General features: G+C 43.3%; 1 protein-coding gene across 3 annotated transcripts; it reads right to left on the bottom strand.

The window, feature by feature from the left end:
• Positions 1–22,391: 22,391 nt before the first annotated feature.
• Positions 22,392–71,935, bottom strand: LRRC28 (leucine rich repeat containing 28). 3 transcript variants are annotated; one of them, XM_027906851.1, is made up of 10 exons: positions 71,551–71,935; positions 69,868–70,085; positions 65,947–65,987; positions 63,339–63,376; positions 62,477–62,614; positions 41,275–41,481; positions 34,914–35,016; positions 31,339–31,514; positions 28,987–29,146; positions 22,392–26,829 (listed from the first exon to the last, which is right to left on the bottom strand). In XM_027906851.1, the coding sequence occupies exons 2-10, from the start codon at positions 70,048–70,050 to the stop codon at positions 26,757–26,759; spliced, it is 1,119 nt and encodes a 372-aa protein (XP_027762652.1). In that variant the 5' UTR covers positions 70,051–70,085; positions 71,551–71,935; the 3' UTR covers positions 22,392–26,756. The 3 variants fall into 3 exon arrangements, with proteins under 3 accessions (XP_027762652.1, XP_027762654.1, XP_027762655.1); XM_027906853.1 differs by having other exon boundaries at positions 71,759–71,935; XM_027906854.1 differs by lacking the exons at positions 69,868–70,085; positions 71,551–71,935 and having other exon boundaries at positions 65,937–65,985.
• Between the last annotated feature and the right edge of the window lie 154 nt (positions 71,936–72,089).

The raw sequence follows: 72,089 nt of genomic DNA, 5'->3' as shown, positions 1-72,089 counted from the left end.
ACATTTGTCAGGGTACAGTGGGCTCAGCACAGATGCTGCTGCCCAGCTCTGCTCCCTTGTTGTGCTGTGGGTAATAACTGAGGTCTCTTCATGGATGGAACATTCCCACTCTGGACCAGGACACTCTTTACACGTTTCCTCACACTCTGCTGAACTGAAACCCCAACCTTCCAGAGGACCGCGGGTTTGTTCCCGTGTTTTCTGTCCCCAGTGTATCCCAGCAGTGCTTCACACGGGTCTCCCGCTGCTCATGCATCCCCTCGGGATTATCTGAGCGCTCTGGGTACAAACCCCTGATAAGCCTTGGGAGCAGCAGCAGCGCGTCCAGCGCTATCAGCGACTCGTTATGAAAGGAATGTCACGGCAAAGCGCTGCCGAGTCACAAGACAAAAACCACCCCGGTGTTTGCAGCAGGGTAGGAAATACCACATTAAAATAAAAGCATGACAAGGGAAGAGCGCACACTTCGGGGTGCAGAGAAATCCAAACCACCTCTAAGCTCCCGGTCCCTTTGTCATCGAGTCAGTGCATTACACAGAAGATTTGTTTGGATTGAAAGGCTTTTTGCGAAGCTTTATCTTGGCCTCTAGCAGACAGAACTGACAACCCTGAAGTGGCAAAAACCACTTGCCAAGTGCCACATTGAGCGAACAAAGGAACCCAACACCATGCATGGAACAGCAAACTATCAGCTCCCGGGGTGGGGGGGGTGGGGGGGGAAGTGTCATTTTCACATCCAGTTTGCTACACCAGAGTGGGAGAGAAGCTCCAACTGTTTTGAATTCATGTGTCAAGTCAATCACAGGAACAGATAATATTGGAGTTATATAAAATTTCGGAAGGAACCCCCACCCACCACCTGTAACACTCACTCGCCACTGTCAGAACAGCTCTGTAACTGAAGACAGCACCACAGAGGAGTCATCCTCGGGGCCTTCTGCAGAGCAGATGATGGGATCATTACAATTCATTTTACACATGAACCGAGGCAGAGAATGAGTGTTTATTTTTATTCCCACCAGAACAGTATCCTGAAGTCTCCATTGGACTCTGACTGTAAGTGCTACTTGCTTCGGTTTAAAAAAGTTTGCATCTGATCCTGAAGAGCTGAATTTTCAAAAGGGAGGGAGGGAAGAAGGAAGGGAAGGAAGGGAAGGAAGGAACTGCCCTACAAATTGCTTCAGCCTCTTTTGCTGCATGCAGGGCCCTGCACTCCCCCCCGCCAGGGGAAATCAAACCCCATCTGTTTGGTGTCCTTCACCTCCACGGGCAGTGCTGGTGCCACAGCTGGGGATGTCCAGGAGGAGAGAGGCTCCAAGGACCAGCAGGTCCCAGTCCAGCAGCCAGGGATGGTCCCAGACCTTCTGCTGGACGCTGCAATGCAAGGAGCTTATTCCTGCCCACACCTAATCCAGCCCAACAGCATTACCAAGACCCTGGGCACGCACTGAGGAGCTGAGCCTCTCCAGCTCCTCTCCCACAGAGAATTAGGAGCTTGCATAGGGTCATTTCTGAGCCCAGGAAGAAGAGCTTAATGTGAATGGTACCTAAAAGCATTCTTGATACCACGTGCAGAATCTCAGGGCTCCCTGATGCTGCAGGTCTCACCCCTGACCTTCCCAACGGCCCTTCTCCCCTCCTTTGTGCACATTCAGTGCTAAAATCCACGGGTTTGAGCCTCAGCACAGCACAGAGGAATCACACCTGCCCTGATTTCCCCATCCACCGTTGCCCCAAATTAAAGCCACACCAGCCCCGTCCTCTTTCACGAGCCCTGAGAGCAAAGGGAGCGAACCACAAGGGGAACAGATGCTGTGGTTTGAAGAGAAAGAGAGACAGAGGGAGAAAAAGGATATCACTGCTCTCTGAAAGCATCCAGAAATGTTCCCATTCAATTCATTCAGGCCTACACAAGATCAGGGAGAGCACAGGACTACTGTGAGCAAAATCTAGGTCACATATGATCACAGCAGCACAGCTGCCATCATCTCAATGGCCATGTGAAGTGAGGACTGCAGCAAGGACCTCTGCTGAAGAGGGTGGTGGTTTTTTTTTTTTTTTTTCTCAGTCCTGTTTTACAATTTCCCCTCATTAAGGTGTATTTTCCGGCAGGGCTGTGAGTACATTGTGTCTTCAATTGGGGTGAAGGATTTAGCTATAAATCCCAAAAATGATTCAGTCAGTGGAATTTCTGTAGGATCATTTAAATAGTTTATAGGCTGCCAAGCAGGATTTTAACCTTCTAACAGTGACAGGAACAGTGTTACTTTCCTGTTCTTTTGAATGCCAACACATTTCTTAGTTCCCTTTGTTTCATATGTGTGGTGGAAAGTCACACATTGCTCCCATTCTCATTAAGGAAACAGGAATCTTATACTGTTTTAATACACCTGTGAAAACTTCTTGAAATCCTCTCATTCTTTTTGTTAAACACACAGGTCAGACCTTTCAAACAGAGAAGTTAAAATAAATTCATGCATACAACAAAAAAAAAAAAAAAAAAAAAAAAAAAAAAAAAAAAAAAAAAAAAAAAAAAGAAGGAAAAAAAAAAAGAACTAGGACAGTGTAGCCCCAAAACATTGGCTTTTTCCTATATATTTAAACAGCCTCTCTTCCCCCCTTTTACACACCTTAACAAAACCAGGCGGGATCTGAAGGCCAAATCCCCAACGTTCCTGCAATTCAGGAGATTAGAGGGAAGGGACAAATGTTCCTGGGTGCCATGAAGTCAAGCCAAGCATCTTGGAGCAGGATCCGTGAAGGAGCTGTGCCAAGAGCCCTGCACAGGCAGCTGGAGCAGGAGCAGCTGGGGAGCAGGAGGAAGTGCTGCAGGCACCAGCCAGGAAAACAACGCACAGAGGGATCCTTTGGTGGAAGTGAGGATGTTACAGATAAATCCTTAGTAAGGATTTGTTCCCCAAAACAAGCAGCCCAGACAGCGGAGAAACAGGAAACCGAATCACCTGATGGCAAAGGGGGGGCTGACTCACACCCATTGTTAGGCCTGGCCATTTGTCTCCCGAGGTTCTCCAAGCCCCACGACCCTGCAGGCCTTTTCCAAGCCCTGGGAACAGCACAACTGCTTCCAGGCTTAGGGAAAAGCAGTGACACTCGGGGCTTAGGACTCCTTGGAGTCATTGCTGCTCATTATATAACTCAGCATGTGCTGAAAGGACAGATATTTTAATGTATGGCAGTTAAAAGCAAAGACTTCTCTCAGTATCTCAGGTGATACGTCCTTTACCAGGGACTAGAAGGGATGGCCCTGCTGTAATATTAAAAAACCCCTGACTTGAAATCAATCCAGGCTGGAGATGTTGTGTGGGAGCGAACCCTGGCGGCACAGCCCCTCTGCCCTGGGTCAGCCTCTCCCTGTGGTGGAAGTTCTGGGGGTATTCCAGTGATCCTGCAGATCCCTGAGATCTGGGGGGATGAGATGAACCGCTTAACCCATCCCTGAATCCGACTCTCAGGCTCAGAGTTTGCAGGTGGCTGAGGAGGAGGCTGTGTCCTGTGTGGGGAGCGGGTTTGAATTCAGAATTCTAATCAGATGAACCAAGTAACTTCCAATCTAATTAGCAGAACAGGAGGGTTTGTTCTTAATCCACGACCATTTAATCTTCCGACTCATTAGTTGTGCACAGGTGCCATGAATATGTATAACTGGAAGGGGGAAAAAAAAACCGTCTCTGACCTTGATGAGAACGATAACACACATTCCAAGTAGCTGCTCGCTCACCTTCCAGCTCAGCCGCTTTGTTATGGAGATGCAACAATTCCTCGTGCTCTGGATCAGGCTACGGAGGGTTACACCGATCCCGCAGCCAATTAGGCATCAGAGTCCTGATGAACCTGCAGTGATTAGCACAGTATTTACAGGCAAGCTGCCTCCTACCAATTTGCATGCAAATACAAATGTATTCCATTTAAAAGGCCATTCTCGGCACACACAACCAGCGCTCCAGCAACTGGGGTGAGGAGGAGAGGAAAACACGTTCAAAGGCAGAAGATTCAGAGCAGGATTTCGTGTGAGATCTTGCATGTACCGTTTCAATGCATCGGTGTCATTCCTGCAGTCCCTAATGAAAAAACTGTTCATACATATTTTTAAAAATAATTTAATTTCCTATACAATATGAATTATTAGCCCCAATGTTTCTAGTGTAGAATGAAGGTCTCAACTATCAGGAATAGTTCCTCAGTTTAAGAAATTATTCTACGCTGGCAAGAAAAATAAACTCCCCAAAATTGACTTTTAACACCTGTCCACACTTCCTGCAATGGGAGTGGCAGAGCTCCTGCTGAAGTCAGTGGGAATTAGGCCCAAGTACCTGATGCATTTTGGACACTATACCTGGGAAATATTTCAGAGTGAAACATTTGTGAAGCACAGCCCACGCTTTAGGCTGGAGACAACCCTGAAGACCAGGGGCTAGTTAAAAACGTGACTCGGGTATCTCAGCCCTTGCTGAAAATCTCCCTCTGGGAGCCTTAACAAAGCTGGGGACGGATCCAAGCAAAGCTGTCTCCTGTTCTCCTGCTCACTTGGGTTTTCATCGGAGAGGAGACCAAACTATCCCACTGGAACAGCCTAGAGGCAGGAAATGGGACAAACCAAGGAAAACAGCAAGGGAAGGGGCCTTAAACCCCAGTCAGACAAGGAGGATCCCAAGAAAGACCATGCCAGGGGACTGCAACTCTGTTGCCTCCAACAGCTGTGAGGATGAGAAGCAAAATGTGGGTCTCAGCTCTGTGAATAACCAGGCAAAATGCGGCTACAATGGGGAGTGCAAGGCAAAGACATCAGGTTGGTCACGCTGCAGGCTGACTGACTGAGAGAAGGGCTGTATTTACTTTGTCTTCTCCTGTTTAGCCATCCCATTTCCAGCTGATTGCTGCTTATTTTAAAAACCTCCACGGACCAAAAATGCCACACTTGCGACTGAGACCCTGCAGGAGTAACTGCTTCCCTCGGCAGCAAAGCGAACGCCGGCGGGGCAGAGGGCTCTCCCTGCAGAGACAGGGCTGCCCTTACGTGAACCAGCACGTGCAAAGCCTTCACCCCAAGTGGGGAAGACCTTTTAACTTGACTCTGCCCGTATCAAGGGGATTAAGGGTACCATTTAACTCAGCCCAAGTTCTCAGCTAACAGTATCCTCGCACGCACCTCCACTGCTCTTTCGCAGCGCCGAGCAAGTTCACTTGAGCCGGCTCTTAAGGCTTTTATCTTTAAAGCCAGCGCAGATAAAAAGTTCAAGAGGCCACGGAGATGCAACCCAAAGCTGCCCCTCTAAAGTAACAGGCTCCAGCTGCACGAGGAGCAGTAACAGCCGGTGCCCTCCCAGGTCCCGGCCAGGGCCGGCCCCGCTGAGCCCGACCTGCCACGTCCGCAGCGGAGCAGGATTTGTCCGCCCAGCAGCATCCCCAAACCCCAGCTCCTGAGGAGAAGCTGCTCACAAACATCATCTGTTTCCAAAGGATGGTTTGTGCTGGGGTGAAATGAAACAAGCCCAGTTGTTGCGTTTCTTTTTCCCCGTGGAGGAGGTTCAGGCCAAAGAAATTTAACCGCTACTCAGCTGTTTTCTGCTGACATCGCTCGCATTCCTCTCTCTTCTCAAATAACATTTGGAACTCCCTGCCAGACAGTGCAATCTGATATATGTCCTGATGATAGAGGGTGGAGGGGAGGAAAGTAAGTTGGCTAATATTTTTCCATTACAAATCCAAACGACCCAATCTACAGTTTAATCTGCAATAAAAACAGCAATTTCTGAAGGCCGGGTTACTGACTTAGGGCCAGCACTTGTACCCAGAACCTTTACGCACAGATCACTTTCAAGGGGCTGTGATAAAACGGCTCTCAGTGCTATTTCCAAGCTACAGCTTTTGAAAGTACCCAATGGACTTCAGGCCCCAGACTCTTGGATCCTGCAGGCAGGACGTGACTCTGCTCGGAGCGGTTCAGCTGGCAGCCCGGTCACGGTGCCAACAGCCTTATTCAACCCCGGTGAGTTTTTTCCTTCCCAGGTACCTCAGAGATCCTTCAGTATTGAAAAGGATGGTTTGCCTTTCATGAACCCAAGTCTCAGTGGCCGCCACCAACGGAGGGAAGAAGCCGGCATTTACCACACAAGGGTTTTCCTATACTAATGTCAGGAAATACCACAAATGCCAGGATGAAATAAAAATCCACAGCCCCTCCAGATACCACATGAATTAGCAAGGTAAGGGCTTAGAATTCCTGGTATTTAGATGTCAATGCTCCTCTATGTGTTTGGAAGTCCAGGGGTTTATTACTGCCTTTTATCTGCAAACATAAATTCGCTTATTTTTGCGTCTCCTGATCACAACAGCAGTGCTCTCAGAGCTGTTATATTCCAAAAATACACAACAGGAACCATCAGCTCAGGAAAAGAAGAAAACACAGTTTTGGCTGTGCCCCTGCTCTGCAAGACTGAACAGACAAAGTCCTTTCCTTTCTGCAGGGACTGAACCACACTGGGGTACTTGGTCCATTTACTTCACCGTCTCCCTGCGCTTCTCTCCCAGGGCTGGGAGAGCAAAAACACGATGAGAAATTTTGCTCCAACGTCAGCTGGCCCGAGGACAAGGAGGACAGAACTCTCTGAGGGCAGGCAGTTCCCCAGGGACTCACAACTGGGAAGTATTTCAGCTGTGAACGCTCTGCCCTCCCCATAAGCGCGGCCGCAGCTACTGGATGTGCAGCTGGAGCTCAGCCCCTGTGAGCTGCACACACAGACAAGGGCTGGCTCCTGGACGGACAGACAGCCCCTTTCATCCCTCATACCCCTGTCCTAGTGAGCATCTGGGAGTATTTGTCTGGCTGTACGTCCTAGAGATGGAGTCTGAACCCCTGGTGCAGGCACTGAAAGCATAAATGTCCTCAGGCAAAACAAAACCCAGTAAATCTTAGACCCGCAGCAAGTTTCCATTTTTTCCTACTGCTCCGAGATTTATCTCCTAACCTAAATGACACTATCACCAATCTAATTTATTCTGTGATCACCTCTCACTCGGGGTGTTCAGGGGCCAAATACCACCGGAGCGTGACAGAATGTGCCAGCAGTGAGTGCTGGGTCCACCCTGTCCCTTCACAGGGCCCTGAGGGCCCCGGCTCACGCTGCCCCAGCCCGCTGAGCTAACCTGATACAGGCACTGCTTCATTCCAAGCAGGCACTGAAACATCTCTTTGTAAGGGATTTCCAAAGTATATTTATCCCGAGGTGTTCTCCAGTCCTTCACCCCGCCGGGGACATCCTTGGGACGGCCAAAATTCGGTTCTCTCCGTGCCTTATGGTCAGGAGGCAACTTGGTCGGCTCGGAGCTTCTATGAATAAATCAGCTTTCGGAGGGGATGAAAGAAAAACGTGACAGAATTCGGTCCTTCTCATTCAAATGACCTTATCCAGCAGCAGAGGCAGCGGGGAGGGCAGATTCACCTTCAACATGATAATCTCCTGCTAGCTCTCCTTACAGCATTCCCAGCTCCTGCCCTTCACTGGATGCTGAGCACGAATGTAGGAATGAATCACTGCTGATCTTGGCAAAATACCAGCCTCTCTCCCTTTGCTCCAGCTTGGAATAATCCCAATTTTCCAAATGGCTTCAGTGAATCCAGGATTTAAGTTCAGCTATTAAAAAGTAGCGGGAACCCATAAATCACAGGCTTTATATCAGGGAGCTCTTTGATGCATTTAAAACAATTACTGGGAAATATATGATCTTCCTAAAAATAACTATTTACGTGAACACCGAGGGAGAAGCTACTGTTGAAACATAATACATGGGCAACCCAATCTCCACCCTCAGCCCCAAAGGCAGGCACCAAGACTCTCTTCACTCCCTTTTGCTGCTCACAGCTGTATTAGAATTGATAATATGCTGAAATGACACATGCTTATGATGATTTTAGAGCAGCATAAAATTATGCAGTAAATTAATGCATGCGGTAAATTAATGTATGCCTGCTTTCAAGGCCAAGAGGGTGGAGATCACCAGCCCATAGGAGGTCATTTTTTCACCCATCACATTGCTCACAAAATAGGCTTGTAATTACAGACTTTTACACCAGGCTTGTATCAATGGTGACATTTAATTCCTGCCACGGATATGGATACAAGAGTGCTGGATCAGACAGAAGGAGCTCATCTAGAAGCAGGTCGAAGAAGAAAGCAGATTAATTCACCCTGCAGTCCCCACACCTTGCTAGAAAATTTTTACCAGCAAAACTTTTCCAGCCTGCAACCAATAGAGTTGGCTCTGCCACACGCAGCTCTCAGCTTTTGCTGGGGTTGTTTTCAGGGTTCCACTCCGGCTGCTGGGCTGTCACCAGAGCGTGGCAGAGCCCGTGCAGCGCACGGATGTGGCTCCCGCAGCAGCAGGAACGGGAGTTGCCATCCCTGCTGCACACGTGGGGACAGAGCACGGCTCGTAGTAGTGGTGTCTCAGGGGAGAGAACGGGCCTTTACCACAGATGCCTCAGGGAAGGGGTTAGAGCACAACTCCCACCTGGCCCGGGTCAGGACAGAGCAGGAAACCACAGGCCAGCAGCGCCTCGGCTCCAGGTCACAGGAAGCACCTGTGGCACCAGATGCCAACTCCTGAGTATCTGCAGTGGCAACAGGAACTCAGCCCCTCTGCTCCCTCCAGTTCTCCTGCAGTGAGGCAGGACTAGCACACAACCTCCACCACTGAGCTGGCTCCTGCCATCGAACCCAACGAACCTGCAGCTGTGCTCTGGAAACCAGCCCGTCGGTGGTGGTGTGTGGTGAACCTGCAGAGCAAAACCCTGCTGTCCTGGGGATCCTCCACTCTGACAATCCATGCTGGGAGAAATACGCCATTCTCATGGCTGCTGGGACCATGGAGACACTCCAGCCTGCAAGGAAGGTTTGTCCCACAATGGCTACAGCAGGCTGGAGCAGGAAGAGGGAGCTCTTCCACTGTCCCCTGCAGAAACCCAAACACAAGGACATTCCTGAGCTTTGTCCTCTCCTTCCCAACCTCTTGTCTTTGCTCTCACAGCCCCAGATCCCCTTCATCTTCTTTTGCTGCTACTTCCAGCACCCCTTCCCCAAGAAGGGGCACGTTTGCTCCCAAGCTGGCAGTGCTGGAATCCAGGAATTTGCACTTCTGAGCCTCCCTCGCCCACCTTCCCAAGGCTCCCCTTGCTCCACGGTCCTGCTGGCAAGAGCCTACCAGGGAACACAAGCACAAAGATAACCTGGTGGGGGGCGAACACAGAGCTGGGGGTAGGATTTACTGCACAGAGCACTGAAAACCTTTGGGTTTGGCTTCCTTATGCATCAAACTTTTGACTCCCTGCTCTGCGTGCACGAGATCAGTGTTACTGGCACAACCCACTTAGGAAAGCTCTGCAAAAGATTCAGCCACTGCAGCGTGATGAGGGAAGATGTCTTGCTTTGAGAACACAGGCATTACTAGAAAGGGAAGGAAAAATAAAAGGGTCCCTTACTGTTCTGACATATCAAAAGGAGACTAATGAACCACCAGTTCATAGAACGACCCTGCTCTTCATTTCAGAGCCAGGCTGGCCTTTTGTGTTAAGGACACTGAATAACAAGAGCAAGAACAAACAGAAAGAACCCTTTCCCCCCGGCCCAAAGTAAATCCTGAAATGAAATAATTTAAAAACTACACCCTTCTGCCCTACTTTAAGGTCCACATAAGAACAGATGAAAAGTTTTGTTCCACTGGCAAAACTGAATCAAGGCTTTTGATCCTCAAAGATCTCTTAATCGCTTTGCACATCAGTTCCTTTCATTATTTCAAACATACTTGAAGACAGAGACTTTCCTCTTTCCCCTTTTTTCCTCCTTTTTTTTTTATTTTTTTTTTTTAAGACTTCACTGTGTTTGGGCCATTTCCCAGCCATCTCTGGCAGGATGGCAGACAGCTGTTTGTTCTTTACTCGCTGTGAGTTTCAACATTTACACACGCTGACCTGCATTAGCAAAGTCCAAAAAAGCACGATCCTTGCCACCAGTTGTTCTAGCTCACAACATCCACCTCTTTGCCCTCCTGGTGCTTCAAGAAAACTCCAAGGAAGATTATATGCTTCTGGTTAAAAAAAGAAACTGGTTGTTGGTGGGATGATTGTTGGGGTTTTTTTAAAGCTTGACTCAGAACTGGAGCCTCTGTCACATCCAACTGAACTTAAATCAAGGTTTCTCAACAATTTCATGTCTCTGCAATTCCAGTAAGTCAAATTCAGCACCAAGTCACCGATTCTCAAACAAAACAGGGATAGAATTCGCAATAACCCAGGGCATTTTGTCATCCCTGTGAGATGAGTGCTTAACTGGACTCAGAGTTTTACAACAAATATACACTAGAGCGTCCCTTGTTTTTTTACCAAAGTCTTAATTCTGGTCTTGCCCTCACCAACCAGCTGAAAGGGAAGGGATAATTTCTGAAGCAAAGACCATTCTTCGCTTGTGCAAGGCTTTGCAACGAGCAGCCTCCCAAAAAACGAGAAAACAAATTACGGGCAGGAGAGATGGGAGGTGGGGTGAGAGTTAGCCAGCTCACCAGCCATCAAGGGGGATGGATAACATCAAAAACAAACTCCACCTGGAAAGCTGCATGTAGGCAGCAGAGCAGAGCAAGTTTAATGCGTTCGGAGCCTGAGGCATTGTTTAGCAAGTGGGTGGATGCTTTCTGAGCCAACTTCATCTACCCAAATGGTGTCAGAGCCACTGCAAAGTGCCTTGTTAAATGACGGTCACAAAGCAGTGCAGAGCTGAGGAGGGCCGGCCACAAAAGGCTGCAGCAGCACAAAGCAGGCACAAGCCTCGCCGTGCCACAGGGGGCAGGTAATGACAGCGCTGCTCGGCAGGACACAGGCAATACAGAGCCAGCTGGGAGAGCACACTGTCTCCATCCGAGCTGGGCTATCTACCTGCCACACTCCTCCATGTTTCCTTGTCATTAACAAGAGGAAAGACAGTCTTTCTGGTAGGTGTCGAAGGATCTGACTTGAACTTCTGCCCCTGCGTGCAGCTGTCAAACAGGCCAGCCTCTCTCAGCCTCTCTCTGCTTTGCCTCCTCTCTTTTTCCCTGCATTTATCCCCTAAAGGCAGGGGAAGTCTGTAAATACATACGGTGCCTAACCCCACACTGATAGTCAGGCTCTCAGATTCAGCCGCAGCAAAGCAGCATTTAGATCCTGCTCACTTATTCCACTGTACCAGATGAGTCAGATGAGACCACACCAGCCATCACTGCCCCACAAACCACTTCATCAGCATCAAACAGACACGAAAAAGCCAGATCCCCCCCCGACAAGTGTCCTGCCTGCAGCCTTGTGGGTGCCCAGCTCCCACAGACCTCACAGACACCGGACACGTCCGCACGGCCAGAGGAGAAAGCGGAAGATGAGCTTTCTCCTCATCAATTTTTAGGAGCAAACCACTGCCCAACACAGCAAGCATGTTTTCCAGTGTTCACCAGAGCACAAAGCTTGACAAGAGGGGACTGCAGGGAAACCAGCCACCTCCTGACCAGTGATCTGCAATGGGAATGCCAGACAGGGGTTGGCAGCTGGTGTGTGGCAAGAGAGAGCTGCTCCTCGGGGCCTCCCTGAGGACACGGCTCCCTCACCCACACAGCCACGGGGTTACACTCCCTGCAGGTGCCTGACACTCTGCAGCACCTTCCTGCACCTCAGTCCTGCATCTGTCACAACCCACGGCCGAGTTCTGCACTGCCATGGATTTCTACGATACCTCCTCGTGCCTTGCTGCTGGCAGGGTAATCTCCAGTTCTGCCCTTCCCAGTGCACATTGTAACATTCAACTCCATTTTACTTGGCAGCTAGAGCCCACTGCTCAGGCAGCTGTGAGCAAAAGACCCCTCAACTGATGCAGATAAACATGGTTTTATTTTTAATTTGTAAATGAAAACAAGCAGCTTGCGTCCCAGGCTGTGCAGTCCACATCCACCTCCACAAAACCCCACACAGAGCAAAGGAGACCTTTTGGCCTCTGGGATGTTCCACAAGATGCCTGGTTTTACCCTTAATATTGCCCATGAATAAGGACAGAAAACTTCTGAAGCGTCTCTGACTCCTTTTTGCATAACCCCCATGAGATCAGAGTGCAGACTGTACTTTCCACTGGTATAAAAGTCCAGCTAGAGGTAGGAACCAAACCTGGAGCATGGGTTGAGCCTACAGAGAACTGAAACTCTGCAATAGCTCTGACAGGATTCTGTCCCTGCTCTTATTCCTCACGGTGAGGGCAGGACTGTAAACACACTTGGGAGGGAACCCAGAGCAGCAGGGAATTTTTACCCAGCCAGTCTCGATGCTGGTGGCAGTGCTCCTATTCCTGACAAACTGGAACCACTGAAGCCCAGCAGCACCGAAATGCACGTTGGTGATGACCTCAGCCAGCACAGCTCGTTGGGAACACCCCAGCAGTGACAGAGAGAGAGGGCTGAGGTGTCTGCAGGCCTGGCGTCACCGAGCTGCCACTTCACACACAGCTCCAGCAACAGGAGCAGCAGCAGCAGATGGAGGAGGATTGTTCAAATGGCAGAGCTGGTCCTTCCTTCAGAGACATAAGGCTCTAGCAACAGAGGAAAACAAGCAGTGAGGAGGTTTGAGGAGAGCAGTCCTGGAACACATGTGAGGAACAAATGTGAGGCTGAGCAGGGGCTCTGTATCTTTTGTTGTTCCTGGCATGGCAGAATGTTGGATACACAGGTTCTTTTTCAAGCAGAACCAAGTTTAAATGAAACACCTGATGAGTGAATATTTCAAACTACATCCTCAAGACAGAGGAAATGGCCAAAAGCCTGGGTCCTGCAGTCTCTGGCACGCTGCAGGTCTCTGCCACAAAGCAAACCCTCAAAGGTGAAGATGCACCAAGTATGCACAAAGCTTCCAACCCTGATGTGCCCACACATGCTGCTGTACTACAGAAAGATGCCAAGAGCAGAGCTTTTGGAGTTAGAAAGGCACGCAGGCAGGCAATGAAAGAACTTCAGATGTGTGCTAAGTTCCCTTAGCATATAAACTATATGTACTATAAATATACACACCATTTATTTACATGTAGCAAAGGCACAAGGACTCAGGAGCACTGGGCTCAGGTTTATGTCCCTCCCAGAGGCTTTTTGTCAAGGTTTAGGAAACCTACTGTTCCTGTCTTCCTTTGGGTTGGGTTGTTACATTTATAAAACAAAGAAGTTGATTCTTCACCTGTTTCCGGTTAGGACCCACTTGCATCAGCATCAGTATTGACGGGGCAGTTCAGATCACTAATTTCTCTGTGAGCTAAATATTGCTATTAATGCCACTGGAGATAGTGAGGGGCTGCCATTCTGCAACTGCTCCTTGACACTGTCTTGGGGAAAAGAGAAAATCACACTGCAAATTGACAAGCTCAGGATACCGTGATATTCTCAAGCTGATCAGTACAACAGGGTGGATGGAAAAGCTTCACTGTGGAGTTTGGAGATAGGAGGCCAGAGTTTTCATTAGTCCCTCCTGCAGATGCTTTAACTCAGAGGATTGTTTCCAGTACCTCTGCCCACCAGCTTTTCCCAATTCAGCCCGTTGCCTGTGGGAGATTTATGCAAGAAGCCAATCTGCTATTCCAGAGCAACTCAGAGCCAACTCCTTCAGCGGACAGAACACACTCTGAGCAGATTTCATATCTGCTTTCCCAAGGTCCCTTCTCTCAAACAAACAACCAACAACAACAACAACAACAAAAAGTTTGTTTTTATAGAGCTTGGCTTAAAAAGTCAGACTTGGAAATGTACTGAGTGGAGCAATCCTCCAGCACCACCCAAAACCAGCCAGCAAAGGAGAGCTCGCCAAGGCTGTTAATTTGACGGCTCGGGGGGAAACGAAACCTATTGCTACCATCTGCACAAAGGAAACAGAGGCAAAGCAAAACCCCACTGTGTGAGCAGAAAGAAAAGGTTCAGCATAGCTGAGAAAACACAAACCATATGAGACACTTGTTAAATCCCCTCCCTGCTTCTCTCTCCACCGCTAAGTGCTGCAGGACAATGATCAATCTATTCAACAGAAGCTTAAAACAAGACCCTCAGGACCATCAGTGGTGCAGGTCTCTGTTTTCTTACAGATTCTGGCACACTGAGGCCCTGCTCCCTGGTAAATCTTTTAAGACAACGGGAATAGTTTGCATACTCTGAGCCCCACAGATGGTTTGGATCTAAGGACCTTGTGCAGGCTGCAGTGGTCACGAAACCCATACTCACAGCTCGAATTTGGGACGCATCACATTTTTACTGTTGTTTGTACTGCTCAGTTTGTGAACCAGAATAAACAACTGAGCTTTAAAAAAAAAATAAAAAAATAAAGGTAGTTTGAAAGGAGCTTGATCTACCGTGGTCCCTTGATTCAGCTCATTTTACCCCAAAGGTAACTGTGGCTCCAGTGTGGGCCATTTCACAGGTGAAGAAAACCTCTCCCTCAGAAACCCTGCTCTGGGCGGGGGGTTAATCTGCAATCAGCTCTATCTGCAGTCCTGGCCCCTACAGCTGCACCAACATCTCGGGCTGGAAAGCTGGCAGGAATACCTTGGTAGTGCACCAGGAGGCTCTGGGAATTTCATTACATTTTCCACTCACCCAGCGTGTCTCCGGAAGGCCATCTACGGAAGAGAACAGAACCAGCGTGTTGCCGCCCAACCCTCTGGAGTTTCTCCTTTCACACCCACTGCCAAAGCACAAACACCCTCACCCCAGGCCAGATTCTGATCTTCCTTTTGTACAGCAAAACCCCAAGTCCACTAATATCAGCTGCAGGCTCTTGCTGCAACAACCACTGACCAGCAATTCCGAGGGGACAAGCCCTTCCCTTCTGCCTCCAGCAGTGCCGAGCGCTGATTCTCCATTGCTTCAAACTCAAGTAACACCAAAAAACCCACATCCCAGTGCTGCCCCTGGAGCAGAGGGACTGGCATTCCCCCTCCCAGGCTGGGCAGTGGCTCTGGTACATGTCTAGGCTTGCTCAGCTGACACTTGCAGCGGTGCCATGGAACCCCAGCACTTTTCACTTGAGCTTTGGAAGAAGCTGCAGTTTGCAGAGCTGGCAGGGGCGAGGGGTTAAGGATTTATCAGCTCTGCAGTTTATTTTAGAGAGGGCACACACTAAGTGCAGCTCAGCTGGATTCACTCATCTCCTCATCTGAGCAGATGTGAGGATATCCGGTGACCTTGCCGAAAACAGACTCACCTGGAGAGATTCAGAGGTTTGTACCAAGATCAGAGTTCTTCCCAAGAGCAGTTTGCACTTGGTGATTGCAAAAGTCCTCCTGCAAATAACAGACCACCAGCAGGGTCACACACACAGGCAGACATCTCTGTGCTGACAGGATACATAGAATTTCCATAGGTGCTGGAAAGGGGAAGAAAAGGTGTAAGACCCAGGAGTCCTGACTCCAGTGGCTGCTAAAGACCATTCCCTGCTTACAGGAGGATATATGTCACCTTTTCAGTACGTTCACAAGACCTGTAGGAGGTTGAGAACAACCAGGCAGACATCCTGCCCAAGGCATCAGAATGTCACTTGGCAAACTAACGAGGGGATTGGAGTAATAACTGTCCCCTCCTAGACCTGTCCAGGAGGGACATGGCACCCCAGGGGCTGCTGTTGCGTGAGCAGCCACAGCGTGTGCCCCGAGATGACAGACAGCTGTGGTGTGAGCAAACCTCTCCCAGCAGGACTGTCTAACTCCAGCTTAAAAACTGAGCTTCTGTTTCAAGTCAGATTTTCCCCTGATGTGCCTCATCCTGCCCAGAGACAAAAATAGAGGAAGTGAGAAAACAGACCTTTATTACCAACTGCAGTCCCCACTGCCCAGCAACCAGCTCCATGTCAGCCCTGCATAAAGAGAAAATAATAAAACCCAACAGCCCACACTACCCACAAAATAAAATATAGACAGCATCAGCCTTTATGCAGCTCAGGCACCACGTGTCTGCAAGCTGAGCAGAGCAGAGCTGCAATCCTTGTCCTAGACACTGTCTAACCTCTGCTCCGGCTCTGAAGGCACTTCAGGAGGTGACCACAGTCGTGGCAGTAGGTAAGCTGGGTCTCCTCTCCTGCTGTTCCACGATTCCTCACTGTTTATCTACACACAGTGGGCACCTTGTCATTTATTTTTTTCCTTCCTGGAAAAGGAAAGAAGAGCCAGTGGATACAATGGTGAGGATAATGCAACAGTCACAGCAGGGTTAAGCCGTGTGCAGTTGTGGTGGGGAACAGGAAGAGGACTGCAGGCTGCTGTTGGCATCGCCGACCGTAATTACCCCTTAACCAAATCATGGCTACACCCTGTTCCGTACAACACTTGGATTTCCAGACTGAAACACATCTCACTCAGGCTGTGTTTCTGCCCCTCCTGATGTCTGTAGCGAGGCTTTGAGGGTCCCAAGTCCACAGGGGACTGCTTGTGCAAACCTGGTATTTAACAAATGGTTTGGCCGAGCCAAGGTAAACAGGCAGTGGGGACACCATGGAAAGGAAGGGAGCAGTTTGAGCTGAGGGAGCACATTACACCCTCACGTTATTTTATGAGGAACACATCGGCCCTGAGGAAAAACTGAGGCAAATCTCAAGTAATTATATAAAAGAGATCTATGTGTATCTCCCCAGTCCACCAGAGACACCCACCTTCTCCCCATCCATGGACTTTAGTGAGGAAGGACAAAACACGTTGAACTGTCTCCCATCCCTTCTTATCTCCTATTTCTCTCTGCCCCACAAGAGCCCAGAGACACCATTCCCGATCCCAGGGCTGCAGTGTCCGACCCTGCAGCTCCCTGGATGCAGCAGGGCAGGGAGTGAACAAATGCCAGAGCAGCACCGTGTCCCTCTCTGCACATCCCTGGGGACAGACCAGGACCTCCCTGCTGGGCACTCTGTGTCACACTGGAGCCCGCCAGTCTGGGCTCCAGGGAGCACGTTCAACCTCTGGCATATAACCCTGCAATCCGATCTCCATCCTTTCCACAGGGCCATCCCTTCCCACCTCCGGCCCTCCCCGGCCTTGGGCACCAGCTTAACCCACCTGCTCTGAGCTGTTAGTTGGTCAAGTGTGCTCCCCTAACATGGAATTTATCTGCAGTTTCGGGGATGCTGAGAGGCTATCCCAACCTGCCTGCCTAGGATGGGCAGGATCAGTGGCATGAAAGCTTTCTGGAGTGGCTGCAACCACAGGCTACAGTCCAGTCAAGCATTAACCCCCAGGACCGCTCCCAAAGAGTCCCGTTTGGAATTTGAAAGGCAGTGAGATCTTCCCACAAACAGGCCAGCCCTTTGGCAGGAGGGGGCAGGAGGGCCAGGGCAGCACACAAACACAAGCTCTCATAAAGCCATAAAGAGCTTCTGTTTCCCGACACTCTGCAACAGCGGGAAGGCGGAGGCAGGGAAAAGCAGCAGTCCCGGGCCACGTGGCAGGTCAAACCACCGCCCAGTTTGTTGGCATCCTCTGAAGTTTAAATATGCTTTGGGCCAGCAGTGAATCATCCCTGGCAGGTAAGAATGATATTAATTTATGACATGCCAAATGCAAGCAGATCTTTTGGTGGCAGTCCAATGGTTTTAGTCTTATTAACACACGGCGGCGGCTCAGGTTGCAGCTGTGCACATTAAACTCTGGCAAGTGGCATTTTAAACAATGACAAACTTCAGAACAATCACTCCACACATGGAGCCAGGCCAGGCAAAACTGAAGGGTGGCAGAATAAAGGTCAAGGGGGGGAACCTGTTTGTCTGGGAGAGGAACAGGTGGCCCGCTTGGGTTGCTGCAGGGTCTTTAAACCGTCTGAAGGACACAGTCATGGATCATTTTAACCCATTAAGCTGCTTAAGCCTTCCCTTACACTGGTTTGAACTTCAAGAGAGTATTAAATCTTAAAGAGCTTAGTAATACATCTTGAGGAAAGCTCTCCCCTGTGCTTGTGCATCCAGAGTGCACATCCTGCCACTGACAGCGAGACCCCTCCGGCAGCTGAAACACAGAAACCAGAGCAGCTGAAACACGGAAAGAGGAGCATCAAGTCCCACCGGGGCACAGACAGCAAGGGGAACACCTCCCATTACCCCCCTGCCACTCAGCAGGCTCGAGGACACCGTGAGCAGCACAGGCCAAGGAGGAAAATCATCCCCTCCTCAGTTCCTCCCTCACAAGGGACACACAAGCGGCTGCCTCGGGCGGTGTCTGGGGAACTCAAACCACATCCAGCAAGGAGGGCTGGGAGAGAGAGGGACCTGGGAGGGCAGCTCCTTACCTTGACACGTGGGCAGCGCAAAGCCAGTCCCAACCGTTCCTGCCAGCTGTGTTTGCTTCAGAAAATACGGTGATGGAGACATAAAAGACATTTTCATGGCAGGAAATGTAAATATTCCAAGCCATGTTTCGAAGCTGTGTTTCTCAGTTTGAGAGATATCAAAATAAATGTTTTTTTGAAGTGTCAGAAGCCAGATGTTTTAGAATAAAACAGCAGAATAAGACCCAACATGTAACGACGTTTTCCACTGCAGTGCTTCCAAACCAATTCTTCTCAGGATTTTTAATTTGCCTCCCCCAGCCCAATCTTATCTTTGTAAGCAGAATTTCTATTTTCCAACCAGGTGCTTCTCAAAAGAAATTAATTTTTTTTAGCAGTACATCAGATCTGGTTAAATAAATACAAGGATTTACCTGCACAGGAGATCTGATCCAGAACAGAGCAGTGTGTAAATGCATAAAAAAATTAGTTATCTCAGATTTAAATACCAGGTGTGTGGATGTGCTTTTTCCCAAATGAAATTAAGGGAATTAAATTCTTTCATAACAAGGCACTTTTATTCTGGAATAGGAGCATCCACATATGAAATTAATCAAGAATAGCTAAAGCCACAGTAAGGTCTCAGGCTACTGACTGTAAGTGAAAACAGTAAATTCATTCTGCCTCTTGCAGTTTCTTGCTATATAACACACCAGATCCCCCTGGATAAATGTGCCTGCAAGTAAATGACTAGTCCCAGCATGTCTGTGAGCACCTCATGATAATACTTCAATAAGATGGACTGGAATCAATGTTTTTCATCTTGGCAGCTTGGGGCCAGAGAGCAGGAGCTGGGCAGGGACGGACATGGGAAGGGGATGGAGCAGCACTGGCTTGGGAGGACATTTCTAGCCAGTAGGTATCAGTTCCTGCATCATTTGAGCTTCCTGGAAGAAGAAGGGAAAAAGGAGATAATCAGAGGTTTTCAATTCAAACCTCCCAAATATCTTCCTTGGGATCAGACACAAGTTTGGCTACAGTTTAGATCGAGCTACTGGAGAAATCTGAGCCCCCCTGTTTCATACTGGAGGCTTTAGAGCCAGGGTTACGTAGTGCTAGATGAAAAACCTGATCCAAAGTACTGATTTATTATAAATGAATTCATTACTCGAGGTGAGATCTCCTCAGTTCACCTGCAGCCAGAACAGAACACGGATTTGTGAGGTGGGTAACTGCAGAAATGGCATCAGGTGGTGCTGTCAGGTGCAGCACAGACCTGTGTCACTGCGCAGGTAACAAACTGCTTTAATATTGGTGACAGTGGGACCACATCAGGGGTTTGTACTGACCAGAGAGGGGAACATCATCTTCTGGTCAAGAGTGAGGACTGAGAGGGGAAAGAAGGGCTGTTATTTGCAACCATGGGGGCAGAGAAACAGGAGAGGCATTAATTACACTGTGAGAGCAACGAGTGCCTCAGCAGAACTATAAATTCAAATCTCAGTTCTACAAAGAGGCAAGATACAAATAACTCCCTGTCGTGGCAGCTGCTCAGTTTTTATAGAAACAAAAATATAGAACAGTAAGCTGTGACTATACAGAATAATTAATCCTGGTACTTTTAGACATGGGGTTACCTATTGCCTGGGCAATTCCCTGCTTTTCATCCTACTTTAAAAGGAACACTTACCTGGAATTCAGATAGGAGACCTTGCCAGCCCTATTCCAAGCCAGGCTTTCTGAAGAAAGTTAAAGCTGCTTTTTTTGGTAATTCTTCTCTTCATGTATCATCTACATTGATTTGGCTTTTTGCAAAATGAAACCAGAGAGCCAACAGAGACAAGGCAAAGGCAGCCAAATCCAGGTCCCTGCTCAGCCTGCTCTGAAACTCCAGTGCCAGCGAAGCAATCACAGTTATCACAAACTGACCCAAGAATATCCAGCTTGATTCCTCTAATTGCTCTGACAACAAAAATCAATGGTTGCAACTCTGTAGCAGAAAGGAAACCTAATAAGACTGATGTAATAGCTACAAGTGCAGAATTTTAGGATCCAGCAGCAGAACAAAAGCAGAACGGGGCACAGTTGATACCACCATGGGTTAATATTTACCTGTAGAAGAAATACTGGTGATCTTTTTAAACATCTTTTTTTTTTTTTTTTTTTAATGAGATCTAGGCAACGTCATCAGCATCTTCAGGCTGTATCTGCACTTTGTGATGAATTATGTGCTCTTTCTCATTCTTAAACAAAATGTTAACGTTCCAGTGGGCCCTGCCTGCACCAAAAAGGGATTTAACAATGCATTTTTTGCTTTCTAAACAAAACAGTTCCATTTGCTGTTACAAGAGCGCACTTGGAGAACATTCATAGTGCAACAACCAATAAACACACCACCACGGCATTTTTCATTACAAGAAAGCTTTCTCAACTCACCTGAAGAAAACAGTTTAGACATAACTTGGTGAGGTTCCCAGATGACAGAACACCTCCATAGCACCATCGCACAGTCGTGTTTAGCACCAGGACAGGCACCCCTGAGTGACAGCTTACTCTGGCAAAAAGAGCCAGTCAATATTTACATTCCTCACGAACACACAAAAGAGCATCAGGGTACTTGAGAAATTAGCCCTTGATTGCCACTTGGAAGGCATCATCAGAAAGTCAAATCACTTCAGCACCTCCAACAACAGAACTGCTCTTGCTCCTGAGGCTCGGAACGAGTCCCAGATGTGTCAAGGTCCTTCCCTGGGAGCTGGAGGTGTCTGAAGGGCACAACGGGTGCTGGAAAAGCCTGACGTGAGGGGTTTATTACTTAAAATGTGAAAACATAAAGAAAGGATTTGGTCAACTCTTGCTCTCTTTCTTGCTGAAGTAGCAGACACTAATCTGATATTCCAGAGCCAGCTCCAGGGAATACCAGGCTTCTTCAATGCAGAACACTCTGCTGGACCATTCAGTGATTGCTGAAGTTGGGGGACACAGATGCAGGGGTTCAATTCTGCTCTCAAGTTCCCAAAATGTCACCACATAGAACAGCCCTAAATCTTGGCCTGGAAGTCACAAAACATCCAGTGCCTTTCCAAGCGAGATCTCGGCTCCTCTCATTTCCTGCATACAATAGCATTATTCAGCCACTGAAGTTTCCACTTAGCTTGCACTTATGCCAAGTACTTTTAATTGCAAAGGAAAAGGATGTTAAGCTCTCCCATTTCTTTCTTTCTAATTCATAAGGGATGCAGCAGTGGTTGGTAAAAGTTAAGAGGTTGAGGGCTGTTCTCCCCCCATCTCCCTCATTAAGGGACTCACATCCTCCTCCTGCTGTGGGCAAACTGAGGTTACCTCCCTCGCCAGGGGAGGAAAACCCACACTGTCACTTGTAAAACACTAAAAAGGCAAGTCACTGTAAAGTAACTACAAACCAGGCATCAGGAGAGTCTGAATGGCACCTAAACCCTGCAAGGTTTACAACTGATGTGTCACCTTGACCAGCACGGGTCCCATTCCGTAATGGATTAGCAAGTACTCACCCCATACAGTAACTCAAACAGCATCCAGCTCAAAGACCTGATCACACCGAGGAGAGCAGCAGCTCTGACTGAAGCAAAGTGCTGCAGAGCAAGGAGGGAAATAACTCGAGAAACAGATGCTTAATTTCTACCTATTTTTGGCAGCCTTGTTCCTATGATATCTGTTAGATGCGGGAGAAAAGCTGCTGAATGCTGCTTAGGACGTAATCCATGAACCACAGCCACGCCTCTGGACTATCAGGGTGGCAACGCAGTCCTACAGAAGCTTATTTTTTCTTTTGATCAATCCTTGGAAGGGTCTGGAGTAACATTTCCATATGGCTTTTGTTGCCATTATGCAAGATCTGATGAGCTGCATTGTCTGAGACAAAGGGATTAAGTGAAATGAAGTGGTGTTTGGGGCTTGGCAGTGTTTGAAGTGTTGTCACCCCACCTCTTCAGCCTTGGGACAAGAGACTTATTAGCTAATTACTATGCAAATGAAGCGAAATGTAAATTAAAGGTTACATTCTGACGTAGCTTAATAGCCCCAGGAGCAAGAATTTAGTTCACTTTAATGGACCGTAATTCTATCCAAAAATATAGTTTATTAACAGGCACATACAATAAATCGCACCACTAACTTTAAATAAACCATTTAGCAAGCTCACCTTCACACTGAGTGACATTTGGTTAATACAGAGCAAGAAAGCAGTTCACATATGCTTCCCACAGACACAGAACGGGCTCAGTTGCAAACCAAGTTCGTTATAATCCATAGAAAAAGAGAAAAGAAAAAAAAAAGGGGGCACATAAAAGCAAAAGCAATGAAGACTTCACATGAGCGTTGCCATTTCTTTCCACCAGACCTTTGGTCTCTTACAAAATAGGTCTGTTAATACAAAAAAGTAATAAAAACCTCTGGATTCAATTTACTCAGCCTCTTCCACCACAAGTTAACTCTAACATTTTGCAACAACATGGGCAGTATTAAGAGGGAGGTAAGAGGCAAAGTTAGTTGGAATTATCCAAGTCCAGCTGCAGACAGAGCAGCAGCCCTGGGCTCCGGTGTCGCTGTCCCAGTTTTTGCAAGAAACGCAAAGATGGTAAAACATTCTCCTCTCTCATCAGTTAAAGGGGATCCATCCGCCACTGACATCAAGGCAAAAGTTGGTGTGTTGTCAGTGGTACTCTGGTCATCCTCTCTGGGGAAAGGGCTGTCACTCTCGAGTCTCCAGCTCGGCTGTGATGTCAGTAAAACCTGACACGCCACTGCCACCCGGGTGTTAGCACAGTCCTGTCCTCCCTCCAGGCCAGAACAAGGGATTCAGCAGAATTTGATCTGCAAGAACTGAAGCCAACTTGGCAATGAAGAGCTCTGCTCTGCTCGCAGCAACATCTCAACCTCACCAAGCAAAGAGAAGGGTTGTAAATGAACTTCGGGAGGAGCCCAAGAGAAGCATCTGGTCAATCCACATTTCTTGATATCAGACCTTGTTCTTCACACAGGAAAGGACACCTGTATTCCTGCTCCTCTGGGGGATGAACAGCCAGGTTCCCAAGAACAGTGCTGCAAATCTAACAGTGCCAGAACCACGCCAGCAGCATTTTTAAACAAAGCCAGAGATTCCTCCACTTCCTTCGTGCCAGAACAAAAAGCCTCTGTATAGGGCTCTGATTTTATGAACATGGTGCCTGTTATCAAAACCTAAACAAAAATGATGCCTGTGCTCCCTAATTATAATAAGAGTCAATCTTTACTCAGAAAAATTTTGTAACAACATCAATGGGTTAAAGACTTGACTTTATCTCATTTCTCTCCTGCACCTCTTTGTTATGCCTAGAAAAAGAACCCAACAGAAACTCTTCCTGCTTCCACCTTAAGCGAAGAGTTAAGATCTACTTTTATGACAAAAATTAGGTTTTTTAAATGCTCATTTTTTTCAACTGATGGAATCAGATTTTTTGTAGTACAAAGGAAAATTTATCTGGGCGGGAACTAACCTGACAAACGAGAGCAATCAAAAATTACCTAGAAAAAAACCCCAAAACATTTAAGAGAAGTCCAAGCATTGTGACAGCACTCACCAAGAAGCTCCCTCTCCCCTCTGCAATTTGCATAGCTGGCTCTCATGTTTGCTGGTTATGAAATACTCTTACAGTAGAACAACTTTAGAAAAATTTGGACAAGTGAGAATGGAGTTATTTTAATCTAGAACAATATCACCCAAAGATACAGATGAATACAAACACTGTTTGTACCAAAAAAACATCAGAGAAACACGAATTTAAGCTGCATTTTCAGTCTATATATTGGCTTTCCTCTTCCTTGTTTTATAAAAATAGGGTATGACATTTCAGCTTCAATTGCATGTTTAAGTCATTTATTCATTGAACATTCCATTCTTGAAATATCATCTATTAAAGTGTTAGTTAAGATTCATCCTGCTTATAGAACAGGCTAAATTTCTTCTGAACTGCACTTGTAGACAACAATAAAGAGACTGATATGGACTCAATAAGAAATAATTAGGTTGTGGGAAGAAGAAAGAAAATAATAAATAAATAATGATAATAATAATAATAAAATCAAGCTCCACTCTTCCTATGTGACTCCTAATAAAACAAACATTAATGCCTTTTAGGTGATCACAAGATTTAACTCCAAAACAAAATTTACAGACTGAATTGTGATATGAACTGTGATTTAAAGTCTACAACTCGCTATAAAAACTCGCAAGATAACGTCTCCTCCACAGGCAGAGGAAGCCACAGTAAAAATAATACTGATAATTCCTGATCAAGACTATTGTATCAAAATCAAGATTTGTCACACCCCCCCCAGCTCTCTTATCCCCTGACTGGGAGAAGTGGATTCTGTCCTGCACTTGCACGTCCGTGATTCAGCTCTAACTGTACCTGGGCTATTTCCACCTCAGCTCTGGGTGCTGGAGGAAAAGGACAAAGCTGAGGATGGATTTTTTTGCTGCCTCAGCAGTGAACCCTGTGGGGTGGGCAGGTCTGCTGGGCCAGCCACGTCCAAACCCAGTCAGAAATCCAATAGCACCGAGGCTGCCTGGCCATGGCTCCTGCCCCTGCTGCAAAGCAGAGTTAATAAATGGGATTTATTTTAGAAAGTTTCACAATTCTTAAACAAGTAGATGATACTTGCATTCCTGAAGGATTAAGTTCTACATTTCTTACTGCTAATTCAACTCTCTTAAAAACCAACCCAGTAAAACCAGCAAAGATTTTACAAGTAACATGCACGACCTAAAAATTCCACCCTCAAAACTGCCTTTTTGGTACACTTTTAAGATGCTCTATTTATTGAAGAGATGCCAGGAAGCCTGCAGAGGGAACAAATGCTTCTTTGGCAAAAGGAAAACATTTTAATGCCTCCTGCCTTCAAAGTCCACACACCTCACCACAACATATGCTAATACCCTACCAAATAAGTCTCTTTATCTTGCCATTTTTATAACAAACTGTTTCATTCATATCTATTTCAGCTTGTAACTACCTACTGCACAGAGTAGCACACTATGCTAAATCAACAAGTAGTTTATACCTAAGAAATAGAAATTAAAAAAAAAAAAAAAAGAAAAAAAAGCCCAACACATGACGTTAAAAAAATATTGTATATTCAAAAACAAGTCAAGAGGGGTGAATTTTCTATAAACCGTTTCGGTATAAAATCAAAATTTTAAGTCGTGGAGGCAATTTGGGCCTTTTTCTCCATCCTTTGTTCTTTATTTAAAATGAACAAGATCTAACAAAGAAGGATTCCCACAAATGGGACAGTGAGTGGGAATTTGCACCAAATCTGCCCTTGGTACATGAAAACAAGTGTTACAGCCCTTCTGAGCAGGTACCTGGGTAAGCATTATCCCTGCCCCTGGATTTCCAGCCTTCTCCAAGGCACACAACTCCACTGACACACCTGGACAAATCAGCCAAATGCTGAATTTAGAAAAAGATCCAAGACCAGCTCTTTGCAGATCAACACTCTGCAACCATAAAAATGCAATAAATAAAAACATTTACCATCATATTGCTAGGGTTTTTTTTCCCCCAAGGGAAATTGCTACTTAAAAGTCATCTTCTTCCTGAAGAAGTCAAAGAAACACGAAAGGGGAACTATTTAAAAAAAAAAATAAAAAAAAATTCAAGCATTGAAAATAAAGAAAATGCACCCTCAAAAGGCTGGAGCAAGAGCCCTTAGTGCAGGCACCAGCACCAGCCTTCACTGAAACAGCATCTTCAGTCTCCAGACATATCCTGGTTACTCCAATTAAATAAAGTGTGGCATTTAACGATGCTGGAAAGAGAGATCTGCTTTTAGAGCGTGGATTTGAATACCACAAATAACTGTCAAAGACGTGGTACACAACTGGGATAGATCTGCTGGGGGAAATACTGACACGAGAGGGAGGAAATAAAGCTGAAAACTGTGGAAAAGTCACTGGGATTCATCAAAGGTTTCTGTAGGTTTAGAGCTGTACACCTGATTCTGGCTGCAGAGGTGAAGAGGATTGCGATGAGTAACTGAAAACTTATTTGCCATCAATTAAACCATTTTTTTTTTTTTTCCTGTTAGAGGAATGAAACTGCCCCAAGTGATGCAACGGGTCAACCCGAAGACAGACACATTTGAAAAATACTGGAAATCCTGAAGTCAGAGCTTGTGAATGTGTTTGGTTTGTGTGCTGCCTTGGAGGAGAGAGAGAGAGAGAAGTTAATACTTTTAAAAGCTTGGTATTTACACTTCTGAAAAGTTCCTGCAGCTCATCCAAATTTGATAGGGCAGGACTCAAGTGCCTCAGAGTGTTCCTGACCGGGCACTTCTGCTGCTTTGGCACACGAGCACACGCAGGGTATTCCAGTACCAATGGATGTGACATCTAATGCAGCTTTACACTGGCAGCACTCCTGAGTGGTTTGAAATGTTTATCAACTCAGTAGGTCAAAAGTCTGCAGACACTGGGTGGAGCAGCAGTATGCCACAAAACTAACAGTTGTCCTCCTAGAAGGGAAGAAAAAAAAGAACAGGGGAGGGGGGGAACAGTTGTCAGTAAAGATTAAAGCTCCTGGCTCCATTCCACGCAGACAACGTGCTGGGTTGTGAAATGTGGGATCAGCCCATCTCCACCCTCCAGAAAAAGCAGGTTCATCTGCGCTCTCTGAGTGCAGGGAAACACTGCAGGGCTTCTCAAGACCTGCCTGGTTTCTCCTGCCCCGGGTTTAAAGCAGCAGCGTGTGGTTTGTGTCTCGGTGCAGGGTGTGGCTCGGTGTCACAGCCAGCAGGTTTAACAGCTGACAGGAAAATAGCTGGGCAGCTTCAGCCCTGCTCATGTGGTTCTTAAATTAGTGCTTGCAGGCATGAAGTAGCTGCAGTCCAGTGTCCTCCCCGGGCCCAGATCTTCAGAGAGGACGATGGACAGGCAGTGCTGTCACTCCGTGCCACGTCCCACGGCAGGGATGGCAGCGGGACAGCGTGACACGAGCCTCACAGTGACCCCCCCTTCCTGCCCCATCCTGGCAGGAACCTACAGATCTGCCTCAGAAATACCAAGATCTGTTTTCTACTAACCCAGAAATCACATCTCACCCCTGGCATCTGTGCTTTTTCAGATCCAGAAATCCAGTTCAACACTTCACTATCCTCTCCTCTAAGAGGATACAGGATGTGCTACGGAAACCCAGCAGGAGTTACTGGCATGGATGTGGCATGTGCTAATCAGGATCCCTACCCTGTGTGTTTTCATGGTCACTTTAAGCTCTTTAGAACAGAAACCCCGTCCTTCACATCTCTCTAAAGCAGCTATCACACCTCCACAATTCCACATAATCTTACCATGACAAGTGCACGAGCTACGGAGATAAGGATGACAGGCTGCCCTGTTTAGATCTCATTTTCTGTGGATTTGCATCAAATGTCAGCTACTTAAGACTGTATCCATTAAGGCATTTTGCAGGACACACTACATTCTTGTCTCAGGGAAGGAATGAGAACGATTTTTTAAACGAGTGAAAACCATGCAGAAATGTGTATTTTCAATTATTACATTTTAGAATGTTAATACAGTGTTCTCCCAAAATAGCCCTAAAGGATGATTTTATTGAGGTGTAACTTTAATAATTCCAAATGATGTCCACTGATATGTCTATCAGCTCATAACTGAAAGCCCTACAACGAGCAATGCTTAGCAATTAATTAGAAAATACTCCAAACTCTCATGCTGTTGGATTATTTTGGGTATAACACACGGATTTAGTGACCAGCAAGTAGGATCCATCATTCCTTAGAAAATAACGCCCTTTAATGCTTGAAAGAAATTCCTGATGGCATGATTATAGCATTTTATGCCCCTCTGAAGATTATGACTGTAATGTGGAAGCAATTTATTTCACTCACCGTGAAATGCGTTGAGTTTGACTGACGTGTAACAGAGTGGCAAGTTGAAGAACACAAGCTCTGCAATCAGATCTTTCTAGGAAAGATGGCTTTTCCAAAATAGCATTTATGCAGCCTTCTGGCTGCTGCCCAGATCTGGCATACCTAGGTTGCTTTTATTTCATAAAGCTGAAGTGCTTACAGATCAGATACTTCTTATGTCACAGAGTGAGACAGGTACCACCACCCTGCATCACCAATTAGTCTGATTTCTTAAAGATCTTCCAGTCGAAAAGCAGTCTCTTATTTTTATGGAAGCCAACTATCAAATCAATGGATTTCAGCAGGATAGGGGCCAGGTGGTGTTTTGGTGCATTATATACACCAACCATCAGAAACATTCCTTTTTAAAGCCCCTCTCTTTTCTGCTCCCCACATGCTTTGTAACTAATGGCTTGACCTGAACTCTCTAACAAGAACTAACATCACATTTGCTTGTTTAATTCTTAAGTGAATTAGCTTTAAACCTTTATTACTTTTCAAACAGTGGAAGTAGAACCAGCTGAAACTTCTCTGATGATGCTTTTTAACAGTTCAAGAGGAGCATTCTGGCTATCTTGTGAATGAAATAATTCTCAACTATTACATGCAACCACAGGCCAGGGCCTTTAGATCTGAAATGCTGCTAAAGTTAAAAAAAAAAAAAAAATCCTTAAGAATATGCTTTGTTCCATAAGGTGTTTTTCTTCCCAAATGAAACCCCAGTGTAATTTCCTGTATAATTACCCTTGATGCAATCCTGCCATTGGAGTTTCCCTCAAGGGAAAGAGCTTTGGGTAGACAATGGTAAACATAGGCTGGCTGCAGCGGTGACAGTGTCCCAGGGGACAGTGCAGCAATTCCAAGAGGCTTTTGGGTAGCGAGATTGGAGTCAGAAAGTTCAAATCTGGAGGAGAAAAGAAACAAAAAACAAAACAAAAAAAAGAAACCCAACATATTTGTAACAAAAGGATTGCATGATAAAGTCAGACACAACAAGCACAATCCATGAGCAGTTCAGGAAACAGCTGCCTCACATTCTTAGGGCCTTGTCAAAACAACAACGAGGTTAATACAAAATACCACAATTAGGGTGAAGCACACGGTGCTTTCCGTGTGCAAGTTCAAAAAGTTGAAGTTAAATGCACAAGTTTGGCATCTGTGGGAGTAAGACTGACTGGGCCAAAATATCCAGCTGAAAATATTACAGCAGGAGCAAATAACAGAAAACAGTAACAGGTCATAAAGGATTTTTTAGGCACAGAAAGGTGTTTAGTAACTAATACAACGTTCTGAAAAGGGCATCAGTAGTGTTTTACTAAAATGTTTCAACAACCCATCCAGCAGGATAGCTAAACTCACTACAAAGCCCAAACTCCACCATCAGCAAAAAGGGATCTGCAATATTTGGAATGACTTGAAATACAACCCAGCCCAGCTGGGTAATTTTCACAGGTCCAACCACAGAGACCACTCTAAAAAGATCAATACATTCCTAATCTGTTAAATGTAGCCCCCACAGCTCACAAGATGCCATCATTTTCACCAAATGGAACTCCAGGGTCATTTCTTGGGAAAGAGCCATCGTTTTCCCAGGCTTGGCCCAAGCCACAGAGTGTTTTAGAAATTAAACCCCACATGCTAATCTCCATCTAGAACCTGAGAGACAGCCAAGGCAGGTGAATGAGTTTAGGTGCTGAATAATCAGGACAAGATGCAGTACCTGATAAATCAGTTTTAGGTATCACACTGGTTTCAGCTTTCAAACCCTGTAAGGTTTAACCCCAGACAAAATGTACCAAAGAGCTCCAGCGAGGTGACAAACAGGACATTTGCGTCAGAAAGAAAAGGTCACGCTCTGTAGCCAAGCAAAGGCCGAGGAAAAGGAGTCCAGTCACTTCTGTCACTTCCCCAGCAGTCACCAAGCATTTAACAGCACCCCTGAAACTGCAAATTTAGGCAGTGGCAGATCAAATCCGCTGCTTTAATCACACAGTGCCACCTGCCTCCCCAGCACTCCACCTGTCTGAACCAGGCACTTCTCCTGCCTCCCCGAAATGGGGGTGTTCCAGTGGCAACACCCCCAGTCTTTAGGGAGGTCACTCTGAATAGGACATACATGTGTTTGTATGTATGTATATTTAAATCCATCTTTTTCAGGATCTGCACCTTGCCTGCAAATGGGTATAATCCTCCCAGCCTTGTAAAGACCACCTAGAAACCACCTCCTAACCTGGTTTGGAACACTACCTTGCTATTCCCAACCCAAACTTCACCGGCATCTTCAAGAACCACATTCACACAGCTGGATCCCAAAAATCATTGTGTAAGTCACAACTGGGTGAGGGAAGGAAGACCTCCTTGTACACCTTTCCTGGCAAAGCAGCGGTTCAGCAGTGACCCCCTACCATAAACCCTCTAATCTTCCCACTGTAGCTCTCCACCCTTCTGCTTTCTTTTTGACCTTTAAAGCTGAGAATTCCCAAGCTGGCATCAACAGGGGGGAGTCACAGCACATGTAAACCTGACAGAATCTGCAGGTTACCATCAGATATTGCTAACTCATGTGGTTGTGGGATGCAGACCCAGATGAGCCAAGGGCCACTTTAGAGCTGAGCCTGAACTGGGGCAGAACTAAAGCAGCTCAGCTGTCAGGCTGTGCTCAAATGGCCCAGGGCTGCTCACATTTCTTTTGCCTTATGTATAACAAGTCTGCCAGTTTAGGATTGTGCTGCCTGGCAAGGAGTTGCATTGTTGGCTGATGCATCTGATCTTGCCTCAGGAACTGTATTTCTCATCTCCTATTTCCATTAAAGAGTTTCTCCTGCAACAAAAAAAAGGCATCCTTCTTTATGCATCCTTCAACTAAGAAATCATTTATAAGCACCACTTGACCTCAGAAATAGTCTTTGGGTCTTTGATTTTTGATATTGGACGTTTCTGTTCTAACACAGCATTTCAAACATAATTTGATTAAATAAATCTTTTAAAATACAAATCCTTGCCCAACTCTTTGAAGGACTGTTTGAAACGTTCCTCCCACTGCCAGAAAAGCACTTCCACTGTTTCTGTGATGTGAGGAATGCAGAAATGTCATACCTTTCAGAAACCTGTAGTAGGTGTTATAGAGGGTCCTCATGGCCAGTTCTTGCAAAGGCAGCACATGATCTGTTTCTGTCCCTATAGATTTCACCTCTGCTGGCAGGAACACAGTTAACTGGCCTGATGAAAAAGAGAGCAGTTTCACCTCTGAAACTTGAATTGGAGAACCACAACTAGAAGGACACAAGACATTTAGAAAGTGGTTAGAAAAAAAAAAAAATCATAAAAGTAACTTTATGGGGAAACCCAGATGACCAACCCAAAGTATGCCTGACACTGTTCTCCAGTGCAGCCCTCAAGGATTCCTTGCAGAGGGCAGGACACGTTGGGGTTGGACTTTTTAAAGGTCCCTTCCAGCCCAAACTATTCTATGTTTCTATGCTGACATCCATTTTATCACCTTCTGTGATGTGCTAGGCATGGGACATCTGCAGGAATTACTTATCAAATAACACACAGCAATGAGAACCCAATCCCAAGGGGGGGAACCAAATGCACTCTGTGCCCCTTACTTTGTGCTAATCTTTTAGCCTCTGAATTGCACTGTTGCTAAACATTTAATGTAGCGGAGCCTTTCATACCCAAGTTTGTTTCCTGTGTCTTGGATCGACCAGTTGACAACAGTCATGGATTTCTCATTTTTAATGCACGAGGCAAACTCCAACCTCAAAGAAATACATTTGAAGTGCCACTGGGTGATTCTGTTCTACACCTTTCCCCATCCACAGAGCCCCCTTGGAGGTGAAGGCAAAACAACAACAGTGGGAAGAGATCCTAGTAAGTCTACCAGCCTTGCCCTTCCTAAATCAGACATGGAGAGGGAAGGTTATTTGGATCCAAGGAGAGAAAGTCAGCTTGTAGTAAAAATAATGACTCTTTACGTGATGCCTGTTGTGAGTGATCAGAGCAGAGAGACACGCAGAGGAAAATTCGACTCAGAGCTTGGGGAAGTCAACAGGGGAATTGGAATTGTTTATGACAACTGAAATTTGAAGCCAAGAGCAACTTGTTAGGGCCAGTCCTAACCAATGGAATAGAAACACAGATTTGTCAGCCTTCCCAGATATTGGACCTAAAAGTGAGGTAACGACTCTCGACCTTATCAGATTTGAGAGAAATCTCACGGTAGGTCCCTGACAACAATGAGCCTCATCCCTTCTGATTAAAGGAGGAACAGCCCAGAGGAACAACCAAAAAAGAGCACCATCAAACTGCAAGTCAATATGCCCCTTGTTAAATATTTAATACTTTCCCACAAACCATTAGTGGGATTACAATATAATTGGGAATTCAGAGATCCACTGTCCCAACAGTCCATTGCCCAGCAATCCAGACCCAGTGAGTTATCAGTCACAACAAATGAACCTATAATGTTTTATTTTCAAGCTGATTAACTCTTTACCTCTCTCACTAGGACATAAAATCCCTGCAGTTTCTGCAGTTCAGAGCTGGGCCATTTGTCTACTTTAAGTAAAGGGTGAGGCTGTTAATGCCAGACACAAAATCCAGGGAGGTTAAGAAAGTGGAACAGAGAATGGACTAAACAGCTGGGGAAAAAAATGAGCTGCAGAAGAACCCTGGTGAATAAATAACTGGGGCATAAAAAGCTGTGACCACCTATTGGCTGCCTTCTCCAAGACTGACAGATCCCTGACTGGGGCCTATGAAACCCAATCTGCAAAAAATAAGATCAAAATTTATTTTGAGTGCTGAGATCATCACCTCTCACATAAAAGACTTTTTTTTTTGTTTTTCAGTCAGTCTGACTGCAGGATGCCCAGACAGAGATCCATTACTTCCACAATGCCATTTATATTCTATTTTCAGAAATCAAGCTTTATGTTAGTAACAGCAGCTTGTCAGATTTTATTCTCCAGTGGATGACCAGACAGAGCACTAAAGCCTGGATTGTCAGCTCTTGCCTGACCCATGCAAACCTCAGCCTGGTTACTAATGCTTTCTTGGAAAGAACACAGAAATTCTTCACATCACCATTATTACACAATTTTAAAGTCACTCAGCACATTATCAAATAAAACCCTTGGGTTTTTATGAATATATATAAAGTGCTCTTCCTATGTGGAAAATTTTTCTTAAAAGAAATCTACGATGTTTGAAGGTGGTTTCCCAACAAAGACAAGTATCTGTTTGGTGCACAAATAAAATATTATTTTTCTTACTAAAAATAACCTCTTTTCTTTCTTATTAAGGGGAAACCAATTTCTTCCACAGAAGCACTACAAGAATTAATTTAATTGCAACACTTGCAACTTTTTTAGTCTCTTCCACGCTAGATTTAAAATACCAGATTGTGTGATTCTATATTAGATTTATAATCTCAGAGATACTGCAGTTGGCCTCACCAGCACTGCACATGTAATGACAGAAGGAGAACTGGTAGCATCTTCACAAAAGGTCAGTGCAAAGATAAAATTATTTTGACTAAGTATAAAATGATATCTTAAAACATAAAAAAAAAAATAAAATAAAAGACATGGTTGTATGAAATCATCTGAAACAGGCAGGACGGTTGGACCAAACCTGTTGGAACATTTCCTGCACTGGCATTAGTGTTTCTGGTCACAGTCAAGACAGCTCTGTCACATTTAAGTTTAATTTAATGCCTGTCTTACAATTTACAATCAGTTCTGAAAGAACAAAGGGTAGAATTTCTTTTTCCTGAAAAACCAAACTGGTAGAAGCTCGAGAGTGCAGCCAGTTCAGAAGTATAATCCAACTGCAAGGATTTAAATATCACCAACCAGCTGACACGGGAATATTAGAAAAACCTGAAAATGCCAAGACTCAGCATCTCCCATATTGCAGCAGAGTGCAGAGAGGGAATTTATATTTAATGCAAGATCTGCTGAGGGGGAGCATACCAGAAATTTATAATTAGAGGGTAATGGGGACAATCCTCTTCTGATCAGTTTTACACCAGCAAGGCTCCATTCATCAGTGGGGCTGCTCCTTATTTATGCCACTGTCAGGGCAGAAAGAATTGAGCCAGTGTCCTGCACACACCACTTTTTTCTTGCATCCTAACCACAAACATGAGACAGGCTGGGATATTTTTAAAATCCACATGTTAAAAATAAACCTGTCAATCCATAACTCCTAAAAAAAGGTTACTTAGTTAGTAGGTACCAAGACCTACAAGAAGCTGATGCTGGGATGTAAAAGGAGTGAAGGAGCTGCACGTGGCACTCCAAGATTTGGCCCATAACTTACAGAAATGTCAGAACCAAACAGATGCTGCAACACATTAAAATATATTTCGTTCAGTCTTTACTTCTGGAAACTGTGAAGGCTACACTTTTGGCCAACCTTTAAATTTCATTTTAGGCCTCAGATTATCATTACAAATTCCCTTGGAGTAACTGCACTGACTGCTACAACTCAACACCAAAATACTACCAAAATAAAACAGAACTGGGAGTTGCACTAATCCCCTCAAGGTAACATCAGTGCTGGATCAATCACAGACACACAAAACAATAATCAGTGGCATAATACAGGAGAATTTTTACAAGGAACAGGTACACAAGACATCTGAATTAATTCATACCTACCCACTGCAACCAATGACTTTATTATACAGATAGGATGGGAGGCCTTTCAGGTGAATATTGTTATCCACATAAACATATTGAAGCTCTCGAGAACGACCTAAATCTGGGTTTAGAAAACAAGAAAAGTCAAGGGGAGAAGGGATGACACAGTGACAATCATAAGCAAAGCAATTCTCTTTAATTATAAATAAGCTAATCAGCCTCAATGCAAGCAAACATAAATTAGCCCTCCTCAGTAGTAAAATTTCAGCCAATGGTTTTATTATGGATGAGCTGAAAAGCTGTTTAGAGGAAAGCATTTCAAATCACTAAAACAAAACAAAGCCCCCTTTCAGGAGCCCTGAAAAAAATCCCATTAAAAGTAATTAAATTTCAACATCGACAAACCCTGAAGTCAGTTGGAAGAAGCAAAGGGACAATTGATCTCAAATCCTCAGTGCATCCTTCAAGTTCACAAGGTCAGACCTGCTTTCCTCAACTGGCCTCGTGGCACTGGAATCGCAGCTTTGGGAAAGTGGTAAAGACAAAAGCAGGAATGTGTTTGGCCCACTCTCTCTTCTCCACGAGGATACCTGTGCTGGGGTTCATCAGCCTTAACCAAGCAGCACTGCAAACACCCAGAAACAAGTCTGCGTGATGCAGTAAATTAAAGGACACGAGGAAACAGAAGGCATTAAACTGCTGGATGTTCTCCACACAAAGCTGTGGTGCAGTAAGTGGTCGATATTTCTGAAGGTGTGCTGCTTGCATTACTGCTGCTAAAATATTCATGGCTGGTACTCAAAAGGAGCCAGAACAGCGTGATTAAGTAGTGCCTTCACACACCAGAAATCTTTTAACGTACCTCGAGATAGGAGCACATAGGTATGGAATGATTTTTGTTTTGTTTAGAAAATTAAATTTAGGTTTCTTGGAAGAATTCTGAGAAATAATAACTTTGCGTGTCAACAAGAACGAGTCAGTGGTAAAGCCACCTGCTATTAAAAGACGTGACAAACATAGTAATATGAGATGTTTCAGAAGACACCAAACTGAACTAAAAAGAATAGTGTAAAAGGGTTTGGGAGTGATGTGTGGGATCATCTGGGCAGCCCATCTCATCTGTGGCTCAGGAAGAGACATCTGTGTTCAATGCAAAGCACAAACCACTGAACAGTGTTTGAAGCCTCTGCCCGGGAGGGGAGAGCTGAGAGCAGACAAACTGCATCAGGGAAAAACACAAATAGAAAAATCTGTATACAAATAAAAAAAACTTCGATGGGTACCTTAGAGAAACTAAGACAAACAAGCATTTGGTTGGATCAGCCAAGACAATACTCATATTGACTGGTTTCCTATCTTTATCCACTGTCAGCTCCCTCAGCTGGCAGAAGGATAGGGGTAACCAGAGCGATGGGCAGAGCTTCTGTCCCCTTTGGAATCGTGGGCAAGAACAGAACAAAAATGAAAACAATGCCCACGATATTTCTATTCCGAAATTCCATTTGGAACAACCATCTCCTCTAATTCCCTACTGTGACAACAGGTAACACAAGCCCTTTATTACTGAACAGTTTTCTTGCACACAAGATCTCTGGACACCACCCAGTGCAGATATTTTGAGTGATCCCTCCCCAAATGTGTGGCCATCCTAAAATACACTGAATGTCTTCAGCTGTCACCCACTTGAGTGGCAGCTGTGAGCACCAGAAACCTTAAAAGCTCAGGCTGAGGAGTGACACATTATCAAAGCTTTGATAGAGAGAACAAGTGATGAAACCAAGAGAAAATGAATAGATTCCTTTTCTGAAATAAAGACAGAGAAAAAATAAGTTTTGGAGGTTTTGTTTTTTTTTTTGACTTTGAATACAGGCCCCTTGCCCTGCAATAGTCTGTGGAGGTTTCAGGGACCATAATTTGGGATTTGTTTAAAGCAGAATCACTGGACATCAAGGGGCACAATTTGACCACCACATGGTGCTTCGAGCCCGTCCCAGAGACTTTCTAGTTCACAGAAAAATCTGCTGCTTCCATCAACTGTCCTGCCCCAAGAAGGGAGCACAAATCCCTCTGCTGACTGATGGGAACTGCTGAGAGATGCACCTCAAAAAGATGGTTTATTTTGGGCTCAGTATTGCAGGGCTGAAAATAGTAAATAGTAAAGTTCTGGGATATTTTGAGATGAAACAACAACAACAAAAAAAACAAATAACCCCACATTGTTATCCTACAACGAATAAAAATATTGCAACACCATAAAATACTGTAAGGCTGGTAAGGAACCAGCCAATAAAATTTACAGCAGGTAGCAGGTGGATGGGACATAAAATGCTGAGAGAAAGTCCCCTCGTGCTGCAGAACCAAATTAGCCCCAAAACCAGCAGAAAACTATGGGTTGCTGGGGCAGCTTGAATGTGCTACAGTTGAACTTATTAATTTAAGAGAATGGCAGAAAATGTTTAAAAGAGGCACATCTTGCTGGTTCCTACACAGATGTATGCAAATGGGCTGAAAATCAGGCAAGTCAAAAAAAGCCCTAAAGCTGTTCTTTTCATATGCACTGAGAGGGGGGAGTGAGGCTGCATCTCATCTCTTCCCTCTGTCTTTATCTTAGGCTATGTTTAGATTCGAAGTTCTGAGTTGACTGCATTTCCTAGGTAATTAAAGCAAATTTTTGGATGTTAGACAAAATATCTCAGTAGGAAAAATTCAATTCCCAAAGCCAAATAGCCTGTAACTATAAATGTTCCTTTGATATAGTTTCTTTGCATTAAATAACCAAGCATCTTCCACACTCCAAAAGATTCTCCCCCCCCCTCCAGTTTCAAACACTACCCATGAAGTTTAAATTCAAATAAATCATCACTTTGAAAAGCTCTTTGTATCCCCTCCACATTAATTTTTATGTCTTATATCAGTCAACAAATATTGTTAAAAGTTCTCTAAAAGCCACGCTTCTGAAGGACTCTGTGCAGTGAGGAAGCTGCCCAGCTCTGAAAAGGCTAAAGCTACAAAGGAGGTTTTCATGTGGCTTTTGCAAGCACTGTACTGTGTCTAAAACATTTCCACTTTCCTCCTTCCAGGCTCCCAGATCAAAGACCTTTCTCCCAGAAATGACCAAATGCCATGAGTCCTGAACAAACCCCAATTCTAATTTTTTTTTTTCTTTTTCTCCCTCTTTTTTTTTTTCCCTTTTTTTTTTTTTTTTTTTCCCCTCTAACCTCAGGGCCCTGGCATATGCATTCCACATGGCTGAAGATGGAACAAAAGCTCTTGTGTGGCTGCACTGATGCTCTTTTAACCATACTGTGAGGGCAAGGACACAAAAGCACCATATACTGAGGTAGAATAAGACCTTTGTTTACTGGGCACTGATAATTACTGGACCCTTTTTCTAAACAAAAAATGCACATAAGCCCTCAATAAAGTGATATAACACTGAATATCTGCTGTCATAACATCCCCCTGTGCTGTCAGTACACTTGAGAATTTATGGCCTATTTTAATTATATTTGTACTTAATTACATAAATCATTTTTTCTTTTTGCCATGTCATCAGATTCACATTTCTGCTTGCAGAGGAATTTGTTTTCAGGCACTGGAGCATCTCTTAAAGCTGAGCAATTTTAAGTTAATTTTCTGTCAAAAGCTAATTTATACTGTAAGCAGATTGATATAAAATGATCAGCAGATTTCCTCAGACCTTTTACTGGGGCAGCACGAAGTTACCATGACAATCACACGACTGTCCAGGACGCAGCTTCCAGTTCAACTTACACACCCCATTTGTGGGGTTGTTTTTAAAAATTAAGTTTCCTAGGAAGGCCCACAAAGGCTCAGATCCACAGTGTCTCATTTCTTTGAATATAAACTGAAATATTCAAAGTTGAAAAAGAGTGATTTTCATAAACTACTGGCATATCCAGCAATTAAATGTATTCTGCAAGACAAATGACTAATTCGCTATTGTTTACCCACCTTCTTGTTTATGTACCAGTTCTGCAAGTCAGAGAGTGGGATCAGGTATTTTTACAGCATTTTGTAGAATTAATTAACAGTGTTACACTGCTTTTCTTAAGAGACAAGTGGCTGCAAACTTACAAGAATGTACAGAGCAAAAAACCTCCCTAGTCCCTCTCCAGCAGTGCAGTGCTACCACTGGAATAAATCTAATTTATCAGTCCAGGAACAGGGAAATGCAGATTTCCATCACCCTTAACAAGAGGTGCTACAAGGGACATGCTCAGACAAGGAAAAATGGATTCCTTGGCATAAGCAGATGTCAACCAGCACGTGAAATAAATAAAGTAAATCACGCCTTAAAAAGCATTAAGCCATTTGTTCCAAACGTAATTCTTTAAACGTGGACATGTCTAACAAAAACAAGAGAAAGAACTCCAACCATTCTGTCAGGAGATGAATAAATTACCTGCTTTTCAACACAACTCCCTAATGGCAAAGAACTGTGGTGACAATACTCACTTGGGTATGACTTGCAGATATTTCTGCAGTACTTTCCGCTGTCATTTAAGGTCCTTACCCAGCCATTAACTCATGAAGTGGAGTTGGAGGTAAGAATACCCACAAAACCCCCCATCAGCCAACATGTGCAGCAAGCAGAAATAATGCCACAATTATGCCTTAACTCCAGCAATACTCCAAGAAAAATATTTTCCCAACAGAAGACAGATTTAATCTTTTTGCTTTTCAATGCACTCTCTCTTCTACTTTATTTCAGCACATCTTGACCACTGCGAAGCCTTCTGATTCTTCAGAGGAAGGATTAAACATTTACATTTATACTGTGCTGCTTTTCCTCTGAACTCTAGGATTTATGATTCAGTTTCATATCCACAGATAGCAAATTATCTCCAAATGTTCACCAGTGAGTCACTATTAAGAACTACTGAACAAGGTCAATTGACAGTCTTTGATGTTCCCCGTTATTTTAAAAGTTCCTTTCGAATGTTTTGAATTTGACTCTAAAAATAAAGAAAAAAAGAAGGTGTGTCATTATATTAGAGATTTATTTCCTCCTTTTGAACTTGAAACAGTTCAGCAAATCTCTGGCTCATCCAGGTCATGGCTCACTCACAGATAAGCTACCAGTGCAAAAGTAGCAAAAACTTTTATCCTTTCATATTTCACATCTCATCTTCCTGAACAGCATCTTATTTTTGCAACATGAAAAATATTCAACTTCCTGTCTGACGGAGGTAGAAATATTTGCTAAAATAGGGGAAGTCACTTTGCTTGTTTTAATGAGTAGTGTGGAATCTGGATGGGGCATCCTGGAACTCATATTCTCATTTAAACAGTGACACACGCTGGGACACAACTGAAACACTGTGTCTGGAGGCATCATTTGCACTTGGTTTCCAGTAATATAAAATAAGGTGATAGGAAAATCAGGAAGATCATGAAGCTCTTTAAAGACTAAAATTGCTAGTACTGAAAAGATTAAGTCAAAGCTATACAATGTAATTAATTTGGAAATCACGATCTCATTTTCAGCCACCTCAATTTCCAGCTTCTTTCCAACATGATTATCGTAACTTCATCTGCACATAATTAACACCAAACTCTGTACTCTAGCAAAACTACTGCTGGTTATTCAAATGACAGGACAGAGCTGCATGTGTGTCTGTATTCCAGCAGAGAATTCCAGCAGTCTGGTCCCTGGCAGGGCTGAGAAGCGACAAATCCAGGGAAGAGGACTTGCCTTTCCCAAAGGAAGACACGGGGACTGCCCACAACAAACCCCACACACTGACTGCACCTCCCGCTCCTGACCTGCTTCCACACTTCCAAACTTTGGCAGGGTTGAGAAAAAGGCACAGGAATTCTTCCCTGGGATACTACTGTGGGGCAGTTTTGATGGCTGCCTGTACACAGCACAAACTCAGCCTGTGCTGGATTATGTGGTGCTGATGTTCCTAATGCTGGAACACAGTTTACAGGGAGTTACTGGGATTCCACAGCAAGTTTTAAACCCTCGCTGAAGGATCTCGGTTAAATCCTCAGATCCAGCAAACAGAAACAGATCATTCCCCAAAGTGGTGGAACTCAGATTACACCCTACTATATTTAAGCACAGCATCATTTTGACTTTTTTCCCCTCAGTTAGCTAAAAATAAAGCAAATTTGATAGCTGCCTTATTGCTTGAAAAAAGCCACAAAACCTTAACCTGCATTTTTAAAATTAACATATTTTCCAACGACACCACCGGCGGTGACAACTTCACAAACAGAGTTTGCGGGGGGACCACCGAAGAGACTCAACTTGGTGGGTTGGGGGTTTTTTTTTTTGTTGTTTTTTTAATTACTGGGGACGGAAAGTTTGTTTTGTGGCCGCCCCCGGCGCGGGGAGGGGGTGACTCACCCAGGGGCAGGAATGCCAGGCGGTTCCCGGCCATGGACAGCTCGTTGAGGCTCGGCAGCTGGCACAGGTGGCGGGGCACGTACCACAGGTGGTTCCTGTCCGCAGTCAGGTACTGCAGGGACAGGCACATGTGCAGCCGCTCCGGCAGAGTCATCAGCCTGTTGGTGGAGATGTCCAGGGTCTGCAGCTCCCTCAGGTCTCCAACCTCTGCAAATCCAAACAGGAATTAACAGTTACATATTCTCACCAAGACCAACACAAAAAAAAATACCTCAAATAAACTGAAAACAAAGTTCATCAGTCAGCTGCGCTGCTTTTCTTTTTCTTAGAATACTGTTTTATCAATCCATGTTGAGAACTGAAACTAATCACCTCCATCATCTTCATATTTCAAACCCTTCTGATGAGGAACTCTTATCAGTTAGGCTGTGTGTTCAAGTATGAGATCTTTCACAGAGCATTCCTCAATTGTGGCAATTCCTACCATCAAAAATATTAAGCATCTTTCTAGTCCTAAATCAGAACTAGAAAAAAACAAACGCCAAAACAAACTCAAAATACACAAAACATGTCACAAAAAGCTTGCTAATATTGAGGGTGTTTTGCAGGACCCCAAAGTCATGCAAATTCAAGAGAAATTAGTGGGGTTTTTGACCACTGAGGATGCATTGAGGGATTATTAAGATTGTCTTGCACTGAGAGTTACAAACACATGCACAGCACTTCTTGGTCACGGACAGTCTTTGCCCCCAGGAACACCACCTCTGTCTTCATAATACAATTCAGAAGACCTGTTTTAAATTAGAAATGAAATTTCTTGAAACCAGTTATAATGTTACAAAAGTTATATTAGGAAGATGTTTCAGTAAGTTCCAAGCTACAGTTGCAGTAACCACAGCTTCTCGAGATTTGGGGTTTTATTGTTTGAAGAATTTAAAAGTACATTTTCTGTTTTAAAGAGCACTGTATAACTTTTTTAATGCAGGCAACAAATTGCATTCTTAGAAGTCTGGAAGATGTGATCACAAAAGTACCCTCACTCGTGCAACAGCGATTTTCCCTGTGCCTGGCCTGTGGAACCAGGATGCAGGACTGCCTGACAAATACATTTAAAATATATTAAGCAGACCCACAGGTTTTCTAATTGCTCATTTAGTTATTTTTTACATACCGCATAATTCTATAAATTATTTCTCCCAACATGGGGAACATTTTCCCTTTGTTTTTCAATACTTCACAGCAAGGGAACCAACTCACCACGTGCTCAGTGCCCCCTAATCCTCCCTGCAGTTCTCAGCATCTTGCAGACCCAAATGTACTTCGCTTGTCAGCTGAGTGGAACCAGCCCTTGCATCTGAGAGCTGCTAAAAACAAGATTCACTCGAATTTTCTGCACTGAAAACACCAGACAATCTCCACAATCTGTACAATTTACAGCTCCATCTCCCAGATTTTCTTACAAAGATATAAATAGGGGTAACGCTGTTTAAGTTAGAGCGAAACAGAACCTGTTGTGCCCTTGAACTCTTTGCAGCAGGAACCAGAAAATTCACTGTTCCCCGAGCTCTGAGGTAGCACCTTGTATACACTACACCCAGAGAAGGAAACAAAACACCAGGTTAACTCCAGGCTGTCTTCTCCACAATGGGAAAAAGAAGTTGACCTTGGAAAAAGCAGCTCTAAACGTTACTGTCAAGACTGGAAGAATGAAAAGGCAACAAAGGGAAGTTGTAACTCAGCATTAGAGATTTTCACACAGTAATTAAACAAAATGTGTGTGCACAGTTAAAAGGAGTTTCTGCCCGCTGCAAGCAATCCCAGCATTAACTACAATACTCAACAGCACAGTATATGCATCCCTTTATAAATATTACTGACAGAAGCAGCTGCTGAAGACAGATGACCACATTCTTCAAACCTCTCAGTTTTTATGTCATCAGGAATAAGCTTTACTTAAAAAGTTGTTGTTGCTTTTTTTTTTTTTTAAAGAAGATTGAAAATAAATGACAAAAGCAAAATAACGGCTACTAAATAGCACAAAACTACCGTGCAAAGAACTGCAGTAGATCTCATTTTGAAAGAGTTTTATATTCATCACAAAGCCATATGCTTGAAAACAGTGACAGGAAAAGAGCCACCTACATTCAGCCAAACCACTGACCACATGCAGTCAATAATAGGCCCAGCTATTTTCATGCACTAACCTTTTTCTCTGCCACTAAAAACAGTTCTCTAGTTCACTTTAGGTCCAAAATCCCATAAATGTTACGGTTGGCAAAGCTGGCAGAGTTTCAAAGGCATTGCTAGAATGATATGTTTCAAATCTAAGAGGAAATAAAAGTATTCTCACTTTATCCTTCATCCAAAAAACACATACTTGCCCAAAACTTCATCCTCTCTACCTTAATCTTCCAATGCATACCAGATGTAAACATCCACTTTCCACACACAGTGCCACATGTTGCAGAAACACCCCCCCGACCCACATTGAAGCTAAAGAGTAAACCAAACAACACCAAGTGCCATCATATTAAAAAAACAACCCTGACATTAAAGCAATAACCCCCAGACTCTCCACTCCAGTGCTCAAAGCTCATTTTGAAGAACGTGCTCAGACATTTACTAATGACACTAAATTGGCTTCCGTCTCATGAAAGCAAAGGAAAACAATAAAGAGGAATAACACAAAATATAAACAGTCCATTAATAAAATTTTTCAAGCTTTTAGTTACTAAATACTATTATCCTTGCTTTAAAAGCCTTGCAACATAAATACTGGAGGAAGCCTTGGCGAACAAACACAGTGAAAGATTTGCAAATCCCTCCCTTGCTGTCACCTCATCAAGCACGAAGATACTCAAGAGTGAACTTTGGAAATTTCCAGCAGATTCAGAAAGGAAAATGGAAAAAGAGCTGCTGAGGGGACTTGCAGAGATTCCCCCCACACCCCCTGAAGGATAAGAAAGAGACAAGAATTACACATCACCCTTAAACCCCATTGAGGAGCTCCAACTGCATCGAAACAGAATTCATAAAAGTTAATTTAAAATTTAAAAAAATCAGCAAAGAAACATCAGTATACCTTTCTTCTTTTTTTTTTTTTAAAACATAAAACCTGGAAAGAATTTCAGGAAATTTCCGAAATGACTGACCTTCTAAGAAAACTGATTGTGTTTGTGTAAACATACCCAGAAACAAGAAAAAAAAAAAAATCCATGTCTCATTCAGGGGGTTTAAATGCCAGTTTTTAAAATTAATTCCCCTGGCTTTATGTGAAAGAAACAACAACAACAAAAAAAAACATCTGGAAATAAGCATCCTATACAAAATAGAGTAATTGCCAAAGGCAACTCAAACTTCCTTAATCTTTTTAGGGGTACAGGCCTCACCAGCTGCATGACCCAAAAATAACTAACAGTTTTCTCTACATTTCAAGAGTAATCCCACCTTTCCCTGATGGGCCATAAACCAGAATTTCATCCAAAGATATATGAAACACATACACAGTTGGATTTGGGTGTATGGAAGGCACGGGTTCACTTTAAATCTGAGTCTTTATATCGCAGTAAAGTTCAAAAAAGGGGGACAGGAAAGGGCTACAGACCTACCTGCATGAGAATGCACCTCAAAGCAGGATATTAAGAGAAAGCAGAGAACCTACAAGGAATGGAAAAAGGGACTGATCAGCAAAGAGAGCTCTGGCACTTGGAGGTCAGGCTGCAAAAGTTCAATGCAAACTGCCAGGAGGCCAGGAAAATGGGCACCCACAGACAGACAAAAGGTTTCTCAACCAGAAATAAAAGAGCAAGAAAAGAAGAACTGGTGTCAACAAGGGGTAGAAATGAGGAGGACAAATCAAATATTAAATTAGCTTTTTGCATCATTTTTTCCTGTAAGAATAATGCTGCGTATGAGGACAGAGACAGAATACCTCATGGGAACAAGGACAAAGCACTGCAAATTACCACATCCATTACTAAAATGAAATGAGGCTGCTTAAAAAAATTTCCATCCCAGAATACTGGAAAAAAAAAAAAAAAAAAAAAAAAAAAAAAAAAAAAAAAAAAAAAAAAAAAAAAAAAAAAAAAAAAAAAAGGGTTATATATCAAAATTGCAGACTCAAGCACGAGGATTCTCAATGAACAGGACATTTTCTGGGATAGCAGCCTAGGGCTGGAGAAGGAACCTGTGTTCAAAAAGCCCTGTAAATGAGAGCTCAGCTCTCCCCAGCATCTCATAACAACTGTGCTAAGGGGAAAGAGCAACCAGTGACTGGAAGGTAAACAGGGAGCAGAGTGAAAATGCAACCCAGATCTTTCCAAATGTAAATCATGTCACACCGGCTCACTGTTCTTTGATGAAATTTCCTGGTTGCTGGGAACACATGAGTATCACATCTCATGGCATATTATTGGGATGGAGAAAATATTACTAGTGGTGGTGTTCCTCCAGGGTCTGCTTTGTTCAGACCCTCCCTTTTGCAGCTGGGTAGAAATCAATATTAACTTTTGAGTTGCTGCTGCACAAGCATTTGAAGTAGTAACTCGAAAAAAATTGTCACAGAGGAAGAAGAGCAAGAACTTTAAGACTTAAGTGGTAGAAATGGAAAGACGAAGAACACAAAATCAGCTTGGTAAGAAGGGGCTGCGAGTCAGGGCTCTGCTTGAAACAGAGAAGAGAGGGACTAAGTCTACTTGTTCACCACCTAAGGGCAACAAGCCATAGTTCAAATAAGGCAATTTCTATACACAGCACTATATGTGAATTCCTTTTTATTGCAGGGAATAATGATGGTCTTGCTGTGATCACACAAACACCCTGCAACCAAAGGGTTCTGGCAGGAGGTGATGGATCCACCCTGCACTGCCTGTTGCAGGGCTGCAGCACTCTGTGCTAACAAATCCTTGCTACACACCATGCAGTGATGGTTTCCAGCTTGTGGTACCCACAGGGACACACCTTTATGAATCCTGACAAAATGGGGCTCTGTGGGGAGTGGCTGCGACGGTGAACTCCGTGCACCCGGTGATCCCTCCCTTTCCTGGGTTCTAAAATGGATGTTGGTTGCTCCAGGAAAGGAACAGAAGGTGCTAAAAGTGGCTCTTCCTCCTTGACCCTTGAAATAATGTTTTAATCAACCTCGGTGAACCTGAGCACAAGATGCATTTTCCTCTCAGACCTGTAAAACCACGTGCTGATGAGAAAAAGGTGTTTGAAGTCTTTCACACTCACAAAGCTCACTACCTGTCCCATTAGAAACAAAAATCCAAGTCTCTACATTCCCATGAATCTGAAGTAGATACTATTATCAATTTAAAACTGTAACAGACAGGAGATATAAATTTAAATTGCTGAGAGTGTGATGGAAAAGATCTCCTTTAGATCTGCTCTGGGATGTCTCAGGAGGGCTTAAAGAGACTTTAAGATGGTTAAAACAAATTAAATAGCCTATTATATATTACATTACATTTACCGTCCTACCACACAGCTCACATTTCACAGCCTATAAAAATTAAATTTTCTAGCACAAATTGACACTTAAGGTAGACCTGTGCCATCTTCAAGCAAGGAAGTTTGGCCATAACTGAAAACTGGTATCATTAGATTTAAGGGCAGTAAAAGGGGCAGGCAAATCAAATCCCATTTACATTTTGACACTACTCTATGCAGCTCTTTTTCTGTATTGGGTGAGAGAGCTTGAAAAAATGTTCTGTTTCTCAAGCCTAACAGACCTGAAGATTATTTGCCTTGTCTTTTTTTTTTCATAAAGGCCAGTATTTCCTCAGTATTTTAAGAACAAAAAAGAAGAGGTACCGGAAGAGATCTTGTGATACTGCAACTCTTTTATGAATAACTCATTTTTAAATAAGGTGCCGAATGAGTTCAAACCCATAAAAATTCTATGGAAGAAAAATGCCTCTATCCCAGCTGATCAAACTCGAATCCAATAATTTTAAAGCAATACTTACAGCTGCATTTCACACAAATATTCTGGCTGGAAAGAACAAGGGGAAAAGATTTTCCTGGGGCAGGACGGTCTTTGTGAATGACCATAGTCATGCAACACCCCTCAAAGCTGTTCCCAATTCATGGTTTCACCTCCTTCAGCCATGAACTACATTGACTCTTCTCCAAAACACTTCACCAGCAGACAAAGCCCCAAACCAAGTGAAAAATACACACACTTCTACTCAATAGACTCCAAATAGAATCTTTTTTTTTCCCCTTCAACCCTGCAAAATGTCACACGCCAATTTAGTACCAATCCTTATTTATTTGGTGCCATCATTCACAAGCAAAGGTGAGAAAAGTGGCTCCCTGAAGTCCAACCTTGCTAAACAGTAATTTTAGGGCAGCTAAAAATGGCTGAAAATAGACATCAGGCATGAGGGTCTCATTAAGTCAAACCCTTCTAAAGGTCAGTGGTTCCCCATCTCGCACCACAATTAAACACCAGGGGCAGCTGTTTGTATGTCCTGGGCTCTGTGCTCCCCTCAGCACCACACAGAGAGCACAGATCCACACTGGTTATTAGCCTGGGCTCCCTATTTCCCCTCAGGGTGGGTTTGGAATTCCATTTCTGCCCACAATTTGATGGTCTCAATGGGAACAGTTAGAACAAATCAGGTGATAAAAATACCAGAAATTATCCTAGATGAGAAAGGTGGAGAAAGTGGGTGATAGGGAGAGAAAAAAATTGTTTATTCACAAAGGTAACTCCAGGCCATGAAATGATCAGGTTGGCTGTTTTTTTGGTTTGGTCCTGGGTTTTTTGTTTGTTTGTTTGGTTTGTTTTTTTCCAGAAGACAACCTATCCTTTCATTTTGTTCTAATGTGCTCTGCCTAGAACTTGACTGCCCCACAGCAAGGTACTGCTGCTGCACAAACAAGCTAGAGATGTGAAATACATTATTATTATTCTATGGTTTTATTAATTGATATCCCAATTTTTCACTAGAGCAGCCAAAACGAAGTGTAAAGAGACAGAATGGTACTTTGTCAAATATATGGCATGAAAAATTCTGCCAGCACCTCACAGAAAAAAAGTCTCTTATTTAGGGAGTGATGTATTTTTGTTGTTGTCTTTCCTTCGAGGAGCAGCTGTTTTCCTTTCTCTGGGTGTTCCTGGGTGGTATGAACATAAACAAATGTGACATGAATAAAGCATGAGACCTGTTATGATCCTCTTGTTTTGTTTATGTCTGACTATCTTTACTGCTGCACATCATCTACCATTCACTGCGCACTAATATGGAAAGGGGGGGGGAGGGAAAGCCCTCCAGAAAAACTTTGCGCTCAAAAGACAGAGCTGCTGATTTGAACTCAAGTCGCTGGACATCAGAGATGGCCACTACAGCACAATAAACCAGTGCTCAGCTAAAACTGAGGCAAACCAAAGGAACATGCTAAGGAGAGAGCAGGGAGAGCTCAGGAAATCACTGAGACAGGGCCAGTCCTGGCTGTAAATTCTAGGACAGCTTTTTCCTTTCTTCTTCCAAGGAAAAACTTCAGCTCAACACAACTGAGTGGTCTCTCTGACAAACACAGATTAGTGGCTCCCACCCCATTCCTACAGTGGTGTCTAAATAATGCAGGCAAAGACCCATCTGTTGTGACTGTTGCTATCAACCGTTTCCAACCAACTCACAGCACACACAGCTTTCTTCCTCTCCTTCAAGTTACTTAGGATTACTCCTTTTAATTCTTCTCCACTAAAAGCATAACAAAAGCAATAGGTGCAGGTTCAATTTTCATCTTTCAGTGGAAAATAGAACATTAGATAAAGCCATGTTATGGGTTGATTACTGCACTACTGGGAAATACCACACAACACTCAGGTCAAACTCTGCCTTCAGAACAAAAAAAAAAAAAGCAACGAATTCGTGTGGGATGAGGGAAAGGAAAAGATTCAAAGGAAGATCTTTAGCTTGGAACCATGTTTAAGGCAGTGGAGTCACCATATTTGTTTTTTAAATGAACGCTAATGGATGGGACTGTCTGAAGTCCTATGAAAATAAGAGTTCTCTCAGGCCACTGCTACAAATTGCAACAGTAATTACAGGGGAGGGACTGACTAGATGTTCACAGGAAATATTCCCAGTATAATGGAGGTGAAAACTATGGGTCCAGATGTCCTTTCCTAGCAGCAGCAGCAGGAGATGCTCTTGCCCCTCCTCACTTGCCCAGCCTGTGCTGAACCAGCAGCTTGGCTGATGAGGCAGCAGCTGCTTTAAGGACCTGGTTACTACTGAAAAAAAATGGCATGGACCAACTACTAACAGTTTCTATCTGAGGTTATCCATAAAAAGAAGACATTCTGACTTCAAACAACACTAGCAATGTCCTGATTTTATAAATGCTGAGAGCAACTGCAAGCTTTGTGTTAATCAGTGGCACTTTCAGCTGTTCAGTGTTTCAAATCAGCACAAAGTAGACAAGAAAGGCTCGCGATGACACTCCAAACCCCCCATCAAGTCATCCTGAATTGCATTCCTTTAGCTACACAAATAAGTAGTCTTGGCTCATAAAGCTCTCAAATGTTAAATAATTACCAACTGGAGCACACTTGGTATCAAAGCCTTTCATGCAGAATGACAATTCAGTGCAATAACATTAAGAGAACTGAAACACAGGTATGAGTCCGTGTGCGTGTGACGTGAACCACAGGAGGGTTAATCCCACCTCGTACCTCCAGTTCCACACACATTCCCTTCACAGGCCTTTTCCGTTTAGATTTAGAGCCAGTAAATGACGCGTTTTATTTTGCCTCAATCCATTCAACGGACCAGCTGAGTAAAAACAAGGATGTCAATAACAAGGAGTAATTTAACTCTCTCACAACGGGATGTAAAAAAGAACATTATCCTTGATCGACAAGGTCAAAATGGAAACTGATACATTAGAAAATTTCTTCTGTCGCACAGCACTAACAGTTTGTGTTTGTTCACTTGCAAAGACTGGGTGACTTTGTTCTCCAAGCTCCCCTGAGCACTCAATCCCTACTACGAAATTGCATTTGCTTAATGCACACCTAAAACCAACTACCTGTTAATACAGCGAATCACTGCACATAGGTTAGAGAGAGCTTAGGGAAAGGAAAAACCCCCAAGGAAACCAAAGAGACAAAAGCACCTTCTTAGATAACTTTATTTATCAAGACTTGAGAGTTTAGGGGGAAAACAAGTTAACTTTTAACACCCAATCCTAAAAACTGCAAAAACTAAGCTTCAAGAGCTAATTTTTAACTCTCACAAAGGTTAATTTGGTGTAACGCAGATCTCAAAAATTAGGAATCAGTAAGAGGTTTTACATTAAAAATGACTGGCAAATTAGTTTAGTTAACAGGTAATTATCTTCTGAAAACTAAACAGCTCAATGGGCTCTATGAATTAACCACTACGGAATTTCATGAGCAAGTTTGCAGCCACGTGCTGGCAAATACACACTGTTTAACTGCTACCAACCTTGGTATGGTGGTGAATGATACAATGAACCAGAGTTTTCACCATTTCTTTATTTATTTTAAGACAATGGACATAACCCCCCTGAAAGGCTGGTTTTGCTTGTATGGCTTACTTGATCTCAGCTGAGGACCCTCCCAAAATAAGTCAGTGCAGCAAAGCAAAGTTAGAGCCCTTTGGCAGCAGAGCACACTGACATCAGTAAGGCCTTCCTAAGGCACACCTGGCCTTTGCCAAGCAGTCACTACACGCATTTACAAACTGCTGAGAAATGTCAGAGAAAAAAGAGCTGCAGTTTAATATCTGTTCAGAGCTGAGGTTCTCTGAACGCCTGACTAAACACCACTGAACAGACTGTCGGTATTAAAGAAGTTCTCATACTACAGAAACACAAACACCATCTGTAGATGAAACATCTCTCTCAAAATACATCCACAGCTCTGGAGGTTTAGTCTCAGCCTTATCAATACACATCTGTCTTCACCCATGTGAACAGCTCTTGGCAAACGTTTACGAGAGACACCCTTAAAACTCCTTTCAAGTTCAGTTTTACTTTTTGGTAACAGCTCGAAACCAAAGACTTTTACAAGTATTTTAAAGAGCATCTGTTTTGAAGTTGCAGGAGTGAGTTCATATATCTCACATGTGTAATCAGGAAAGCCTTATCTTTACTATCAGAGCATCAACATCAAGAGTTCAGTGCCGACAGATGAGTTACAAACCAACTTTTTCTGCAATTCCTTCACTCAGGGAGCCAGCCTGATGTGAGGCTCTGTATGATTATTTGAGGTTAATTTGGGGGAATATGCCCTCAGTAAGAAGCGATGACTTCTGTAAGAAGAGTCAGAGGGAAGAGCCTTGCTAGAAGTCCAGTTCCCCTCCTCTCCCAAGGGCAGACAGGCTGGTACCCGCATTGCACACGAGGAGAATCCGCCTCGTGAGGGCCCCAGGCTGTGTTGGGGTTGCTCAGAACGTGACTCCTGCCAGCCCTCACACGGAAAAACCCCTGGATCAAATTCCAAAGGGGAGGCTTTGCTGTGCTCTCAGTAGAGGATTCAGCATGTTGAGGGAAGAAGTTTCAAAAGGAGGGGAATGGCACCGTAACAGAAGTCACAGCAACTTAACGTGAATTTTACACCTTAAAAGAAGTTACAGCAACTTACGTGAATTTTGCTTTGCTGCAGATTTTTTTGAACACAAGAATAAAGTTAAAAGATCCTAAAGATTCCTTTTTGGGTTAAGCAAAAAAAACCCTCCCCACAATATCTTAGCACAGATCCAAGCATTCTATCACAACACACACAAGGGTGATCACATGAATTTCCAGCAGTCCTGCTGACAGTTGTGCAGCAAACCAGGCAGACAAGCAATGAGCCATCACACCTTCTCATCCATGAAGATTATCAAAGGGACATGAGTAATTTTGGGGGTGGAAGGGGATTTGCCAGAGCTATGGACAGAGTAATGATCTACAGAGCTTTAGAGCCCAGGCAGGTAATAAGAAATGTTAGGTTTTGTAGTCTTTGTAGTATTTCCAGATACATTTATATAATTAAAACCTTCCAACACTCCCAAGCAAGAAAACACCACAGAACTGCATCCCTACAAAATTAAACTCCTGCTAATCTGCTTTTCTGCATCTTAGATTCAACTCCAGAGGAATAAGGTTGACCAAAAGCAACCAGAGACCCTCCATTTCTCTTTTCTCTCCTCTGCAGTCAATAAACCTGCATAAAACAAACACCACAAATGGAATAATGACTGAATGCAAACACAACTGTGGCCACTTACACAGTGATTTTTTTTTTCCTGTAGTACATAAGTGTGTCACAACGAGTCCTCTCCATAAACCTCAAGCCCTAGTTTTCAAACAATCAAAACATAAACCCCAAATAATTCTATTTGACCTTCATTATTTAGGTCTGTGTGCCAGGTCTAATCAGCTCTCACGAGCACATTCCACTTCTTAAAAACCAGACTGTAGAAATACATTTCTCAAACTAAAAGGAACAGAATGCATTGTTTTGATGCTACAGCCTGCAGCCCTTTGTCTCTGAGTTTTATCGAAGTGTACCCTATCACTGATCAAAGCAGCAATGACAACTTAATGTTCTTTAAAGTTATGTATTGCTGCATAAACTTCCCACTTTTGCCTCGTGGCCTCCAGCTCCCCTTGTCATTGGGAGTACATTCAAAGGTCAGGAGACTTTCTTTCCAAAGCCCTGAGTTCCCAAGTGGCAGCTCCAACCCTGGCAGGAGTTGGGAGTGGAGCAGGGAGGGATAATTCCATCAGGGCTCTGTTCTCAAACACCCCAGAAACTTCAGGTTGTCATTTCTTCTGGAAGATGTTTGTTTGAATGACTACTTGGTATGTTACTCCATGAACTATTTGTATGTGGCAGCAGCACTTCCACATTCCCCTATTACTCACTTTATTATCATCTAAAAACCATCTCTCACCCTACTATTAAAATATTTCATTTTAAATTCCTTTCAATTTATTATTTTGCATATGCCACATGATTGGCTTTTAAAAACAACGTTTGGAAGTTAGTTGGACATGCAAGAAAAAAAATCTGTATTTTAACAATTCACTGAGAAATCTCAAATGGAGTTTACTAGAAAAATGTTATGCAATTTTATGTTTAATGAACTGTGTGGAAATGAGAAACGTACTTAGGACTCCTTACTTAATAAAAAGGCATCAAAATGCCTTTTTATCATGACTACCACATTTCTACAGTTATCTAACATCTCAGTTTTAAGCTTTAGATGAATGTTTGTCAGAGCACTCTAAACATCTTCAAAATTCCTGCCTAACCCCACAAACAAGAGGAAAACTCCCGGAGAAACAGGGTTTACAGTCAGGAGAGAAATCAAGGACTGCCGGGCAGAAGAACGAGCCGGGATTAGAGAGGCACCACCAAATCCCTCAACAATGGAGAATCCAGTTAAATCTGCTCCCATCCTCTCAAGAATGCGGGAACCATCCAAATACCCTCCATTAGAAGCAGCTCAAAGTCCTTTATCTCCTATCTCAGAGCCCTGGAGGGGAACAGCTACAAGGGAAAGCCCATGGCCCAGAGCTCCAAAACAGACGTGTCCCTGCAAGGATTCCCATTTCCACCAGCACCGAAGAGCCAGGAGCACCACTGGGAAGAACTGGCTGGGCTCTTCCTGCTGCATCCTGATTTCACCTACACCTCACCAGGTTTCTTAGCAACTCCTCTTCCAAGGAGGAAAGGAACCGGGAGGGACCGCAGGGGGTAATTCTTCGAGTTTGGTGCATGGAAACTTTCCCTAGGAATTCACATGGAACAGCAGGGAATGAGGGGCAACACTGGCCCGTTCTCAGACTGCAGTTTCAAAGCTAAAAACATAGGGATCTAGGACTCAGAATTGGGAATGAAAGAACTGGGCAACAGGTCACAGGCAGCCTGGCACAGACAGCCTGACCCTCTACAACCATCTTCATTCCACACCGGAACTCTCACTAAAATTTGGTGGCCAGTAAGAATTGTCACCTAAAAAGGGAATCTTTACAGGTCAGAATTCCAACCAAACCAGGACGGTCTGAGACACTGATGGACGGCAGCCTGCTCCCAGACACTCCCAGATCTGTTAATGAACTCAGGAATTACATCTGCTCCTGCTTAAAATACAGTCAAAACTCAACCAGGCACAGACTTTTTTCCGTGTTAAAGCATCACCAAAACTAGAGGAGGCTTTAAAAAAAGGTGTGATCGGTGCAAAATCATTATCATTTTGCCAATATGTAATAAATAAGAAAAAAAAACTGTCATCAGTACAGTTATGTTACAATTCTGAGCCACCTTTAAATATTATAAAACTAATTAGGAAAACTCAAACAGCTTGTGCTACAATAGGATTTTAGCCATCAATTTACTGTTGTGAAGCCTCAGTGCCAGGTTCAGTTTGTCCCTGATTTGTTTTCCTGATATGTGATGACCACAGAAGTTAAAATCTGTTTTAGAAAACTGCACGTACTGGGAAATATAACGCACTGAACCCATTTTATTTTTTTTTTAAACTAAAAACATGCTCATTAAAGTAGCCTAATTTCCAAATACTTTTTCCCAGTGATTGTGCTAAATCAGAATAGCAGATTTGAAGACGGAATTTTCGAGTCCAACGAGCCTGGGAGACACAAAGCAAGATTTGAATCCGTAATTCAAACGCTGCAAGGAAAGGCACTGATGGCTCCTTCCAACTGGTTCCTATTAGCCTGCAGATTAATGAATTACAACACATACATGCTCAGCACATGCATTGCTGAGGACCTGCTGTGAGACCCCAGAATGAGCAATACCACAGGCCATTGTTGAAAGAGACACTTTGGTGGGGTTTTTTGCGTTTTCTTAACGTCATTTCTGCTGCAGTTACGGGAAATATTTCAGTTCCAGCGAGCCCAACAGACCATCTGGAAGAAGTGCTGGAACAAAGGCATATACTGGAAGAACATTTTCAGCAGAAAATATAGGTCTAGAATTTTTCTGACTGTGTGTTTATACTGTATTTGTTACCAGCATCCAGTGACATGACGAACCTTCCATGGTTATACTGAAAAAAATGTGGGATGACAGCAACAAAGGGGCTTTTAAAACCCCCTCAACGGGGGGTAAAGGGGAAGAAAAATAAAGGGGCAAGCAGACAAGGAGAGAAAAGGGAGCAGCTCCGTGCCCAGTTGACTCACTCTGACACACGATACAGGTGAGGGGACACAGGACAAACTTCAGGCAACAAAAATTTCCAGGAATTTAGTGGAATTTTTTTATACTTCCCTCCTCATAAATTTAAAGCACTCCGAAGTACTAGTGGTCCTCCTGAGATTTTAACCCAAACCAAATGTGGGAGCGAGGCAGGACTGTCACAAAATCTCACGCAACCAACACCCTTTCGTTCCGTGGGTACCGCCGGGTTCGGACGCGCGTGGAAGTGAATCCATCGGGAATACCAACCGTACAGAGCACTGCCCTGTGCTTCGGTCACCTCCAGTCAGGTCACAAAGTCCAGGCCCACCCATTCTGTTCCCCCACTCCTCTGTGCTGTTATTTCATAGGGTGTATCTGTCCCACAGAAAACTCACTCCTTCCAGGCTGCCTGGATTGGGCTGCGCTGGAGTTTATACAAGATCAAAACACTGAAAAAAACTTTTCCTCCTAGAAATCCAAAGAATGTCTTAGAGATACTATCAGGTATTTTTACTGGGCTCCTGCATTAATACAGTGTAATTACTGAGCCATACTAATCCTGAAGTGAAAAACACGGTTCAGTAACAGGCAAGTGTGGGGAAGTTTTGTATGAGTTTAGGTAAAAAAAATAATAATTAGGTGGTGCTGAACCTAAGAGGTAATGTAAACCTTAGTATGCTGACTCTGGAGTTTATACAGTAAATTGAAGCTAGAAATTAATTATTAAACGACACATATTTTACAGATCTGTGCAAATAAAACCTTATTTTTAATAATTAGGTATCAACTACTTCAAGGAAAACAACATATTATAATAATTAACATATTTTTATTTAGGAGTCCATGCTGCTTTAAATAGTCCCCTATTTCCAGAGTGCAGAGCTCGTGTAACCTAATCTGTGTTTTCCTCAAATCCCCACAAGTCCATTTACTCAAAAACACCACGCTCCTGGATGGGTGCCTGGAGAACCAAACCTGGCCCGTCGTGCATATTTTTATCCCTGTTACTAAATTAGGAAAGCAGAGTGGACTAAGGTTATGCCAACTTGGAGAAAAAAGAACAGGGTCTGCATCGGTTTGTGCCTTTGCTTTTAAAGTCGCAGCCATCATAAAAAAAAAAATTAAAATTTTGAACTTAATTAAGTATCAAAGTGATCTCCCCCCAGCAGAAGGAAGATCTGGGGGGAGCAGGGAAGAGACAAGGATCTGCTCCCCCTCCATTTTGAAGGCTCTAAATCAAACTGTGGAACACAAGTTTAACAAAATGAGTTTGGACTACGCGTTTTCATGCCAGGGTCTAGAGTAAGAATAGAATTATTGGCATGCTGTGCCCATGATCAGTGGAAATCTACTGTGGAAAGGAGGGAGGGAAGAAGTCGTGTTTATATGCCCTTAATTAAGATTTACTGAAATCCCTTATATTGAGCTCTATTCAGAATGACTCAGTTGGGTATTCAAGAAGCCTTTACCAGTGAAATGCTGGTTATGAATAGTAAATACAGATATTGTACTTCACAGCAACATTGAAATAAGTGAGAGAAATGAATATGCAGTCTGCACGTCTGAAAGTTTCCCTTGCCCCCAATCAGCAAAGCAAATTCCAAAGCTTTGCAATAATCACTCAACATTCCGAGAGTTACTGTATAAACAGGCAAAGCAGCAATCAACAATTATCACTCGATTTATAATTTGCATAACGATTGCACCTTTCTCGACACTACCACTGAAGTTACCTATGCATGAGAAAATTATCTAGGATATATCTCTAAGTTATATATTTCAAAATTCACCTTCCTGGCCTCTTCTAGCCCCCTGGAAGCTCAAGTTGTTTCAGTTACAAAGGCTCCCTGATCTTCCCGCCATTAATTTCCCATTAACTCGGAGGGTTATTCATTAGGGAGAGATAATTATTAATTTCCTAATAATGGGTGGAGAGACTCAATCCTCCCCAATATTAAACATGATCAGCCTCAAAAAAGGTGTGGTCTTAACAAATGGAATGGGAACACCCAGGTTCTATTTCTGGCTAACACTGACTCCTGCTGTGGCCTGGAGCAAATCACTTCTGTTAAAAACACTTTTTTCCACTCTGTAAAATGAGGATAACACTCCCTTATCAGCTTCACAGGATCTTTCTCAAATGCTTTGAAGATGAAGTTTTATAAGCCTACAAATGTATTTTAATGAGTCTTGAAGTGGCTGTATTTCTAAAACAATTTGCCTTAAAAAGGGCAAGGATTCGAGGAGAAACGAAAGGACGAGTCCATGTGCTGTCACCCCCCTGACACTGCTGGAGTTTGCACTTTTAAGACACCAAAAGTAGGAGACATTTTCCTTCAGACCCCACCTAAAGGAAGCAAAATGGCAACAAGTGGAGGGAAGGTGCAGAATTCTCAGGGAACGCCACAGGAACTGAACCGGAGGCCACACATTCCCTCGCTGGGGCACTCGCTGAACCTGCCTTTGTCTCTCACTGAGCTGAACCCCCTCAGCAGCTGCTGCTGCCCCCCCTCCCCTGCACAGCCCCTCCAGAAACACCACCCCACACTTTACATCAACTTTTTTTACATCATTTGACCGCTTTCTGGTTTTTTTTTTTTTTTTTGCCTGATCCATGCACTCAGCTCTCGGTTTGTAAAGCTCCCTGACAGCAAACACAAAAGGAACTTTGCTCCAGCCCATGGAAAGACAACTGCTGATTTTTTCCCCCACCCCGCCCTTCTTAAAGGGAATTTTGCCAAAAGATGGGCTGGGACCATAAACCATACCCTCTTCTTTAATTACTTAGCTTTTGCTCTTGACTTGGCAAAACATGAAGCTTTTCATTTTAGTAAATCTATAATTAACTCCAGCATGTGCTGAGTAAACATAACCTCATTTTTAATTAAATCTTAGAACAAGATGCTACAACTTGCCATTTCTAAGGAGAAGCACCTCTCAAGGACCGTGCAATAAAAAAAAAAAAAAAAAAAATCTAATCCTTGTCAAATAAGAAACTTAAGTCCAAATCTGAGCATAACCCACCCTCTTTTAAGCCATCTGTTCTCCAAACGTGCACTCACCAACTTCCAAGACCAAAATGTGAACCTGAGGAGCCCTCTCTGCACATCTAAAGTTTCCAAATCAACCCAAATCCCAACAGTAACACTGGAAAACTGGAATAACCTTGGCTTTGGGACTCCTCAAGAGTCATTTTAATAGTACATCTCACTGGATTTTTTTTTTCCTTTTTTCTATGCAAATGATGCCGTAGTTCTCACACAAAGAGAAAATAAATATCACTTCTCAAGAATGAAAGGAGATGAAATATCATATGCATTATAAACATCAGAAACAAAGGGGAGCTTTCTAATTAATCATTCATAAGTGAGAAGATTCAGAAAATTTACTTCTGACAGCACATTCACATAGGATAACTCTACAATTCTAAATTAAAATGAAACATCAATTCACTGCATAAAAGGAGAAATCTCTAAAAAGAAAAAAGTTAAGCTACTGTGAAAACACAATGTCAACTCTAAGTCAAGCTTACACATGAACTAATGAAATAATATGAAGTAACCATCTTTTGTTTATGCTGATTTTTTTTCAGCAAGATCTCTGCTGTTACACATTTCCAAATGGCCCTCAAGAATTTAGATTATTCAAGTGTTAAACAGTAGAAAACTTCACAAAACTTGACTTCATGCTCAAGAATTACATATACCAGAGCCAAATAAACAAACCAAGAGACTGTTAAAGACAGAAGCTACAAGATTTACCAAAAAAAAAAAAAAAAGTGCATTTAAATGAAAACAAGTCCTCAAGAGAACTTTGTAACACTAAATCTCATATTACTTGTCTGCAACTCTTTTAAAAAATCAGCCCTCCTTTGTAAGGCAGAACCTCTCAGGGATCGTGATTACCAGCGAATCTTACACACTGATGACTCTCCATCAGGCAGAAACTGGTCCACTCTCCCAAGTATATTCAAATTATGAAATTAGGAGAATTTTACACAGCATTTTCTTCCAGCTCTTTTCTATTGTATTTGCATTTCAGCAGAGTCATCTTTTAGCAGCTCCCACAGCCAGAGGATGCCGATGGAGGCCCCAGGTTTCACACCCTGAGGCTGAAGCACAGGATCTGCCCCGGGGTGAACCGGAGGAAGGATCAGCATTTACACCACACACAAAGCACCTTCTCCCCTCCAAGGGACACAATTCCCTGCTGCACAGATTTCCTCCTCCTGATTTCTTCAGCAAACTCCAGCTCCTGGATTCACACTGGCGGCATGTACTTTTATCCTTCTCCCTCATCCCCTCCCTGAAAATCACTTTCTAAAACTCTTTGGATGATCGTGACCGAATCCTGACAGAAGCAGAGTGCTCTTTGTTATTAAACTGTCACAAGTTTTATGGAAACAGGGACTTAAGAGACTAAAATCTTGCCCATCCCATGGAAGATAAACCACAGTCCAACCTCTATCAGGGTCTGAAGAACGTCCACAATCAGACTAGAGGCTTAAATCTAAATCTTAAATGCTACTCCTTCAATTGTTTTAAAATTTGATTTCTACAAGGCAAATCTTAAATACTAATGAATGAATGTTAAGAGCACAACTGTGGAACAAAACAATTAAAAACGGATAATGAATCAACATATGCTATTAATTGCATTGTTTCTTGCAGCTCTTATTAAGGAAGACACAACAGAGATTCATTCTTAAAAATTAAAATGCAATAGAACAGTGGGGGTGTTCGAACATTTAATGACAAACATTTACCATCCAACTGTTCTGCAGTTGTGCTGAAGACATTTTTAGCAATTGGTTTAGGATATTACTAAGAGTATCCTCCTAGATATCCATGGAGTTTCTAAAAAAACCGAGGGTATTTGTAAGACCAGACACTGGGCATGGAGATCCAACAGGAATGACAGGGTAACCACTCTGGAGTTACTTCCAGAAATGTGTCATCTAAACCCAAAAGCTATTTTTAGTGTACATCTTTACCTTCCACACAAGCTGCACTAGTAGAAGCTAAATTATATGTTAAATGGTTACTTAGTATGAATTTAAAGCCGTTAGGAGCTGTCTTTCCCTAGGAATGCATTGCAATGCAGGACCTGCTGCAAGGACAGCAGTGAACACCCAGTGAAATGATGCACTGCAGTGAAATCCCACCCCAGTTAATCCTGTTAACTGTGCCAGCTCTCCTGACAGACCATTATTTAACACTATTATGAAGATTCATGCTACCAGGATAATTAAGGATAAAACAATTCATCGTAACTTACCATTTTGCTCCACTTTTTCAATTGTTGAACATATGTGTTACTTTGAAACTCAATTTTTTTTTTCTTTTTTCTCACAAAGTCTTTGAAATCTTTTCAATTCCACAAACAACAACTGTGAAAACATGCTTGGAAGCCTTCTTTGGGAATTGTTATGTTTAGGAAACACTCAATGCAGCAGATTAACCCTCCAGAGGGCAAACTATTCAGTGTGAGTGAAAGGCTAATCCTGCTCAGACTGGTGGCACTGGAGCTGTGTGACATCCAGCCACAGTGACAGTGACAGGATTAGCACCGACAGCAGCTCTGGCACATGGCACTCCACCAGCAAACAGAGACGCCACACACACCACTGGATTCTCCAACTCAACACTTGTATTATTCCTAAGCATGCAAATTTGCCAGGCCCACAAAACTAAACACGCTTGGGGACAATGCCCAGCACCAAATTCTTGTACAAACTTCAGGAGCAATGAAAGGCAGCAAAGCCTCAGCTGATACCAGTTCCTAATCAAATGTGGTAGACTCCAAATCAGCTCTTCAGTAATGTAAATTATCCTTTTGAAAGTCTTTTTTGGAACCTTTTTAAGTTAATGTGTGAAGTTTTGCAGAAAATGTGTCACTTTCTCTTTGAACGAGTCTTTCTTTCATGGTACAGCACCATAAGGTAAATTATCTTTGAGGAACATAAAGCACACTCAAGTCACTCCTTTCTTTTGAATGTAGGACATCTGAAAATTGATGGAAATTTTATTGGCCTTGGGTCATAATGTTTAACAGGTTTATCTAATTTCATTCCAGAGCATTTACATAGTCATATACATTTTTTTTTCTTTCTAATCATAATCAGCCTTTTCACTTTTCCAGGCTTAATAAGAAAAGTCAAAGAAAGGACAGCGAGATTTCTGCACCCAAAACTTCAAGGAGCATTTGCAATGTATTTCTTGGGAATAAACAATGTGAACTTACAAACACATGAAGGTCACATTGAGAAGTTAGTTAAAATTAGAGCCAAAAGCTAATCCTGTTAGATTAAGTTAGACCAGGCTTTTGAAACCACAGCCTTAGATTTTTTAATCATCTCTGAAGAGCAGAAAATGCAAATACACCAGGAAAAAAACTAAAAAATCAAATTAAAAAAATATTTGAGAATCACCATCATCTTATGTGGAAGATAATGTTACGTCTGCTTATCAAAGTATTTAGAAGGCAAAAAAAAATAATCATTCAAAATCTGCCTATGGCCAACTTCTTCTGACTTTGTGTCACATTTACTTTGAATAAATTTTGCTTTTGTACTCTAAACTAGCAAGACAAACATTTGTTATCTACTGTCACAATGAGATAGAACTGCCACAGGCAAACCTACCAGACATGTGTCTTTTTAGAAAAAAAGAGAATGGGGCTGTTGGGCGAAGAGAAGGGAAGGAGGGACTGGAATCCTTTATATTGTGGAAAACTGGAAGCAACATCATTTTATCAGAATGACAGTTGTCATTGGCATTTTGTGTCTTCTCAGGGAAGTTCAATATTTTCTTGATACGATGGCAAAGGCTGTTAAATAAATACATTTTTCCCACTTCAGCAGCATTTTCCAGGACTCTGCCAGTACCCAGAGCACGTTTAACGGTGTCAATCCCTGCCTGGGCCTTCAGTGCGAGTTGTCCCAACTGCACAGTACCAAAAACCCAAAACACCTGGCAGATGAAGCTGAAATGACTTGGTCACTGCGGTGAGCCCTCAGCCATCACTCACCTGCAGGCAGATACTTCAGCTGGTTGTTGGCCAGGCGAAGGTGGCGCAGAGACCTGAGGCGGCCAATCTCCGGACACACGATTTCCAGGGCATTGTCACTGAGGTCCAGGAACTGCAGCTTAACCAGGGAGCCAATGGCTTGTGAGAGAACACATTGAAACAGGAATGTGACCCAAAAGAAACCTTAAAGTCCTAACAGGGCTGTGAGAGGATATGAAGCCTCAGTACCCCACGTCTGAGCACAGAGAGAGGTGTAAAAAGTCATTCTCACAACCAAATGACATCAGTTGTGGAAATGTTTATCTTGCTAACAAATAGCTCTGCTGGCAGCGAGACAGGGGGATAACAAATACAAGAACACTTTCTAGATTTTCCCCAGACAATTCTGCTCTGGAATCACTTTCCCCACTCCTCTGCTCTGGGTCTATCCAATTTATAGACCCAGAGTTTAATTTCCTCTAGTAGGGCACATAACTCCGCAGTTACTGAGAAAAACCAGTACAAGTTCTCGCTCCTTTAGGTTTCAAATCTGTCACGATCTAAACCAGAAAGAGCATCGTGTGGGGACTGCCTGAAAGCAGCAGACACTCTGGATTTCTGTTCTGCAGATGAGGGCCATTTAGCCTTTTCACTTTCTGCAATTAGAACTGCAGCAAACAGCATTTAGGTGCATTTGAGGATCATTAAAAGAATTTAACATAGCAGAAACAAGGATATTATTGACTAAGAGCTACGCTGGTATATTTTGTATGAAAATCTTTAATGTTTTATGGGAAAATAAAGGACAAATAGGCCTCTTCAAAGAAGAAAAATGAATATTTTATGGTTTCTGCCACTTATTGTGAGCTGGTGGATTACTTACCTTCAGGTACAACAACTATGTTGTTTGAATGGAGGTACCTGGGGGGAGGAGAAAAAAGCAGAGGACACCACCTGTTACCCTCAAGGACTTCTGCTGCATAATCAGATTGCAAAATATCCAATTTCAGACTGAAAGAGCCCCCTCAAAGCCATTCCTCCCCATTAGCACAAAAGCTGTAGAAACTGCAGAAAATGGCAGTGGACAGGTACTTAAGTTGCACTCAAGACTATTCAATGATTAACATAAAGGAAAATTACATACAATTATGTAAAACAAACCACTCACAGTTACAGCAATAATGGGCTCGGGTTTTGAGAGTCACAAGAGGAAACAAAATGGAGAGAGAATAAAGCAGACAGAAGAGGCAGAGTGAACCACACTGGATCTCCAGGTTATTTGGCACTAAATGCCAGCCAAGAAAAGGAAAAAAAAAAACCCACACCCACCTAAATTACACACTTACACACACTTCCCCCTGCACATGAACTCTCCCACCTTTAAAAATTGAAGAAACAAGCACATTATATACTCACTGCAAGGGAGTTTTTCAAACTTAAAGCACATTTTTTTCAAAAGAAAAACACAATCTGACACATGGATATTTCTGTAGTTGCAGAGGGTGGTCAGATCTCTCACTAAGAATATTCAGCACCCTCTAATGGAGCACTTCCAGTACTACTGGCAACACAGAAATTGATCTTAGATTTTACACATTTCAGCCTTTAATCATCATTGCTGCAAATAAACAACTGGATCTTGTAGAAAATAAGAGTAACAAAACCGTCCAGGATTGATATTGAATTGTGAAGGGATACTGAGCACTCAATGTCCAACAGCTTAGGCACACGTGGAATTATTTGCACAGGGTCATTTTTTTCCACTCTATTCCACGAGCATTTCATAAAAAGTAGGAGCCTGTCTTTTTAGGGATACAGAGACGGAACAAGAAAACACACCCATGAACATTTCAACTGCATTGAGTATCTGAGCCCTCTTTTTTTCTTTAAAAATTGCAGATATTTGCTAAAAACTTAACAACAAGCATAAGAATGGCAGATATGTTTGTAGAAATGCTTAGATATAACCTTGGGATGAGAATTCTGCTGATTTTAGCTGCAGCTCCTGAAAATATTTGTAAACTATTTCACTCAACCTAGAAAAGTACACAGGATGAGGATCTACAGGTGCTATCCCAACACGAGGGGGAATGACAGACAAAGAACCAGTGAAATTACTGAGGATGTAACTTTTAGGAAAATAAATATCAGTTAAGTTTGCCTTTCAAAATTGAAGGCTACTGTAACAACTTATTTTTTATAAATAAATCTTTATCTTCTCTGTCAACAAAACACCTCTTATTGTCTGATAAAAACTGGACTTGTCCAACTAGAGCTACACCACCTACAGGCCCACTGCAGCCCCCTCTGGACCCCCAGAGTGAGTGGGGTCGTGGTGGTGCAACTGAGCTCTCTGAACACCAAATAATGAGGTTTGACTCCTACAAATCACTGTCTGTAAGAAATTATTTTAAGCCGTAATTTAGACGGGTTTTCCTAAAGGCACCATCAACTAACCCTGAGATTTCCTGATGCCCCGGGGCAAATCATTATATCAAATACAACAATATTTATTTTACTGCTTGAGAGCATAAACACACTCTCAGGCTGGGGCGTGATGAGGCAGGACTGGCTCTTAGGCAAGTTGGAGGCTGCAGTGACCTCCAAAGCAGTTCAGTCACTCTGTGGCCTCGTGCAGCACAAAGGTGGGGGTTCAGGGCCACAGGAAGATGACAAGATGAGACAGCTGAGGGCATTCGACTCCTCACATAAACACCTCCTGTTTGGAGCTTCCCATTAAACAAACAGGACTGATGCTCCAGCATTTCCACAGCTGACACTGAGCCAAAGGAGTCAGAGGGGGAAAAGAGGACAATCCTTTTACCCCCCACCCTCTGCCAACCCTGTCACACAGGGAGATCACAGCCTTATAAAAAGCAGAGGAAAGAAAACATTGTCTCAGGGGCTCACAAATTAATTGTCAAAATAATATAGTTCGTGGGACATCCGCTTTTTGGACATGACTGGATAAACTGCTCTGCCTACAGCAATCATCATTCCACAGTTCCTACCCCGACGTGCTCATCCCTGCTCCTATTTGACAATCTGGGACTTGGGTCCAAAAAAACTGATTACCACAATCAGCAAGGCTGAGATCATAAAACCCCTGGGAGCTGGGGTGGGAATCAGCAACTAGGGATGGGCTGGAGGCAGTAACCTGTTCCTCTGGCTCTGTCACAACCCTCTGACCACTGCACTGGGAGGCTCCAGTGTGACAACGGGGTATTTTTTCCCTCAGCAGTACAGACATTTGTATAAAGGTTCTTGTTATACAATAAACAAGAAGTTAAAAAAAAAAATATAAATTCAAAAGGGATCGAATACATCTGGTTATACCTCCTAAAATGACCCCTTCTTGCCCTTCAAGAAAAACCTTCACACTTCAGGTGCAGCTTATGTGCAATTAATACATTCTAGATTTTAACATAAGATGGATCAGCGTAATAAAAATACAACAATAAAAATATATTAGAACTCCTACACAAACTCACAATTCCACGAGGTTTGGAAGCTTCTGTGCAAGGTTTTCTGGCTGAAAGAGAGTTAGAGATTTTTTTTAGGTTTCAAAACAAGAAACAAGACACACATATTGAGTACCCAAGCAGTTTTAATAACCACACTAAAACGTGTCAGCAGGAAAAATGGCAACAAGCAGCCTCTGTACGAGGCTATTTCCACACCCCCAAACATTCTCAATTGGGGCAATCTGGGACGTGTCAAGGGTGAGCAATTCACCACTGAAACAAAGCTGCAGTCTGGAGGTGACATTGATGTGGTCCCCAACAAAATGGGAGTCCGATTTCTGAGGCTGCAAAGACGGATTGCCAAAATCTTACTTTTGAAAATATATTCAAATAAATGAGTTTGTTGAAGGCAAGAGACCGCCGAGAAGCTGCAGCCTTGACAGACTCAGAGCAGAACAAGAACTACACAAGATGTGTAACCATAATGTGTATTTTATAATGCTGCTAAACTGGGAAATGACCTACAATCTTTGTGTAGCTTCAATCAATTACCACCGAGCCAGAACTGCTGAATCCATCAATCTAGATTTCCATATTTCCGTATTAACATGCACATCGTTCTCTTAACTGCTAACTGGCAGTCATTCTTTGCCTTGGTGGCATTTACAACCGTGAACACGTATCACAAAACTTGACTTCACACGTCTCAGATGTCATGTTGGTTAACTGCACTCAAAATTATTCAAGGCTAAGAGGGTTTTATTGCTTGAGAAACCTACTTTGAACACAGATATGTTTTACTGAAAGGGAGGTTTTTCAATACAGATAATACACAGAATGGGTTTTAAAAGCAGCTCAACCACTCGATCGTTTTCCCGATAAAATTAGCAATTTCCACGTGAACTGATGTGACACGTGACACCTCAAATAGGTGTACCATTATCCAAAATACAGAAATTTGTGTTCCTAACTTGATATGCTACCCTGAAACGGTAATTTAATGATGTTCTCATGTAGCAAACATCCACCTACGGTGGATGTTTGCTACATGAGAACATCATTAAATTACCGTTTCAGGTAAAATCCGGAGCAGCAAATGATGGGTCAGGTCGAGAACTGATGGGTGACGTCAAGAAGTGACAGAGATGACGTCATGACCCAGCCCCGGGCTGTCCCCGATCCGGCGCTGCCACCTCGTGGCAGCTTCGCCACAGCGCGTTTGCCTCCCCGGCACCGGATTTATGCGGGCAAAGAGAGAAACCTGAAACCGGGCGAAGGCGCAAAAAAATTCAAGCTTTAACTGCAAAAAACGAAGCGCGAAAAAACACCAAAAAATTCCCTTTCCCTTTTTATCACGCTCAGGATGCCAACCTGAACATAAAGTACTGTCAGTGTTTCACCTGCTGCTCTCTCAGAATGGGCCAGCACTGCGTGTCCTGAGTTAATAAATTAACAATTGTTCTCTGACATGGCCACATCCTGCCTCTGACAGGGCCATCGAGGCAAACACTTATTTCCTCTTAACAGAAGGGCAAACTGAGTACTGGAAGGTTCCTGGTATCAGTCAGTATTAGCTGAGGAGTGGGAAGACCTGACCCCGGGATACAGGTGTGCTTTATGGCTTCTTGAGCCATTCATTATGTCACAGCCCTCCATCATTTCCATCTTGCCAATGAAGACAAAAAATGAAATTATTCTTAGGCAAGGTAAATTCTGTCAGTGTAACCACTCCAGACATTTTCACAGGACTCATCTGTCAAGGACAGGAGTCATTTCAGAGGAGCAAGGAACAAAAGCTGAGTTAGTCAAGTATTTTCAGAATTCTGAAGGAATGAACTGGTGGGACAGAAGTATCACCTAACTTTAAAGAAATATGGTGCAGGATTAGTTTTGATGATTGCTCATAATCTTCATACAATCTAAAATGTTTATTGATTAGCTAATGCTCATCACCTTGCACGGAATCAAAGGAGTAAGGAAGAGACCTCCTCCTCCTCCTCCTCCTCGTTTTCAGCTATTCTCAGGTGAGATTTCTGCCCTACCCAATGTACATAAATAACTACACCTTTACCAACTTGAGAGCACTTGTGGACACAAACCAAACTCATTCTTAAAATACTGCTTTGTGAAAACACCGATGATTTCTGCTCTCCCCCATTCCTCAGATTTTCTCCTTCTCTAGCTTCTCTTTTTGCCAGAGGAATTAACCTCAATCCCAACCCTCTCTCACAGGGCACAGGAGTTCTCTGAACCCCCTCATTGCTGCTCTCCAGGTTCTCTCCAAGTCACCCAGGCTGATCTCAAGTATGAAACTCTCCACTCCCGCTTATCCTTTGACAGTATCCAGTAATTACTTCCTTCTGCTTTTAATGGAGATTGTGAAACTTTCCATGTTCCAAAAAGACATCTGCCTTTTTTTGTAACACGCTGCTGACTTGATCTATTTTGGTCCACTACAACTTCCAACATCTCTTGTGCTGAACAGATGCTCAGTGAATGAGACCCAATTTTAATTGCCTTGTTCCAACTATAGTGCTCAGCACTTGAATGAGATTCCAACAAGTCACATTATGAGCAAGTTATCCTGATTGTTGTCAATCTAATCATGCTCTACTTCACTCTGAAGTCATTTTGTCCAAGTATGATCTGCATGTTTTTTCCAGTTCCTTTATCCAGGCCCTTAACACTGACATGGAGAAGAGAGAAATGAAAAACTTTCCTTATTGTTCCATCTTTTGAACAGTGCAAACTTGATGAACCTTCCACCACTAAATAATGTCACAGAGTGTCAAGGCAGAACTGTTTGCAGTCTGACTTTATAGCAGCTTTAAATGGTAACCATGAATCCTGTCCTCCTGTTACAGTTAATACTAATTAATAAATCATTGCTCAAAACCAGAGCACTAAAATAATTCTCCACAGCACATGTCAACCTAAGTGACGCGTTCAGGACAAAGAAATGGCAAAAAATCTTCAGAATCCTTTCAACTTTTGGCCCATTGAGGGAAACCTTTATTAAGGGTTTCTCTTGTATCAGTGCCAAAGCTTTAGACACCATTTCTTAAAATGGAGTAGTGGACTTTCACTAGGAAACACTTAAAAACATATAATTTGGGTGGTTTTTTGGTCAGGCCCTCCAGCACCTCTGCCCTGGCTATTATTTTACCCCTAATACTGTGGAAGAGCCCAAGAAAAAACAAACAAAAAACAACAAGAAGAACAAAATGAAGCCTTGAAGCCTCGAGCCAGTTGACAGTGTCAAGTTTTGACTCTGTTCTCTACAGCCTTATCAGCTCAGAACAGCTCACACAGTCACTGAACTGCCCCACACTGAATGCTGAGGCCACAACATTCACTCAGGGAGAGAATTCCTTCAGTTCAGGGAAAAACTGAAACAAGAAATCACAAAGGAGAATTCCCACAACCCCGATGTGAACTGTGTTCCATCAACAGCAGCCCACAGACATAGGTTTTTACTGGTACCTCGCTTGGAATTAGACCCTGGGATTGACAATGCCTTTGGAATTAGGCACAATCCAAGGGAAAAGCTGTTCAGCCTAATGAAGGAATGGAGACTAAACTACACAGTACCACTTAACAGGAGAAAGGCCTGAGAAAGGCCTTCACTGAGTGAGTAAAATTTATAGCAGTTAAAAAAACCCCAATAGGACAACAAGCCTGGCAAGAAAATCCCCAGCAGATCTTCAGAGCTTCAAAAGGGTGACCATAAAATATCATAAACTTTCATTTACTGTTCTCTACGTTACCTATGCAAGTTCAACCACAATACAACCCAATACTCATCTCTCACAGTTATGACATCATTCAGGGGCAGATGTTCTCCATGATTTTTCTTTCTTTTTTAAAATTATCTTGTTTTCTCTGTCCCAAAACTCAGAATTCCTAAACACACAGACAGTAAACACTGCAATAAAGAGGTTTTCGTACCAATGTGGTCAGGGAATTTCTTTTCATGTAAAGTCTCTCCAAGTACTGCAGCCCCTCATCCTTCAGTAGCTCCAGGGGGAAGTGATGGAGGTTTCGGTAATTTAAGAACAAGTTCTTGTGCCTTTCCAGCTTTGCCTCAGAGATTGTTTTACACAGTTCTGATGCCATGACTAAGCACCACATCTAGTGCATCTCATCTTCTGGAAGCAGACCCATTTCTAGGAGAAAAAAGAAAAAGAACCCAACTTTACCAAGGTGTGTGCCATGCATTCTTTTGCAGGAAGAGTTACTCATTATCTGATAATTTATCTAAACACACTTGTTCCAGTTAATACACAAAGTACCCAGAACACCCACAGCAGAAGCAAGTCTTTGACTATTTTCTGAATCAAGTTTTAGTGTGTTACAGGACCTGAAATAAAAACCTTTAGTCCCATATAATGCTTTTTGCTTCATCCATGGCCAGTGGACCTTTCAGGTAATTTTGTCTAAGTTGCCACCACAAAATTAAAAAAAAAAAAAAGGCAACCTCTCTTAACCATTACTGATGTCCTACATCTGTCCTGTCACATGTGCTAAAAAAAGAACACACAGATAAGAAAAAATGCACAATTCATAGAGGACTTCTTAGACTAAAATACGCTCTTACGTATCTTTTAAGTCAGAAGGACAAAAGGCAATTCAAGTTTGTTAAGCCTGCCCATATGAAACTACTGGGAGAATTTACCAGTTGGAAAAGATATGAGGGATCGAGACCCACAAAGGCCACTTTACAATAATAAATTAATATATGAGAAACCCAAAACTTACAGCAAGAAAATTTAGGAAGAGCAAGACATGACAGATTTTCATCTCTTTACTAAAAATAAACCCAGGAAGAACAAAGTGTCAAGCTTTAACCGACAATTTCAAAACCACAAAACAAACACAGGAAGACAAATTAAAAATTAACTTGTATGGCAAAGCTGGCTTTATTCAGCTCGTTTTTCATGTACAACCAAAGTTCCAGTTGTTATTGTGCTGTGTAGATTTAGGTACCAGCAGTCAATGCTGCACCTTTTCATCTGCCTCAGAACACAATAAATCCAGGCTATTTGTTAATTTAAAGTTACCAATTTGCCACCGACTCGTGCGTATAAATTAATGACCATTAATGAAAGGCAAGGATCTGTAACTGCTTTGCACCAAAAACACTCTCTTAGTTCGTTTTCTCACGGAAGGAGTTTTCTAATCCTAACAGATACTGGAAGTGAAGGTCCTGAATCAAGAATTCCACCTGATTATAGTAATTATAAATAAAACTCCAGCTGAAGCCCCACAACCTGTAAATCAAACTGCTTTTCAATTCCACTAATTCCCTCAATTTGCTGATAAGCGGTGACCTGTGTCCTTCTGGAAGAATACAGCATTTGATTTTGGTTGTTTTTGGAGTTTTTAACAGTTGCCTCCCTTGGCTACCTTGGGGGACAGGGCACACACTCTGGCACTGGCAACAGTAAAGCTCCCTTAGCTCGGGAGATCAAGGAAATTAAGCCATTACAATTCCCAACTCCACTCCTGTGATCAGCATTAAAACAACTCAAGGAAAAGCATTAACATTTTTAAGGAGCATAATCTGAGTGCTCAGTATTTGTGCATTAACTGCTACAATATAAGAAGTGGTAAAGGAAAGCTCATCTTGACCTGCATTTATTTTTCTAACGAAAAGCTGGAGAAGTCACAAAACTCACACACAAATACCCAAGAGGCTTCCACTTTGCCCAGAGGTGCTATTTAGGTGTTCTGCACTTGTGGCCTTCCCTCCAGAGCTGTGACTTCACATAAAACGTGCACATTTAGCCATGGCACACTCGGACAAACAACCCCCACGGATGCCAAGTCCAGTAACAACCTGCTCCACTTTGGCTCTGACTTCAAAGCAAACCCCTCCTACTCCCTTCCGCCTCCAGCCCAACTTTTTCTGTCAAAAAATTTTCTTCCGGGGATGAGACACAGCCTTGGCAAAGAGGAACAGCCACAACCACGGCCTTTAAGGAGGGGTAAGAGGGGAGGGTGAGGGCTGATTACAGCCAGGGATGGCCCTGTCAGGAGTGGGGACGCTCAGGGGAGGAAAGGGCGGAGGAGGAGGGAGAGACCGGGGGAGAAGGGGGCACGGGAAGAGATGGGAGCACGGAAGGGAGAAAGGGGGAACAGGAGGGGAGAGGGGGAGAAAACAGGATGAC

This window comes from Empidonax traillii, unplaced genomic scaffold, assembly GCF_003031625.1.
Source record: "Empidonax traillii isolate 1590-97213 ecotype Southwest subspecies unplaced genomic scaffold, ASM303162v1 scaffold1366:size124167, whole genome shotgun sequence".
NCBI classification, from domain to species: domain Eukaryota; kingdom Metazoa; phylum Chordata; class Aves; order Passeriformes; family Tyrannidae; genus Empidonax; species Empidonax traillii.
The sequence above is the reverse complement of the archived record's forward strand: the minus strand, read 5'-3'. Positions and strand labels throughout refer to the sequence as shown.

Excerpts from the sequence above, each read along its gene's own strand:
- LRRC28 (XM_027906851.1), bottom strand. The coding sequence starts at position 70,050 with ATGTGGTGCTTAGTCATGGCATCAGAACTGTGTAAAACAATCTCTGAG. Across the intron at positions 35,017-41,274 it reads CCTGGCATTCCTGCCCCTGG|ATTTAGGTCGTTCTCGAGAG; the intron begins GTGAGTCACCCC and ends TTCTAAACCCAG. Across the intron at positions 26,830-28,986 it reads ATGGCAGGATTGCATCAAGG|GAGGACAACTGTTAGTTTTG; the intron begins GTAATTATACAG and ends CTTCCCTTCTAG.